Below are 72089 nucleotides of genomic sequence, written 5' to 3'. Positions count from 1 at the left end.
ATCACGCAGCTCATTTTTTAACTTAATATATTTTATTTTTTTACTAAAAAGGAAGCATTACAAACTGACCAAAACATTGCATTATTAAACCGTATAACACAATTTGGAAAATGCAAATTTTGATATTGCATCAATGTATTATTATTATTATTATTATTATTAGTATTAGTAGTAGTTGTAGTAGTAGTAGTAGTAGTAGTAGTAGCAGTATTAGTGGTACCAGATGTGCTTATACTCTCGGCCATTATCTTTCGCGCATGCCTGTTATAGAAAAGAGGTAATAAATGCGATGAAGTTTCCATAAAATGTCTATCACAGATTAGTCACATGGTCATGCGAGTTCCTTACCTTAAACCAACATTTCTATTTTCATTGGCTTAATTTCATTGTTTTCATTACCTTAGTGACTTATACAATTAAAAATTGTTAATAATAATAAATAATAATGATAATTTGATAATCAAAATACTGCTTTACACATGCACCAGGCACAATGTATCATAATCCATAATGCGGCGACTGTGTATTTGTTCTTACACTTAGTGCTACAAAATGTACATAACTATTTTATTTTCTCCACAATCAAATAGAGACGTGCCAGTGTTTGCTTGACACGTATACTGATATGATTGCATTTAACAAAATATTATCATAAAACATTTGGAAATATTCTAATTTTTTCACAAGAACAATTCGCGGGAACCCCGAGGTGAGAATGAAAGATGAACTTATTTAATTCTTATTAGTAACAGCTGCTGACCTGTATTTTGTTAGTTGCGTTCCTAGGTGTCGCAGACGGGATGGTGGGGTGATGGTAGGGCCAGATGTGTGAGATAGTTTGTGTTCAATGTTCGATAGAGAATTTGTCTGACGGAACTCTTGGCCTCAAAAAACAGACCAACAAAACGGATCCTATTTTGTGTGTACTATACAGTTGGTAACCGTTAATATGGAAATATAAAAGTTCATCGATCAGAATGTTTGTAACCTTGTCAATCTATGATAGGTTTTCCCAATTCATGAAGTATAAACTAACAGAAAGAAAAATCAATAAATGTGTTGCCATGTTAAGCGCAACACGTGCCTACCTGATCCTTTTTAGAATTATGAAAATATTACTGGAACTGCATAACGTTATGAACATGACTTACGTAAACTTCAATTCTTGGTCAATCTAATACAAAACAGCAATTATAGTATAAACGTAATTAAATATGTTCAGGTTACTCGTTTGTCACTTTACGTTACAATATCCAAGGAAATCATGAATAGTTTAAACACATACGGACGTTAACATAGCCCTTCAGTTTGAAGTAAAGTTTGATATCCATCCATGTTTGTAATTGCTTTCTGTCCATTTAAGCCTAGCTTAGTGCCTAAACCTATCAATATCTTCACTAGTAACTATCAGTACGGATACATAATTACAGTAGACTTTTGAATATCCAATTACTAGTGTACAGTAGCAAAGTAGACATAATTAAAGAAATACTTGCTTATTAACCGAACACTTGAAGAAAATTAGAAACCAAAAATTAAAATATATTATACTTAGTAGTAAATATTTTATATAAAATTTATTTATATCCAGAGACAAAATAATTATGCTCTTTTTGTTGCGCATGGAATTCTATCATTTTATTAATATTTGCACTACAGAGAATTTAAAGGGAAGAAAAATATTACAAATCTATAATAACGCATAGTAATCCTGAAGGTTGATCTTAAAATAAAGAGATGAAAGTAACAGCGTCCGTACATTGACACTAGTGCCATCACTTGTATTGGTCCAATCAGAAATCACTACATTTATCTACTTCATTATTCAAAGAGATGCTTTTCTTCCGAGTTATCTCATGCATTGTTTTACTTTGGTCATCGATGTTAAAAGCATAAATACAATTATTTTCAAGCTTTTCCAAGACAGATTTTCACAATATATTTATTACGGAACAATATAAAGTAAGTATTCAGATAACGAAACACGATGTGTTCAAGCAAACCAAAATAATTTCACATTCCTCCCAAGGAGCTTTAGCATGTAACTAAATGTAATGAGTACATGCTTCGTAATGCAAACATTGCACTCTGAATTTATGTAATATTTGTTCCAGGCATGTATCCTTGAACCTAGTCTAGCCCATCTTCCAGACATCTACTACAAAAGTAGATGTGGTGACAAGGCGGTAAGTTGAAGAATTAGTAGTAACATGTGACGATCGCAGCAGGCACATGTAAAATATACAATAGACACTTTTATTACAGTATTTTGGGAGATTGTCTGGGGGTAAAAGAGGAATTCAACATTGAAGCTGCATTGTTAAATTGTTAGAAATCTTTGACCTCAGAAGTAGATGTGGAGAAAAAACGGTATGTTGAAAAGTTAGTAGTAACATGTGACGATAGTAGCAGGCACGCACATATAAAATATACAATATACAGTTGGGTTACATTACATTGGGAGACTGTCTACGTTAAAAGACGAATTCAACATTTAGGCTACATTGTTAAATTGCTAGAATGGTTGACCTCAAATTGGATCACATTATTATATTGTTAGAAGTGGCCAACCGTCTAGCAATTTCATCTGTATTGATGATATTTACAGGTAATGTTAGGTCTTAATTTCAAAATGAACCTTTTAAATTAAAATTTATGTTAAGTAACGGGATGAGCGGGAGGTCTAGGTACTCTGTTGCAAGAGAGTATTGATGGGTATCGTTTCCAAAGAAGTCAATGAATGTACGGAATTGTCGCGTAAGTCGTTACGCATTTATCTTCTTGGTTCGTCATCAAACATTTGTCGTGTTGTTTCTGACTACGACGACAAATTTAACAACCATGACAGTGTTCTCTAGTCAGGTCGGTTATTCTTTCAGCTGAGTGACGTGCAAGTAGACGCCGAAATTCTCTTCTTATTCTAGCCTTCTTGTCATCACGTCGTTATTGTTTTCTTCCCTACTATTGATCTTTCATTGGCGTTTTCTGGATGGATTACATTCTTCTCACCTATATTTAAAAGTTCAATTTTATAATAATCTAGGGTCACTTCTCCGTAATGGTTGATTTTCAGATTATTATCAAATTCAAAATACATCATGGCGTTTACTGTGCTAGCCAGGGCTCCTGCAAATTGAAATTCCATGCTAAGATTGCATGGGTATAGAGCTGAATATCTAACGTCGCTACCTTTGTCTGGAGTGAAATGAAATCCACACAATGCATATTCACCTGCAAAATTGTCGTTCGGAATACAATACGTACTTTTGCTTCCTAATTGTCCATTTGGCTTCTGAATCAAGACAGATCGCAACTCTCGCTTTTAAAGAATAAAGTTATTTCTCAAGGTTCTGGTACTCAATATCTGTCCATCTCTGATGAATTCTGTCTTGGATACGTTGAGCTGTTGAAACTCGATATGATTTTGGTCAAAATCACCGTTGAGATTCGCATGTCTGACGATACCCACGAGGCAACGTAGAAGGTTTCGGTTTACACTCATCGTTGCGGATACTTTGCTGTAGTTCTGCTGTATGTTTGACTGATTCTTTTTCCGACTGTAGGTAAGAATCCTACACGTTGCACATAATATCTGACTCCTTTAATGCTCGTTCTGCTAGCAATGTTTATCAATGGATAAAGGTACTATTCTGATTCAATCATAGACGTACGTTCAAAAAATTATTGTACGTTCAAATAAACATAACCAAGTGTACATGATCCATAATTTCTAGCCTATGTCCATGTTGGAATTTTAATAGGCTGTCGTTAGTTCTAACATTGTGAGGCTCGTCATTCACATTCAACTACGTGTTTAGTGTGTCAGGTTTCCATAACATTGAGGGATTCACATCTGTGTTGTTGGCATTTTTGTACGCCAATATATGAACCAGGTAAGCTCGCTGCGGGTAAATGTCCATGCTGCCACTCATCAGGTTGGTATTCAAGAACAAATCAACTCGCTGATCAACGAATGAACGATATTGTTGATAGAGACAACACTGGCTTATGCAAGTGGATTGCTTTTGTCTCTGATATCTTTGACTTTCAGCTCCATGTAACTGTAACTCAGACGTAATATTTTTTGTGTTCTTCAACTTCAAATTCGATAGGTACTGAGGTTGTCAAAAGCGACAGAGGATGAAAGCTATCCATGCAGATGCTTGCATCGGCACTATCCCTGGTATCATGGCAAGCAAACTGAGTTCTGACTTGGAATATTCTCAGGAATCCCGGTGCAGTATGTATTTTTCTTTGTACATGATTATTAATAAACGTCCAGTTATCTGACAGATGTTCTTATTTTCTTATTCACTTTCTGGGAGGGTTCGTTGCTATGAAGTCTGAGGTGTTTCCAAAGTCTCTCTCGGAGTTGACTGTCATTTGGCATCGCGGAGCCATTAATGACATCGGCAGAAGTTTGAAGCCAATTCATTGGGGCGTTTCGGCCTCTTATGAAGTCGTTGTCTGTCTGAATCAACAAATGCTTCATGTTTTCATCAAAGATTCATTAGTAATAGGTCGATCGATGAGTTCGTTTTGTAGACATATTTTACTTTGCTTATAATCTGAATGATTCATGTAGTTACTGTCGTTTCATGATATAATCCTAGTTGGATTTTGTCATTGTTTCTTGATTGCTTTTTCACCTCTTTTTTCCCTTCCTTGACTTTCCTTCTGCTGAAAAGGGTGTCAATATTATTGTTATTATCCAGCCTTTCTTATCGTCCCATTTTCGGGGTAGGCGGAAGTATCAACACGGTTATCATACTGGGTAGAGGAAAATGAATGGAAAGAATTGTAAACACTTCTCTTGTTTCTTTAGCTTCATTCCTGCTTGTGTATGTTACCATCACTGTCGCTGTTGTGTTTTGCTTTTATATAATTTTCACAACATTCTTGAGATCTCTCAGAACAGGTTTCACTGTCTGATCAAATTCATTTTACTGAAACATTTAAAGATCGTGCAATACATGTCCATTTGTGAGATATCTCTTCGACCCATCAACGATTTAATCTCTTCTTGTACGTGTGACATCTGGAGGACATTAGGATTTGGAGAGAAAATATGGTGTCCGTTTTATCTTACCAAAGATGAATTTTCTTTCACATGCCAAAACGTCATTTACACATGGTATAAATATTACTCATGTGCTTTTTGAAAGATCAATTAGCGAATAAAGATCATTGGAGCTAGTCAGTACTTATTAAAAATCCCAATTATTAGCTAAACGAGGACGGAGTTCATTTTGGAAGAAGGTCTGTTTTGGACGATGGTGTAAACTTTGTGATATAGTTTGTCAAACGGTGAATACTGAAGTAAACCTCTTCCAACATTTCTTTGTTATTTAGGGATTTATCACTACTGACTTTGGAGACGTTGTACCAACTTAATGTAGGTACTGCTGGCGTTTTCAACGGACCATTTCCTGTTTGTTCCTGTTTGGACAAGTGGAGAAAACTGTATACCACACATCTTCTGTCTTTCGACTAATGTTGACAATACCTGAATTATGATGATATCCGTTTCGTATAAACCAAGTTTAGTATCCTCTTTGTCTTCATCTAACATCTTACAGACAATATCAAAGATTTGTCTGACTAAAGTGATATAAGATCCAATTGCATTCCGGAGAGAATCCTTTTACAAACGTAATGGATTCTACCTGACTTTCTTTCGGTTCTGGTTATTCAATGTAAATACGTGATCATTTCATGAAAGTAGATAATTAAGTGTAATTGGTTCATCTCTCACTCCTTATATAAAGAAAGACTCATCATACGAGGGTAAGATTTTTTTATTTTCAATCTCTGATCGAAGAGTTATAACAGATCACGCTTCTCGTCTGAGACTTACGGAGAGCCAATAAAACATATAATTCCAACAATACAGCTGAATACTCCACTGAAGACAAAAGTCTAGATACACGCTAAAGGAGAATGAACTTCAGAGTGTACACAATTTCAAAGATAAAGAGCGTCGAAGACAGGATTATAAAGATACAAAGGTTAATATACCTGATATCCGTGTCAACAGAAAGTACGGTAATCATCAGATAGTCCCAATAAAGTGAAATAGGTGGACCGTAGAGACTTCAGAAGAAACTGAAGCAGGACTCCAGCCAGGAAAGAAATTGAAAAGGCAAAAAGATTAAATAAGAAACAAAACAGCCGATGTCAGAAAAGAAAATATGATAGACAATTTAATAAATGCTGAAAATTCATTTTGATTCTAAATGATAAGAATATATAAAAGGAAAGACAGTCGAATAAAAACATGATATACTATTTAATATATGTTAAAAATTCATATTGATTCTAAATGACAAGAATACACCAGAAAACGTAAATGTATCTTTATCTTGATTTTTTTGTTTAGCATGGGTAAAATACTGCAACACACGTTTGCGAAGAAACAAATGACATGTTGGCTAGTCAGTATGGAGTGGTGGATAGTAAATGTGGGCTGTTCGATAATATATCACGGGTGTTTGGTAACTCTACCTTTCTTTGCTTAGGAAGTGTGAAGTGTTGGAGACTCAAAAGAGCTTGGAAATTTTATTTCTTTTACATATCTTTCACAATTTCCGTAAGTGAAAAATAGTAGTTCAAGTTTAATATATTCAACTTATAAAAGAAACATTACAAGTTTTAAAGTTGTCCAGACATTTTGCAGCCTTTGCTAATGAGATATAATTTCTTTTTTTGTTTGTAAAGCAACTTAAAAGTTTGCGTAGATTTTACTTTTAATTGTGTTTGCAAATTGTATTTTTTGTGTGCATTGTTTAAAGTTTGAGGGGATTTATTTCAGTCTCCGTTACATTATGTATTAGTCTATACCGTTCAGCCTTACGTTCAGTTTGGGCCATATTTTAGTTTTGTTCTAGAGTTTTTAATCTCGACTAAGGTATATACACTTATCGTAATTGTTTTACTACTTTACTCAACAACAACAATTGTACATTTTTGTGGATCTTTTCAGTCGCTGCTAATGTCTCTGATAGTTTTGGATTTTTATTGCGGCTTAAAGTCACGTCAACTTTGATGCGTTCTTGAGTTGTCAGCTTGATGAAAAGGGTCGATAAACCAGTACAATAAAGAATCATTTACTGACACGTCCGTCATGATCTGGGGTACAGGTTATGCTTTTTATATGAATCTCAGATATATGCATATAAACACTAGAAAGCAGGCCACTTCACAACGCGTGCTGATGGTAATAAGGTGTACTGGATAGTAGATGTCTGGGTATTGGTCATTTCACACGTTGTGTTGAATATTAGGTGTGGGATATTTGTCACTTCATACGGCAAACTCATATATATATATATAAAGATTATTGTTGGATCGTAGATGACAGTGTGTTGGTCAATAGGCACGTCGTGTTGAATAGTAAGTAAGAAATATTGGTTACTAGACGAAACGTTTTGGATAGAACGTCTAAGGTACTTATCACTATAAGCGCCGTTTTGGACAACATTGAAAACATGGGTGTTGGATCATATTCAAAAGGTACGTGCGTGAGATGACTATAAAAGTTGGTGTTGGATGGTTATCAAAAAGTGTTTGTTGGATCATGTATAATAATTGTAATATTACGTTTTGCTTTGTGACCCATACATGTTTCAACATGGAGTCGTAATGTTAAAATCCAGTTGTGACTATGCGCATCACAGTGTAAATCTTATGCGTCAACTCCGTAGTGCTCCACAATATTTCCCTAATCATGGTGAATCATGTCTAACAATGTAACAGTGTAATTCCACTTGATGTTCACAATTTTCAACACTGAAACAATATGTCTCAATGTTAATTTCCCCTTGTGTCCCCGACAGTCCTTTAAGTAAACCATCGGCGTGATTTTAATTCAGCCTTGAGTTTGGTCACACATTACTGTTGTAAATGTTTATCGCTGATTTATTGCTACAAAAGGACAAATAAATCATACCACCTAATTTTTCATGGTCTATCGCAACGTGTCTAAAAGAAATGTTTTCGATCCATTTTTATCTGCTTTATAATGTTCTAATTTCTAACTATTGTATTTTTAAGTTGCTGAAGTTGGTCTTTTGAGTTACCTGTAATATAGTGTTCCTTTTCTTCTTCTGATGATTTTATTTCAGATGTGTTTACAGGCACATCAAAAACACGAGAATACACAATTAACACACAACCTTACTGGAGTTATTGTAGGAAGACGATACAGTGCATTTGGTGATTGTCCGGCTTGTTGCTACACTGATTTGTGTAATGTTAACTGCAGTCGAAATAACTATGTTGCCATACTCGGAACTGTAACACCAGAAGGAACAACATTTGACAATACAAATGAACCAATAATTACACTAACCTCTACAAAGCCAAGATCAACAACAGCCCATTCTGTTTCAACGCATCCAGTCACACACTTGCATCAGGAGCAAACCAATACTCATATGCCCAGCACCAGGCATGTTGTACAAGGTAAGGATATTTTGATTTAAGAGTTGTTTTAATGAGCTGACCCCCTATTATCTGACAAAATGGAGAATGGTCAAAGATTATATACCATCAGTTACAGTATTTGTTGAAGACCTAATATCTACCTAATATCGAAGAGTAAGGCATATGATAAATGTCACAAAATGGAAGTAATACTAATGGATATGTGATATGGAAATTCAATGTATATATTTTATGAAATAAGGTAAATAACGCCATCCATATGAGTCTTGGTCCAGATATAATTTGTATTTGAATAAATACCCACCAAACATTCACGCTGGTGCATCAGTTTATGTACGCGACTATACTGACAGACAAACCACACTTGTTTGTTGTCATCATTAATATTGGTGACGTAGCTAGAATTGTTGAATTTACATATATAATACCATGTCTGCAACTGCCACTTATTTAGTGGTCAGATAAACGTGCATTATGATCATGTTAATTCCCACTGATGTTGCAGACTGTTCACAGCACGGAAGTGGTTATATTCAGACGATACATTTGTGCATTAAGTTTCATTTTGACCTCATGGATTTCAACCGATCCGCGACGACATGCGCTAAGGAGGGAGCCATGTTGGTGACTATAGATAGAGAGGTTAAGATGAGCGAAATCTGGACTGAACTGCACAAAATTTCAGGTCAGATTCGAGGCATGTAAAGTATCACAAATATACGTAATTACGAAATACGTCTGATGAGTTTATTATTTATTTCCATAAATAGAACATTATATATTGTAATATTAGTCATATATATATATATATTGAGTTATGAGTTAATATTTCGATAAGAATCGTGATATTTAAATCAGTTATAAGTCGAAATATGCATATTAAGATATGCCTTTAAGACGGCACAACTAGTTTAAAGAAACCTCAACGTATTATAGTCGATATCTATCAATGGAATCAACACGCGTTATTTTGAAAGTGGAAATAATTTTGATTACGGGAAAATATTAAATAAAGATCTTGAGATCTATTGATTTAGTCATATCCAGCGTAGTGCTCGTTTCATGAGTTTTTTTCTCTGCTTCATTATTGATTTATACAGTATAGTACCTTCGGTACAGGAAATAATTCCAGAGCAACAAAATCAAAGAAAGCAAACAAACATGCATTTTTCTGATAGAAATACGTGAACTTTACTGTTCCATTTTCATCGAAGAGGTTATTATTCCAAGCACTGCAGATGCACATGTGAAGTCAATGTACGAGATTCATGGCGAAACATTGCCATTACATTAAGCAAAAGTGTTATTGTACTCGCGCATTCCTCCGCTTCAGTTTTGAGAAGCAATAGGTTAGGATATGCTGATGTTGTTGGGTCTAACGCCATTTTTCAATGTAATATAGAATAAACATGGCGGCCAATATAAATTGTCCAGGAAGAACCCGGGAAACCGCGAAAAGAACTTCAGACAAATGAGAAGCTCCTGGAAACCTTTCTCACATACCCAAATTGGCAGTAACCGAGACTCAGATCCACGCAGACAGAGGTGAGATGGCAGTGATCAGTAACGGCGAGCGCTTTAGACCACTCGGCCACTCGGGGCCCTTATTAGCATGTGCAGTACTAACGTCTGAAGATGAGTTCGTATATCCTAGGCTTTGAAAAGTCTTATTACTTCGATATGTCGAAGCAGTTTTCAATTCATGAAATATTTATCATACTATCTCTTAATATATATATACATATATATATATATATATATATATATATATATATATATATATATATATATATATATATATATATATATATATATATATATATATATATATATATATATATCTCTGTGTGTGTGTGTGTGTGTGTAGAATATACCCTGTATAAACCAGTACAATACACGGGATGTATACATTTTTCATTTACAGGAAACGTGGTTTACCGAGTTTCTTTTATTGAAAAATTTATACAACGAGAGGTAAATCAATATGACATACGCTCATGATTTAAACATGAAATATGGTTTTAATGAAGAAAGTAGTGCACCAAAAATAAACGGTTAGCCTCTTGTACACTGAACATGAGCTGACAAGCATTCACGTACTGGCGTATGGAAATTAGCGTGGAATAGAAACTAAGCAAAATGACGAACCAACAAGAGGTCATTAAAATAGATTAATATATTAACAGACCATATAAGTCCTTATTCTGCTTTGACTAACATTTCTAAAGACAGTACAATTCTGTCTCCAATTTGGAAAGTTTGACTAGACGTTACCATCATTCTTAGGTCCAGAGACATCCTCCTGTGACACAAACGAAAATTCTCAATGCTCGTATTTTCATGATTTTCGCCCGTATCTAGCAACGATAATCCAGAGAGAGAGAGAGAGAGAAAAGGGGGGTGGGGTGAGATGGGATGGGCAACCATATGGACATTTTAATATTAAATAATGAATACTCGATATTTAGAACATTAGAATAGGTCTAAGAAACAACAACAACAACAAAGCATTAAACACGCTACATTACGTGTGCCTCGTACACGACAAATTTAACATATAGACCTAGTGTCGACTGCCTATTGCAACTATGTATAATTGATATGAACACTGTTGATAGATTTTAAGGAAAGCGTAAACATACCGTTACGACAAACCAGATTACTTTCGGCTACTTGGTACAAGTTCAGTTTCAATGTTTCCTTCCAGTGCAATATGTTTTTCTCTCTCTCTCACCTCAGATTTTCTCTTAAGTTTTCCCTTACGCACGACATGGGAGAAGGGAATGGAAAAACAGAAAGTCTTCGGATGAAATTGTGTACCATTTTAATTTAATTTAGAAAACAGGGATTATTAATACCTTTTGTCACTATTTTAATATGAAATTTATGATTAAAGACTCCATCATTGATCTATAGCCCTGCAATTGAAAGAATGTTTATATATTCGTATTACTGCGCCATGGGAGGATCACACTTTGATATACCGGTACATCAATTGTTTTATACCAACACTTTAAATGCCATGTTATATCTATCTATCTATCTATCTTGTGTTTATTTTTCGTCGCAAAGGCCACTTACCAGACCTTTGGATTGGCGGTCGTGACGTCAGTCAAACAGACACCTTCTACTGGCAAATTGGAAGTAAAGTTTATAATTACAGCAATTGGGGAAAAATACCCCAGCAGCCTAAGGATCCCCGATATCACGACCAAGACTGTATTATATTACAGAGATTAGATAACTACACGTGGTACGATGAACCGTGTTACCGACATTATGGATTCATTTGTGAGCAACCAATGCATGCAATCCTTTCAAGTAAGTAAAAGAAAACTAAGGATTATTCATGAATTTAACACACCTACTTAAGCCAGATTTCACACGAGTCAAAAATGTTACACTCACTCAGATCTTTTCGTGTGATTCATTTCTTATAGTCTGTTTAAATTCTTCAAAGTTCCTCACAAAATCTTCCTTGACATGCTGTTGGTATTTATATCCAAACGTACATGTTAATTCTGTTTAATAGATGATCAATGAATATCCTCAATAAAATCATGGATACTATCCAATTTGTAGTTTAAATTAGCTGAATATTAGTAATTTGTATAAAATCCAGTAAAACTTACAGTAATCGGACCAACTTTCATTAATTGCCAAATGCAGAATGTAAACTGCTATAGTTTCTCTATAAATGTGTGCAACAAAATGGACCGAAACGCCAGAGTACAAATCAATTTTTGATGAAAAATACCTATATGTTGCATATGGGTTGTTATAAAATTTACAATAATTTAAATGTATATAATTCCAGTTTACAATATAAACATGTTTTTATTTTTAGACATTAACATCATTATTATTTACAATAATAGTTTGAAACAGAAGCAATATCAGTTTCATTTTCTTAAACTGAAGGGACACAACAGACGACATCTTGTGGATCTCACGATGGATTCCTTCAGCTGGAGCACCGTCTTGGATGTGTCCGGTATATTCCTTCCCCAATGGACTGGAATACAGCCAGTAATTATTGCAGAGGGCTTGACTCGCACCTTGTCCATATTGAATCAAAAGAGAAACAACACGCCATATATAGATTTATGCAAGCACGTACGTGTATTTAAGTTATCGTGTGTGCATTTTGTTGGTATACAAATTGTAAAATGATGTTTAATCAATATGGATGATCGTAAGAAACATTGATATAGAAAATACAATATAAGTCTGAACGATAATTCTCTTTACATTTTTCTAGGCCTCTTTTCATATTAAACTCCTAGATCGATTACGTGTTCACTGACACTGTGCAATGTATACTAGTTCTTAATACTATTTTTCATATTTAGGTAATCTTTATATAAACTAAAATCGTAAAAGAAGACACGGTCATAAACAACAATTAATTATTGTAAGAAATATGGAACAAAACTTTGTGTGATTGAATATATATCAAACGATTTACATTGAATGAAGGTCACATATTGTCTTAAAATAATTTCCCTAAAAATATGTTCTGTTGTTTGACGAAGCATATATAAACGTTGATAGTATGGAATCAGTGGGCTTGCACATAAAACCGTTTTCATGTTCTTTCTGTAGACGCATCTAACAGATAAACTTTTCCCGTCTAGTTTAAAAGTCCGCTCCTATATGAGCATATGCTTTCGCTTTTTATCTTTGGACTCTGCGACCAACAGCGGTGCATCCACTTTGATCGCACGAAAGGTTCACTCTTATTTTATATTTAGTTATGCTTATTTTTGCATCTCTTAGCACGAATGTATTCTGGTCAGTGGTGCAAAACTTTAGCCTTTTGTTCTATAGGAATTAATTATTACCTTCCATGAATTTGTAATGACCTACTTATGACTGATCTCTTTTTTATTTTAATAAAAAATCTTACAGTAAATAAAATGTTACTGGCAGTTCACTCTGTCTCTATCGATCGATCGATCGATCGAGAGAGAGAGAGAGAGACATAGAGATAGAAATAGAGAGAGAACGATTTGAGATTATCATAGTTGAACGTGCTAACATTGTAGACGTGGCTTCCGCTTGGGTATTTTTCAAGAGGATCTGAGATGTCGCCGGAAGATTTGTCATTTTGTGAAAGTGGTTAGGTAGAGTTGGGAACAAAAAATATTGCAGTTAATATGATGGCAACACGTGATTAAATAGCTATCAAGATGGACATTATTGCATTTGTGTGATAAACATATAGATTACTATTGTATACGTATCAATCGAGCTATACAAAAAAGAGTCAAACATTTAACGTCATTTCAAACAAGTAATAAAGCTACGAGATCATTTCCTGATTTTGTTTTACAATACTCTTAAACAAGGAACATTATCCTCGAGGTTTTCTGATTATAACAACAACGTCCCTAACTACTGAATGCCAACACTATCAGTTAACAAAGCTCTAAAAACGCAGTTAGGTAAGAAACCTGTTATTTGTAAAACTTCCGAATCATGTAACCACAGAATAAAACAGTTATTCATATTTAGCAGTAGAAAAAAGTGAAATAAACGTCTGAAACAAGGTCACATTCGGTAACTGCGTGTCAAAACATTTATGTGCAGTACAACTGATGCCGAAAGTTTTGGGAGCCTTTCTGATGCTGTCAAACCAGCGTGATGTAGCAATATATATATATATATATATATATATATATATATATATATATATATATATATATATATATATATATATATATATATATATATATATATATATATATATATATATATATAAGTGTCTGTATATATAAATATGTATGAATGTATATATAATGAAAATATCAACTCGAAATAATACGTGGTGGATTTAACTTTGATAGTGTATCTGAAGATGAGTAAATGAAAATGTTCCAGACACTGCTTTATACTATTTCATGCATGTATATAATGACGCGTCCCATGTCAGAAATTGGTTAATGCTTTGACAGAATCTTTCTTTCACGAAATGCTAGTGTACTGCAAATCTAGCTAGCAAATATGTTTGCAAAGCTTTCCGTTGTACTTTGCAGATCTCAGGTACAACTTTAACGTTATCAGAGTAGTATTTACCATTCAAAAGGTCAATAAAGTATCACAAACGCTCAGGAGAAAGTTTTACACGGTCTATCAGATGCAATATTATATTCGCCATATATATCCGCCATATTTAGCCGTGACTTGCTCTCTGAGCACAATGATGGATTATACATTCTTATAATATTTTCTCGTTGTCTTCAATCGCGTGTTGCCAATTCTGATATTAGGTTTAATTAGGTTTCGGTCAGATCATATATCTTGTTATCAGGACATCCCTTTTACTTTAGAGAAAATTGACTGATTGTTAGACAAGATGAGATGACGACTCTACCAGGAGAGAAATATGTAACTAACGAGGTCGAGTTTGAATGCAATGTTCTGTCTAGAAAAAACTGTTATCAAGCTTTGAATGGCCACGAAATTTCGTAAAAGGAAAAACGAGAGATTGTGGCTCTAGAAATACCTGGACTATAGTACTTAATATGTGATTTTTATAATTTTATACCTTTTGGAAGTTGGTGTAAAGACTTTGAATCAGACGTTGCATATTTCTCTGTAAAAGAATTTAACCTTTCACGTGTGACGTACTAACCTATGAATTTAAATCAATGTAAATAGAGCTACAAATATTTAATACACATCGAATTGGCTCGACTATCTGTCAAATACATTTTCACTGATAAATATTCTTCAAACACGAGCGTAGTCTTTCCGGAAGTTTACCAAAATGGTAATTTACTAATATCCTGAACGTTTTGTACGATATTGTTTTCTATTTTTAGACAATGAAATCTCTGTTTTCTGGACAGGCCTTGTTTCCACAACACCAAAACCAAACCAAGCAAAACAAATGATTGGCAATGGGATTCAAGATTACCTTATTCCTACATGAACTGGGGAACCATCCAGCCTCACGGAGCAGGAAACTGTGTACTCATGATAGAGGATGGATTTTGGTATGACATGGACTGTTCTACACATCATACGTTCATATGCGAAAAATATTAAATATCAATATAACATAAATGTTTGGAAATGCTATGTTTCCTCTCTTTCATTTATGTTTTGAAACGGATATTTATTGACTAAAGTATATAGAACAAATAATGTGAATAGTTGCGACTGTGTGTTGGGCTTTCGTGACTTTGGAACATATTAGAACCATATTTGTTTACTGTCAGATCAAGGAGAGGCACAATTGGAAACAGGATTGTACCCATAATATTCCCAATAGGTCCCCAAATGCGAAATCATTGGCAGCCTGAATAATTATTATCATATATCATTCTCTATAATCGAAGAGAATTTACTGTAACAATTTCGATTACTTTGCATAATATTTTTGTTCACATTGAACATTTCATCAATACTGAATTTTTATAGTCAGACAGGATAAGTGTCAGAGACGTTAGTCTTCAATAAATCACAAAAAGTCGGTGAGATGTGACAGCTGTGGTTCATGTGATAATTATACAGGCGCCCATAGGTTCCACGTGCGGGGACTTCATCAGTTCATATTATATTATATAGGCGTCCTTTGGTTTAGCATGATAATGGCAATAGGGGATCACCTCCGTTTATGTGGTTAAAGTGTTAATAGGGTCTAGAGAAAGCGGTAATATTAGTTTTAGTTGTTCTCAACATAGACATTGACAAAACAATCGAAGAAACAAACACAGTCATAACACATAAAACACAAATGTCCAAATAGGATTAATATTTTTCTTTTCTGGAAATCTGAAAAGTTTTGTTTGGGCTCCTCTTCTCCACCTCACACTTGGTCTCACGGGCGATCCTTAAAAGAATACTTTCTTCAGACAGCCTTGTGTCTTTCATATTCATTGTTCTGTGATATATTTTATCATCCATGATGCCTTCACATAGAGCAGATAGTTTGGGTTAAATAGCATTCCAAAAACGATGTTTGACTCCTCGAAGATAGCCAACATGGCTATGGTATAAATATTGAGGTGTATTGTGCATTACAATATTCAGCAAAAGCTTCAATCAAAGGGGAACGAACGTGTGGTGTCACGTTCATTATATAGGATCAATATTGTTTGTATCTTTTTAAAATCATATCTGCATAGCTTGAGTATAGCTTAAACAATGAACAATATGCACTGGGCTGCGCCTACTGTGGAAGACCGACACAAGAACAAAACGAGACAAGTGAATTTTACTTTTTTTACTTACAATGTACAACGTTTACTCAGAACGAATGGTGCCAAACTCATGTAAGAACAGTGTTGTAAGTGCAGTGTAACGATTCCATGAGTTATTGGCCATACCTCTGAGTAGAATACCTACAATGTCTGGAATGACATAAGTTGCTAAATAATACTTTACCACTTTCACGAGACCAAAGAACATTATTTTTTACTCGTACGTTTGCCTGATATGTACTATTACCACCACGACGACATAGAAAACAAAACAACGAAACATACTAAACTTTCATTTAAAAACTGTTGACTCATTATAAATGTTGAAGTATTGCCGATCCAATGTGGATATTTTACACCGTTGTTGGGGAAATTCTGGGCAATTATTTCTGGATCACAAAGGTATTTATCGTTTGATGTAATTTTCTATAATCGCTAAAGCTTGTGTATCAGTGTACCGAAGGAAGTTCTTGCCCGAGACTAAAATAAGGACCTTATCCCTTCATACCTATATCTCACTGACATTTGGTCAGAACTTTGTGTTTGCTTTAACAGTCCTGGGATGAAAGGGGAGACAAGTAGATAAAAAAAATTATATGAACGGATTCAACAAAACAAGTGGAATTCTCTCTCTCTGGTGGACTGGTATTTAGACATTTCCCATACCGTCTGCGAATTCCATGCTGGCATCTTTCACAGATGCACCACGTAGGTCCTTCAACTAAATATCAAAAGTCCTTTTATTATATTTAAAGTTTCTCAGGATATGCAAAATCAAATCAGGAAGAAATTAAAGGGCATTGCACAACTAGTAATCTACATCACTGTCTTCAGGTTCTAAAACACCAGGAAACTAGACTGATATTATAGTTAACGGCTTCTTGCATACTATAGCTTGTATACTATGAGTGGTACGGCAAACGCCTTATGTAGTCATGAGCATAATTATAAAAGTGCATAAGTGTTTTTTCGGTCTACACTAAGTATTATTTGCAAAAAATATTCTACCAAATTGTTTTCACGACTATTATATACCTGAATCTTCACGTTTGGCCATTTTGAGATGGTGTAACATCAATGTTTCTTTAAAATTTCCACTTGACACAGATTTGAATGTAACATGATATGACTGTCAATAACAAAACGTGGAAACAAACTCATTAAATACTAAATCTTATGTTTTCTGTCTTTTTTTCAGGATTAAGAAAACAAATTCGGAATTATTCACAAAATCAATCTTATAATCATGAACAAAATCTCCAGGATCCAACACCTAACTTTAGATGGGGAAAATAGAAGACAGTTTTAGAGAAATTGCAAGACACTCGTACCTTTCTGCAAGTGGATTTAATACGGTTCTGTTTTACCTTCTGTGCTTGTACGTACGGTTGAGATCGCGACCATATTCTGCCGACTTCCCCTTTTTTGACGCTATATAACTCCACGAAAGTATTTCCAAGATGAATTTGGTAAAAAGCCACGACATGTGCCGATTGATCTGCACTTTTAGTTGAAGATTACATAGTCACAGATGAATATAAACTCAAAAGAACATATACGGTCAAAGAAAGGGATACGTGAATCGCTTGAGATTATTAGCATATAGGTGGGTAATTCCACACAATAAAATATGTTATACGGTGTCATTATGAATATTAGATTCTACAGTTTTCAATACGTCAATTAAATTTGAACTATATTACCAGGCACAACAAAAAATCTTTTGCGTCCAGATTCGAATTTCCGTCCATATATAAAAATATATTAGTATAGGACAACACTAAGTGAATAGATTTATGTTATGATATTAAATTAAGTAACCGAAAATAAACATATTTAACTGAAGCTCTTAAAGGGGTTAAAAATACAAAAGAACAGGAACTAATAATTACGAAGAACCATGATGTTTTCAGTTACTGCAGTTTCATATGATGTTCCGCAAGCATATGTTGCAAGATGGATTAAAGCTCTTGCCAGCTGTATACGTGTTGCTTACAAAATGGTTTAATACATAAAGTTGTGTTCTCCGTGGTTTAGAAGGCAATGATGTACAATTAGTTATGATGCTGTTATTTTTAACTCTAGTATCAGCCCTCACGCTCAGCTTAGTAGATGATGAGTATAAATTTATATTGGTTTGTACGTTAGTACAGACATATTCATGTACGCATGTATCTGCATACATTACATTCAAATATGTGCAATGTTGTTCACTTAACGCTTGATCAGACCGATTTCAGCTAGCTACCAGTACGACTTTATGACCGTACAACATATCTAAATTGAACTTTATGCTTGCGAAGAATTTTCATCATAAATGAAACGTCCATCAATCAGTCTTTTTACCGTGTATTTTGTGTATTATGTGACTGATCCTATTCCAATTATTATCATATATAGATAGATGAATGCACATTTTCCGGAGCACTTGGCAGAGACGTCAAAGTTTCAGGCTCAAACTGTTCTATTTTTCTCGAGACGCAACAAACGGTATGAATCATATACTATGTGTTATGAAAACCTCGTACGACAATGTCGCAAAATTAAAACTAGGTCCTCATTTACTCCGCTAAGGGTCATTTTAATACAGTAGAATTCCACACAGTACATGAATATAGTCCACCCTTCTAAGTTGACATATATTGAAACACAGGAAATACACCTAAAGCTAATTATTTTTATTTATGTTTGTTGCATATTTGCATCCTATTTGCAAAAATATATTTATATTGTACTAATTAAAACATAATTACTTACAATAGGTCGTTATCCCGTAGGGATAATACGTAACAGGAAAAATAAAATTGCCCATCGGGTATAAATGGCATGAGTATGAGCAGCAGAGGAGCAGCAAACGATGCGAACAGACCACTTGCTCGAAGGTCCATTTTTCAAAAGTAAGGCTTCGTACTAAAAATAAAAAAGGAGTGAAGATATCACTGCTGGAAGCTTTTTTGTTGTTGAAAACTAAGGCTTCCTACGAAAACGAAAAGTCAATAACGTCAAACTGTCGTTTTTTACCCGTAGGGACACTTAATTTGAAGTCGCGCCTCCTCTGCTGCTATTATTATCAACCAAATAATTTATCAAGATCAAGACCTAAACGATATCTTGTTTTTGGATCGTGTAAATTTATTGCTATAAATCCGTGTGGGGTAGCTTGTGCTTTTGAAAGAAATTATTTAATCTAATTATTTCCATATTTTCGCTGCAACAGGTCTGATTACTGTTTCTCAGAATATGTGTATCAACTCGTTAAATGCAACTAAAATATTAAAGTCTTATCTGATCAGTTTTGGTATATGTGTATATCGCTGAGTGACATAAATTATATCTGTATTTTTGGTATTTGGGTATATCGCTGAGTGACATAAATTGCCTATGGAAAATATCCTGGTTGCATTTGATTATTTATCCAGCATTATGTCGTCGTATACAACCAAAGTATTAATAAATCCATCTAATTCATCAAAACTCGGCGTTTCATCAATATCGGTTATAAAAGTAATAATGTCGTCATCATTTTCATTTAACAATTTAGCATTTTCATTACATCTTTAAGTACATCATAACATCTCTGATCATCAACTGATGGTGCAACTAAATACAACATGTCCCACTTTAACCATCGCATTATTAAATTAAGCAGTAATTGTGTCTTTCCACGTCCAGACGGGCCTATTATGATCATTCTGATGGAATATTGTAATGCTGAAATATTTTTACTGGCTCTTGCATTCGTGTGTCTGAGAAATCAATTACATCCATATTATAAATATACATGAATCTATATTGCTTGCGTTGCATAGCTAAAACTCCAACCACTGATTTAGTCAATGTTACAACAAAAAATAGAAAAATAGCATACGGTGGAAGATGTGCAGCATGCAACATATTTTGCTTTCGTTTTTACCTAAAATTCAACGTAAATATGGTGGTTATATAGGTACATTAATGTAAAAATTTCCAGGAACTCCTTGCGCTAGATACCCATGAGAAAAACATCAATCAGGATATAGTTAGGTTGTCTTGGTACCCGACTTGATATTCGACTTGATAACCAATATCAACCAAGACCTGGATATGGTATCTTAGATTAAGTTAAATAACTGGTTACATTTTTGTTAAAATATGTTCAGTTCATTAAGATCTATCCTCCAGAAATATGCAAAAAAAGACATTACATTTTCCATTACCTAGCTGTGAACTCAATATAGCAGCAGAGAGACTTCTATATAGCGTTTGACATACAGTTTGGTCATAATATATTAATGGGAGGAATTTCATAAAATTTCTCCAATATCACAAAGTTATGAGGTGGACAAGAAAAAGTATGGACGGATATACTGTTAAAATAATGGCCCTCAGTTTAATACGGTGCGAAAATGCACCAATAGTCGTATCACAATTAAATAGGGCACAAGATGTATTCTTACCTTGACCTTGACATAATTTCATGACAGTTTGGCATGCAACACACTCTTTGTATCAGTATACATGCATTCTCTCAACCATTTTGAACAGTTGCAGAGCTAGAGCCTGGATACGAAAATAGAACACTGTCCAATTATAATAGATAGGAGCATATTCACTGTCATCTCCCTCAATACATCCGTTTAGCTAACGACTTGAAAAGAAACGTGTGCATATTGTTATGTTACGGTAACTTTGTGGCTAAGACGTCTAAAGTCACAATAAGCCAAGATGAACAATTATTCAGTGTTTCACGATACTACTCTTAATGACTTAAAGTAAAAACCACGCCAGCACAAAAAGTAATAAGTGAGACGATCGTGTCATAAACTTTGCAGATACGATCTTGGTAATGGTACAAATCACCATCCAACAATTTAGCTTTCGTTACTTTATTTATTAATACAGCCCAACGACGAAAAATGAAACTGATCGTTAAAAGTGGATCATACAAGTGTGTTATGTGACATGACCTGAGGTTATGATGAAAGAATGAATACAGTTCATCTCACCATCCTCGTGACTTTGAGAGCTTGCGTCTAGAATAAAAAAAATCATACTGATATATGATAAAATATTTTGATGACAATAAACAAAACAAATACATAACACACTAAATGTATGAGTTAAATATAAATTTAATTAAACAGCATTGAATTACTTTTGAGTTACATTCCTAAATGAAAAGCGAATAAGCCTCACATGTGTGTGTTATGGTTGCTGATATGACCATGTTATTGATACACATGACAGTTACAATTGATACCCTCTCGAACTATCATTTTGCAGAAGGGAAATATAATGTTCCATGATTTCAAAAAACGGATCGTGAGTGAAATTATTTAGACAACAAAGCTATATTGACGCGAGGCGCGAGATCTGGCCTTACAGATATGTTCATAAAAGTTCAAGAGACAATATCCTGAGCTGATGTACTTCAATATCAAATGCTTCGTTTATTACTGATTCAAAAGTGTGGGAGGTAGAGTACCAAAAACCTATAGTTGTGTTCGGATCGTATCCTTGACACCTTATTATTACATATGTGCAAATGTTTACTAGTGTTCATTCCACTTCGTCTATCATATTCAGACTTACAAACTACACACTTAACGTAAAATAACTGTGACCGCGACCTTCCAGAAAGCATACAAACACACTCTCTAGTTCTGATACAATTTACAATACGTTATGCAGCAAAGAGAATGGTTTCAATAAACATTCTAAGAAGAATAATATTAGAAGGTTGTGTGCAAAATAGCTCAAGTATACATACACACTGATTCCATATTTTCGGCTTAAAACGAATACAGCAAATGTCATCTGTTCAGTTTTCCAACTGACAGACTGAATGAGTAACCATCATATTTAGTGTAATCCAACGTGAAATACATGAAATTGCATAGAATATGGTATATAACATGATAAAGTGTTAAGGCGCGTTTCTTATTTATGTATCAAAATGACAGTGTTCGGAATTCACTTGAATGAACGCACGCTAATGCCATAATCGTGCTTAAAATATATACTTAGTTGACTCAAGTATATCTGCTGAAGACTGAGCTTGGACCGAAGTACTACTTAGTTTGCTTGTTGCCAGTATAAACTATTATTGTCAAGTGTACTGAGTTCCAACCTGAAAGATAATAGCTTATTATTATCATTATTATTATTGGAACCCGTTAAATATTTAGCCAGAACCACTGACTCTTACTGAGCTTTCTCACATATCTTTGTTTGTCCAACAGATAACTGAACTCACGCGGACGGAGGTGAGATACGTGAGTGGATCTGTAAAGGCAAACGGCTTAGATCTCTTCACATCTATTCTGCAAGTTTCTCTTCATTTATATAAACTCACTTTAGTCGACACATAAAAGCCAGGATTGCACTGATATGCCCTTAATTCATATGTATACATACATATCTGACTTCTTATCATAGGTCCCTACGTACAGATTAATACGCTCTCGTTGGTGCCATGCGGATCGTTCGTTCTGTGCACAAGCAATAGAACAGGGCCACGTATTTAACTTTCTCTATAGATACTCGAAAGTAGGACACAAACAGATAATCACAGAGAGAGATTCCTACTTCGGTGACTAAGGATCAGTACCCAACCCATGCCTTGTTTTTCAATTAGCCAGTGTACAGGTATGGTGTGATTTATATCGTCTTTACTATTCATATGTCACTGTAAAATTTTTAAAGGTAAGAAAATATCACAATATAGTTCCGGTAACAAAACATTACGTTACGCTTGAGTTATTCCATATAAGTGAAGCCCGAAGCATTTATTTGAATATTTCACCTATCTTTAGAAGTATATATATATATATATATATATATATATATATATATATATATATATATATATTCTTATCCGGCTCCATATTGTAAAGTTAATGACGGTTCCTGAAAGAATCGTTAAATGTGATATCTTGAGATCAAGCCAAAATTAGCCTTTTACCTTAATTTTAGTGCTACCTTTGTGAAGCAATCATACGTCTATAGTGCCAAAAGAATAACTGCTCAAGATGGTTTCGTGTGTGTCTTGAAAATCAGTAACCACCACATAACGAGTTCACGGATGTTCACGATAAGCTAATGAAAATAAAATATGGTTTTATAACTGAGAATCAATATTTGTGTTACCCCGGTATGGCCGAATCTAGAGCGCTACGTTCAACAAGGTGTATAATCAAATATAGTTTTTTAAGGATAAACGATGCAATGTAGAGTTTATTGAGAGAAAGAAAAAGAAATACAAACGAAAGGCAATTTCTCTTAGAAGGACGATGTGTATAAACAAAATATATTGTTTTTGTCAGTTTTGGGAGAAAGTTATGCTGTCTTGTAAAGAGTAAGCGGTATAGAGTCATTCGAATTAGATTAGATCATATGCGATTTAAAACGTCGTAAATTGGAGGTAAGAATCAATTGCTTGTCATGAAAATTGCCCATGGTGCAGTAAATATCAAACAATCGGGATTGAGAACCACATAGGCCTCCCGAGATTCGAAGTTATAATTAAGTTTGTGTTGTTCTCAAAAGACACATTCAGATAAAACTTCAGGCGAGATATCTTCACGGACTTGTATAGCACGACTTATTTTGTTCTGTCTATAAATAAATATGATAAACACCACTGTTATAAAATCTTACTACCTTCTTCCCATTCTGACTGTTAAAATATATTAATAGATTCGGCTAACACAAGAGATACGAATCTGAGAGAAAACGCCAAATGTGAAATAAAGTCTTTGTCATATTTTCTAATCAGTTCCGATATCGTTAAAGTCTGAATAAATGCTGGCATTACCTTTAATGACTAACAATTATAGTGATTTGTTTACCAAATTCCAAATTCAGATAGTCAAAATTTGAAGCATGTATAACTTAGAATAATTATTAATCAGTTCTGTTTAATGTTGGATACAAAACTTACAGCATCGTAGATCTAGACGGATTCAAAGACTGGCCATCTTCTGCATTTGATGTTGAAAGAAAATAAAAAAAGAGTCGAAATACACCTTTCATAACTAGCAATATTTATATAGCAGCCCATTTAAAAAGACAATACTGTGCAACTGTATCAGTCTCTACGAGATAGAATTAAACCATATTTTTCGTAAGAAGTCTACTCATTCATTATGGCTTTCTAATTAGCATGCAATAAAAATGTTTACTTGCTACATATACAAGTATTTAGTTTGAATCATTTCTAAATTCTGTTTTGACGAACCTGGCAAACAAATGTTGCTACATGTTTATATTGAAATCCGAACTCACAAATACATAGCAATTTGTTCGCTAACAATTACATTCGTAACATGTAGGGCCAGATATATGCAGGATTTGAGTGTGAGGCGATGAACAACTATTGCGACATTTGAACGTAAAGTAATACTGAAAAAGGAAGTGGCGATTTACAGTATATTATTTTCAAGCTAGCGCAGCACGTGAGTACTAAACGGTATTTTCAGTTGGCGGTCTACAGGCCTGTGAAAAAGTCTCTGGACTCACAACATAAAGAAGACATAACTGCTTAATTTTTCATAGTCGTTCGTTTATTACAGAAATAACCTTGAGAAAAGGGAGGAACGGACTTACACATGGATAAAACGAAGCTTTATATGCTTAGCGAAAGTGACGAAATCCAGATATGAAAACCAGAAGCATGTTTACTAAAGAATATTCATGCACGAGATACTGTGATATACTAATATTTTAATAAATATTGAGAAATCAACATGCGAATTTTGAATGGGTGGCATTCTTAGAACAGAAGCTTAAACGTTAATATTGTAGTCATGTAGGTGTGAAATTATGATGGTGACATAACAAGTGGAATGTTGAAGTTGTGAACGCATCATGGGGACACAACAAGTGTGTAGTTTTCGTACACACATACCAAGTGTTGTTGTTGTTGTTGTTGTTGTAGGGTTTAACTCCATGTTTCAGCACACGATAGGCTATACATGGCGGCCAGTATTAATGGTGGAGGAAGAACCCGGGAAAGCCCCGGAAAGAACCACCGACCCACGAGAAGATACTGGCAAGCTTTCTCACATACCCACCTTGGCTGAATCCGAGACTCGAACCCACGCAGACAGAGGTGAGATGGCAGTGATCCGTAACGGAGGGCGCTTTAGACCACTCGGCCAATCGGGACCCCCATACCAAGTATGAAATACTCCTAACAGATGTGATGCTATCATTGCCTAAATAAAAACTTGGTAGAATATGTGTTGTGTCCATTAACTGCTTGCACGCATCACAAGTAAGTCATTCAGATAAGATAGTAAAGTTATGCGTGTTATAGTTAACTTAATTAGCTTAATGAAGAACAACATTTGGAATGGGTAAGAGCAACGCAGGCCAATATATATCATACTGTATTTACATGAAAATACATGGTGATAGAAGGTTCTATAATGTGGTACGTTTGCTTAGCATGAATATTGTTTGATGATGTAAATCTCAAAGTTTTCATTTCAGTCCACATGCGTGGCGAATGTGAATTACTCAATGCATACTCATAAAGCTTCGATGTAAAGTAAATCTAATTCTTCGACGATATAAATACCCGAACGATTGCATTATAAGATTAGACTTATGTCAGGTTTAACAGATTTAAAACAAAAAATGTGCATACATTCGGACGATATTGGTATCGACATTACATGCAAAGAAACCTAAAACAAAACAAAAAAAATGACACAACGTAATGTAATTTATTTATTTGCTGTCCATCCAAACATATGACGTAATGAATATCATTGTCACACTATGGTTAATTGCGGTCTTTGCTTATGTAAAAGATTTTCATAACTTATATTGTATTTATACCTACCATAATTTGCCCACACCACAAATTGTTTATACCATCTCGTTGTAACATCTTCCTTTTTCTAGCGTTATGTACCACTTGAAACTTCCTGAACGTGAGCAGACACAGCCAAAGCTATATATGAATGTAGATAGTTTGATCAACCATGTAACTCATATAGTCCATGCATAATTATGATTCAGTGAATGGGTGGCTGTAAATATAGATATATAGAGATATAGATATTTATACAGAATATGGAACCCGTATAATTAGAATATTATTATCTTCTGTAGGTTAAAGCAAGAGATGCACTTTCCAATTGCCTTTGTAGTCCTTGTGCTAGTGACTGACAGGAATGCAGGTACATTAGTATTGTTGTCATTATTATTATTATTATTATTATTATTATTATTTTCTTGCACGTGATTGCTGTTTTCTTGTTGTGTTTTTGCTATATGTTGTTATCTCTACTACTGATATTCTATGTACCCACGTTTTCCCGAAATTTAGAATAATTGTTTCTGAAAGAGCTTTGTATGCAGTTGACATTGCATTTTGAAATTATAAAAGATACTAGTTGAATGCATGGTTATATTTGATAATTTAGATCTTTTAGAACCGAATCTTTGGTATTCCATTATCATTGTATTTTATTTTTTACAGATTCTACAATAATGTCATATATTCAAGGCTCATTACCATCATGTTAACATAATTACTCTAAAATTGAAATGTTCACGAGGATGCGTTGTTCCAACAAGTTATCTTAACGAAATATGATTATAAATAATATACATTTTACTGTTCTCTACGTAACGAATAATAATATTAACGATTCTTGTTCTTACAATGACCTTTTATTTCAGAGGCCCGTCAACATTGTCTCTCATGTAATGAAGTACCTACTCCTCATTCATGTACACGTGTCACGCAGTGCGGTGATCACGAAGTGCGTCATGCCTTTCATACATTTTTAAAGATGCTTTAAAACCTTGATAACTGATATGTCAAAGGTGACCTATTTCAAGAAACCGGTATCTAAAGAAAAGTATGATAGATAATTCTTATAGTATTTGGCTGATCGAGCATAATGTTTGATTCAGTATTTTTATTGTCGTCAATAAGGTAAACATAAATAGACTGAAACTCAAAATCATGCATTCATATTTTATTTGTGTAAAAAAACAAATGTATGCTTCACGTTGTTGCACGAGCTCAATTCGTGCTGTAATTTATACATCCGATCCAGCAAAGTGTTTGATTAATAAAATATTCATTTTTTACGTACTGTTGCAGGGATATATAATGAGTAAATGATGCAACATTCGTGTTAAGCTTTCATTAAATGTTACCAATTTTCGAATATATACTCTTGATTCATTTTTATTGTGCCTTTTAAAAGTAGTAGTGTCCGAACGAGTATTAAGCACTATTGTGCTTTTGATTTTCTCCTCGTATAATATGTCCCCTGATTCATACCATCTCAGAATGTATAATATTATACAATGTAATACAATACAAAACAATACACCACAATTGCAAATGGAATATAAAAACATATTATACAATATAATACAATTCGATATCTCATACGATATAATACTACACTTTACGTAGAACCTGTACCTCACATAATTTTACGACAACCTGCTCTTTTTGTGCTTTTTACAGTTTTACATTTCCAATATCGCCTTCTTGAGTCAAACAATTTTACACCTCAAGTTGTTGGTTTGGTCAGTTTAGGACCTCCAATATCGTCTTGTCGACTCAGATCCTACTCAACAACATGTATATCAAACACACATGCAAGAAATAGCGTTCTTTTGATTCGCAATGTAATATATTCATTCATCCATATTTATATCAAAATATAACCCTTCCTTCTTTTTCTTTATTTTCAGTCATGTTTCACTGAGAGCATTGTCAGCACTAGTGGTATAGTCCTTTACAACGTCGGCTGTATGTCCAAACTGGTTGGTAAATTCATTCTTTATAGCTAATAGTTTGCTATTCTACATTTGGCACTCATATTTTTACAGACCGATTTGCTTATCTCGAAAGGAACAAGGCCTGCCTTATCACTCAGCACATTTTGAATAAGACCACTTAAACATTTCACAACGGGTCCTTGCGTTGCGGACATGATTAACTTCGAAATCTATAGTTTTACTAGAATATCTGGCTGTTTGATATTTTGTAAAAAATATCAGTAGATGAAATAAAGTGCACGCATTTAACACAATTATGTTAGCATACTTTCACTGAAGAATTGGGACATAATGTATTCACATAAAATGACAGTGGTATAATATATTTATCAGCGACTATTAAAAACATTATAAATGAAATCTAATAAAGAATGTCTTTATGGAAAAGAGAACGAAATGAGCTAAATATTTCACTTTATTTATCTACAATACATAATATCATATAGCTCTAAAGTAGTAGACACAAAAACATAATCGAATTCAAAGCTGCAGATTTAGTCAGGCGTCGTCGACGCTTTTCAGTTTATCAGTTGCGTACAGGGCAATATTATTAGAGACACGGCTATTATCGTAGAAGCTAATGTAAACATGAGTGTGATGTACATGACGAGAATATATGCAACATAAATGGAAAGTTTTAAAACGGGCCGAACTTATGGAGTAGATATCTGCAGGTAAGTATATTTCTACATACTCTATTTTGAGACTTTGTGTCTAATTGTGTTTCTGCGAACTACATAACACGAACCTGATTTCTAATGTCATTAAAATTGTTAGCATACCATGCATGCATTTATTCAAATCAGCTTATTATTAAAAAAGGCCTTTACAATATTTTGAATATAAGAGACTTAATTTGTGATGCATGCCCACTGCTCTCGAAATCAGGGTCATACAATCAGTCATTATTCTATTTCTTTATCCATGATGTCACCTTTTAACCTCAGCAGATATGTTGATGAACCTTTAGCCAGGTCCGCAGTGGTAAACAATAACATTGTATGTGAATCTTAATTATGAAATAACCCAAGAGTATGCTAGACCTTTATATATATTCAGCATCATATAATTAGACATAAGACAGGTAACATATTATACATGTTTAATTTATCAACTGTCCCGTTTGAATATTGGGTACAAAAAGATTACTGTGAGCCGCTGTAATGGCAATAAGAGTAGCAATATGTGTTTTGATGTAGCAATCAGATTAGAATCCTACTTTGTACGTTTAAAGGAGCAAACATCTTTTGTCTAAGGCTGCATATGAGTTTTCCTGCATGTTGTGCCTAAGGTTAGGTTTTATGTTATTTTTATCAAACTTTCGGTTGTCATAGCAAGGCGGTAGTAAACAAATATTCATATATCTATATGATACTTTTGATCCACATTAATTACACTGCACGGATATATTTATGATGGCATACATTAAAAAACGTTTTCCCTTTTTCAGGATGGTAGAGAGGTAGCAAATATTAGTTTGTTTACTTTACTTTAAAACATTTATTTTATTGTAATCACACTTTCAAGCAATGATATTTTTGAAATGTTCTATTCAATGTTTCATAGCGTCGACAATGACCCTCATTTCCCACATCTCAAATTGCATCCCTGCATCCCTTCTCGCCTCTATCCCCATGACATAGTTAACCCATATACCACCGTTGAAGGTTTATCGCTTTTAATGTTGCACACACGTGACGCAGTCACTGCGGTAGAGTAGTTTACGAATGGTAATGTCTCCAAAGGGTTTTTAAAAAAGACAAACGTTGATGCTACTGTCCATGCTGTGAGATAACTGTAGTTTTAGAGTGTAGCAATCGATACACTATGCTGCTCAGTGGACTTACTGAATTTACTGGTAGTAGAAGTTAATGTATTTTCGATCAATATTACATATGGCAGGCCTGTATTACTGATTGTGAATATAATGTATCGACAGAGGTTGTGTCGTGATTTTATCCACATCAATGTCACAATATAATTGAATATGCGCTTCCTGCTCATTTTGTAGTAGCAGAAAGAAATATATAGATGACTCGAGTTTTTAATATTTTCGCATTGAAGAAATGCTTCGGTGGTTTATAGAGAAATTTCAAAAAGCTGTCACGCCATCAATTCTCAAATTATACTGAAAGAATGTATAAAGGTTACTAACTGTGTCGTTCCTCTGTGAAGAGATTTGTGTATCAAAAATGAAACGGATAAACGTAGATCGCTGTGTCACTTAAGTGTGTCGTACAGGTGTATTAAGGAGACCCAACAATTGCGTTTGCATTTCCCGAGAAATGGCTAGAGCACAATGATGCATCAGTTGACTGGGTAGTGATCCTACAAATGGAAAGAAATATACCGGGCACATTTTTATGCGATTACAAAAACTGCTTTTCAGTTGATATTCGAAAGGTATTATGATGCCGCAGAAGAAAGTTTAAGACCGGATTGCATCTTGTGGGCGCTTTTAGCAAAAGCAGCAAATCAAAAGCGATTGAGGAAGTTAATGAGCGCTCAAAAATGTGATGATATTAAATTCCAGCGTCACGAGTTGGTTTAGTACTCTGTTATGACAGGTCAATCGTACTCATGTGAACTGGTGAGACTCGAGAATTATTTTTTATTCTCATTTGAATATGATTATTAAAATGTCAATAATAAAGAGCTATTTTATCTATGAAAACCTAATCTAAAACGCCATGAGGTCGAGTCATGTTCTTTGTGCGGCTTAATATACGCCTAGCTTTTGAAATCACTTGATTAAGAGCAGGAATTGTATTAAACAGCGACGAGTCAACTAAAAAGTAGCAGTGTTTCCACCAATTAGATCAAACGCTCGCGTGTATGTAAAGGAAGCTTCATGGCTAAGATGTCTGCCTTAGAAAATATTAATTGTGGCGATCGTGTTTTGAATGAGGTATTGAGTTAAGTCAGATAATAGGCTATGCCGACGCTGTGAATATGTCCGTGAAAAATATAAGGGGCACGGAATGAAACCGAAATCACAAACCACCTGCCGCTGCACAAACATATATCAAAATAAATGAAACATGAATAAATTAAATAATAACCGGATTGAAGCGGTTACAGTTTCTGACCCTGATATAATACACAATTACAACTTACTTCCTAATCAGGTTGACACTTCATCCTCCCCTAGTAGATCTGTGCCAATATAGCCAAAGCTGAAATATATTGCACGGGAATACGGAATACAGGTACCGAGTCGTAAGAAAAAGGCTGATATACTTGGATTATTGAGACTAATTGATCTGAATCCACCACCACCGATTATCACTACCATTGTAGCGGCAGTCACCAAAAAACAACAGTGCAGCAACTAAATTAATCTGCAAGTGTATATAGTATCCGAATAACAAGAGGTCCAAGAGAATCTGACATCATTGCAGCGGTATATATGTATAAATAAAACCGTCGTAGTCGTCTTGCCTCTGCAAGCACTATTTAAGCGTCTGAGCATATTCGCACACAATTTAGCAAACGTAGTGGTGATTTGGGAAATGATATGATAATTTTCCTTCCCACCCACAAACCATGTAAAGATGCTCGACAACTATTGACCAATATGATTCCTGGAATTGTAGCGAGGTTACAAAACTTTGGTCATACTGATGGTAAAGCAGACAATATCTTCCGCGCTTATCTTGTTAAGCTGGTCAACTTAAAACTATTACATCATGGATTCCCAGTGGTGCCCGCATACTACTTAATCGCAACGACACCAGCGCTATCGGTGATGACATTTGCAGAGACATTGAAAAGGTTCTTAAAACGCCGAAGAAATACATAAATGTAGAATCGGGATGAACGAAAGATCATCCGCGGTAAAATAAAGCAAGCGAAAATGTGGTTGGCAAGCTTAAAGACGAATTCTTGCGTAAGCTAATCGAAGAGTGTATGGACTGCGACCATAAATGTACTCGTTATTGGTCAGTAGTTTCGCATGAAAGAATAATAAAAAGACTAAAGGTGTCCCGCAGGTGATTGTGAGGAAATATCGATAGTTCCGTATCTGCTGAAACGACTGTAATTCCTCTCGCACATATGCCTTGCTTGGAAGTAATGTCCCACCAGGTGACTGTAACAAACATTTATGGATCGGTTGTATTTTTACGATGGTAAGCACATCTTCTAACCACACTGTGTCTCTTGCAGAACGTTTCTGTCCACTATCTAACTCATTGGATGCATGCAGATACATAAATAACTGGTCTCTGAGTCACTGTAACGGTGATAACCCTGAAATTATGTCTGAGTAGCCGTGAAATTGTTTTGGCGAATATCATTACCTTGTCTTGATCCAGTAGTTCATTGCTCAGTGCTGCTATGGCAAATGAAAGACGGGTTACCCATTGTTGAAATCGCTCACTGGGTGACCGAATAACCGTTTTGCAAGAGTACGATTAAAACGTTTTACATAAGTTTGGTGACGATGAACACTGGCCTGTCCAACAAGTACTCGCATGGTTTTTGTCAGAAACAGAAGCACATATCTGAACATTTCTTTGCCTGGGTCCACTTGCAATAGTCGTGACCATGAGAGTGGTACGCGTGCATAAAGAAGCTCGCGTGCATCTGCGACACTTGCAACATTTTATATGCAAGCCGCTCAGCCTCTTTGTATCTGCTTGTCACGTCGACAATTGTTCAAGAGTTCTTGCAGGTTCATAATATGCATTGTTTATGACGAACATTGTCGTTTGGGAGAAACAAACAATCAGTCTGAAGAAAATCAATAGCTGTTTAGACATCAAACCACCCATATGACATTTGTCTTGGTACGGCAAGTAAATTTGCCACAACGCTGATTTTGCTAACCATGATCAAGCAATCCCTTGAGTGACCTTGGCCACAGCTTCACCGTTCCAATACGCACGCAGACTGTAGTATAAATTTGCTATTGTCTGACGTTTTATGTCCAATTTTTGCTGATGTCAAAATACTGTGCTTCTAAAGAGAGCCACCAAGTGCAGTCTTTCAGGACCCATGGTGCGATTCGTTTTTTCAGTGTTGGATTAGTCGCATTTAAATCATAAATTAGATCATATCCACATATTTAGGTGAACAGTAATAATTAGATGCTATATAAGCATGTTCATGTCGGTAAACGGCAGCATCAACACAATTTATCGAAATTTTGGTTCTTTGTTAGAATCCAGTCGCATATTGGCGCAGGTCCACAATAATGATATCCAGGAAGATGCTTTTGGTCGAGATATTTACTACATGGTGTATGCGGTATCATGTTTCAGCAGCGACAAAGTCGCCAACGTAAACCAAAATATGCGCTTCCACGATTGTACTGATAAAGGTAAACGTATTTGCTCTACGTCGTACCCAAGGACCAGTAATCGCCACATATCCACTTCAAGTCTGAACCCGACGACATAATTGCGTTCTACAACAATTGTTTTATTCAATGGCACCACTCAAAACAAATCCGAAGATGTATTGAAGATTAAAGCAAGATTTAGAAATTGTTCATCGATTTCTCCACACAAGCAGAACCAAAACCGTTCATGCATGGTATTTCCAAACTCAGTTAGCACACTAACAATTTGCCATACTGGATCCGGAAAAAGCACAATTGTTGTTACATATTGGTTTCAATATGATTAACATGGGATCAGTTGAACGTGATCACGCCATTGGATTATGATCTACCGTGTTATGATGTATTTAAAAGCTTTCACCACCAACATATATTGATTCCATATTAAAGTGTTTAATAGTATTCAACATGTTGACTAATATTCATGGACATTACTGATGTAGATCTGAGCCGATTGGCCACGAAAGCTGATTTGCTGAATTTACTACTCGTGTTCTTGTTGATGTCGATCCAGGTGAGCTCTAAGATTTTTGAAGACTAAAATTGGAAACTGAAAACATCTAATGTTGATATTCAAGGTTTTATTGTGATGCACAAAGTCACATTCTCAAAGAACCTGGCTTAGAACACTAATATTGTTAGAATCAGAGAGAGCAGTGTGTCATTTATGTTTAACAAACATTATGTTGATGGTATTAATGCAACAATACAACGTGTGCATCAACAAGTCACTCACTTACCATCACCAACACCTCCAACGCGTGTACTAACGTCACGGAGCCAAAATCCTGGAATATTAGTCAAAGAAAGAGAATAATAAACGGACGTCTTTACCGTAAAAAATAGTCGATGCATCTTTATTCATAATTTAAGTAGTTTGAGAGACCTGAAGGGCCACGAGTCCGCATCATACATATTTATTATCACTGTCCACAGGGTGGAACATAAATGCTGGTAACTGATAAGTGGCATCTTGATTTTGATTTTGTACTAGAAGTGTTATTTGCAGACCAGTCGGACAGTACAATTCGAAATATTTGCACATTGTCACTATTAACATCATTAGTTGGAGAAATATTAAATCCAGTTTGAAGTACTCAACATTTGTCCTAGCGGGTAATTAACCATCCTTGATGTTTGTGTTTAATATTAGATTGTACCATTATTTTTTGCACTGAAATATAGTGTTGTTGAGGATAAAATATAACTCGACCATTGTAACCGTCTCGATGTACCACAAACTACTCGAGATCAGTTTGGAATCATTGCAGCGCACGTGAAAACTAGAGCAACATATGCAATACCTATACGGGATTGTTTATACAATGGCGAAAGTGACATTCACGATTTATCCACTCCTGTTATTTTCTCCAACGACTATGGTATGTCAATGTTGACATAATTAAATAAAGAAAGATCGCCACTGTTCTTCAAAAGGATGTATTTGCTCGGGTATTAGTTATTTCGCAAAGGCGATCGTTAGATGTTTTAATATTAGATTTAATAATTAGTATATACGTGATGGAATGTGTCCAATGTGAGTGGGTTGCCGAATTTACTCACTGGCTGTTGGATGACCTAACCAAAGTTGTATACATCGATGGTAATATCGTTCCACTTGTCAATGAATATCTGCGTTATAACGGTTTCATCACACCATCGTATTCACTGAAATATAATCTTGTTAATGGCCAACCACTCTAACCACCTTGAGGTACCACAACAAACTCGAGACCAGCTTGGAAACATCACGCGTTCACGTAAAAACTTCAGCAACAGGTGTAACACTTTTTCGGGAAATAGTTATTGGGCTAAAACAATAATAAGCTGCCAAAGGTGCGTCAAAGGTGCCTAAACAGTGTGAGACAGAATGAGCGGAGCGCTAGACTATCAGAACGCGCAATCATCAGAGATTTAAGTATTGCATGGGCAGAGATGTTCTATATCTGCATGATAATTGTACTAGTAAAAATGTGTCCCGGTAATTGGCCAGAAGTGCGTGTGAGTATTACGCGTATTGAGTATTGCGATAATGAATCCGCACATGGGCTGCACGTCGTACAATTAAAATATGCGATGGTATTATTAATAGAAGAACTGTCATGAACCCTCAGTCTTAGCGCTGTGATACAATAATCAAAGCCGAGATAAAACTATTAAGAACTCCTCACTGATCGTGAAATACAAACGCGTGTGTTTAATCGTACTTGGTATTTACGGTCTTTCTGCTAACATGTATTCATTCATTGCCTGCTCTGCGCGCAGCGTGTATTGATTGATACCTCATTTATGACAAAGAGTGACTAGTAGTATCAACTGTTGGATTTCGCCCTTTTTGTAAACCCTTTGGGGGCATTGACACCCAGTACGAAACTCTACCCCCATGACCGGGTCAAGTGTGTGCAAAACTAAAAATGAGAAACGTGAAAGTATTTTGTGGGATAACTCTGTCATTGAGGTAGAATCAACAACAGAATGCAAAGACACAACGTGGACAAATAAGGCAAATATCCCACTTACATACGTTTGCTACTAAACAGACTCATTGTATTACAACCCAAATTTAAATCGGATTGTACTGTATCGCCTCAAATTCGTCTCAAGGTCTAACAGGACTCTTCCTCCATCCAAATTAGTAACTGTCATGTAAGAACTTTACTTAATATAAACGTGAACACGTCTAAATAAATAATCTTATTGAATATCAAGCTGACCAGTCATATAATTATTGTACATGTAAGGAACATAAAATCAGCGAAAACTATGGATCAAAATGTATAGTTGCTTTAATAGCCACCATCTTTGAGTTGTATTGCTACATCTGAACATAGTGATGTACTCTAAGAAATAGAATGAAAATAAGTCAACACATACACTGAATAATTTTATATCTGATACCCTGTTCATATCAACTAATGCTTATCAATAATAGCACAACTTCCAATTGGTTTTCTTAACTTCAAAATCAGAGAATTTACTTCCGGTTATGTGTATGTGTTATAATTGTGATTTTTGAAGCCAAATACTATATCAATTACCAACGACATCAATAATAATAATAATAATAATAATAATAATAATAATAATGATAATAACAATAATAATGTTAAAAGTAATGTGATCATATCGTATCTAATTTGGGATTCGGTTGAACATTGAACATCGGAAGTGTATTCACTACGTCAAGCGCACCGATATGGGTTTGAAACTATTTGTCCAAATTAAAAATTTTGTCTTGTGTTTATCTCTACAAAAATGATTCTTTGTCTTACAGAAATGCTCCGCATCAAATGTTGGCAAACGAGATGTGATTGTCACATGCATAGAATGTTGCAGCACAGATTTTTGCAATGTTGAGGGATGTGGAATTAAGGGTGAGTAAAGACCAGCGGAAGTAACATAAGGGAAAAAACAGGTTTGATGTAGAATAGAGAATCCAGTAGATTGAAATGTGGGCTGATGACATCAGTGGAGACTAACATTGGGACGCCATCATGGTTCTGGGACGATATGGCATAAAATGGGACCATGTCTTCTAATTATTCTTGCGGGACTTTACGGCCTCAAGGAAAACGTATGGCCTCTAACGAGAAATGTAATGTTAAATCTACAAATACTCAAAATGTAACAGTTGGGGTAATACCTAGCTATCTACTAAGTAACATCCGTACTCTCAATATCCATACTAACTAACCAAGAAGCTGTTTGAATGACCAACACCCACACGTACTAATCAACGAAAGGGTAGGAATATTCGCACTCATTATAGACACGAACATACGTTTATGGTACAACACGAATGGCAACACGCTAATGGAACTGAAATAATTTTAAGTGAAACCCCTTAATAAACGAAGCTACTATTCACTACAACCTCACAATCCCAGTAACCTTAGTGTAAGGAGACTATACGGTAGGCATATACACATGCACGCACGCACACACGTGACATGCACACATATACGTATTTACTGTCAGAAAAAGAGAGTACTCATAAATTAAAAACATCAAGATGGATGTGTGGAGCAGAAGTTAAATCCATTATAAACTAACCTTACCGATACAATATCTACCTTTCTATAACATCAGTGCAATTCGTGCATAAACAATAATACCGCTATTATTATCCCTTCTACCACTGCAGTTCAGCGATATGAGAGACAATACTAGGAATATAAACAAGCTATACATACAAAAACGACACAAATAGTATAATATATTGTAAGGAGAGAAGAGAGAAGGAGAGCGTGCACCTAAATAAAGCTACTTAACATACACGAAGTGAATTTGATGAAACAGTTGAAGTGTCTACATACATTTAACAGCATGCACTGATAGAATATATCACATACAATATACGAAATACATTTCCGTTATGACACTCGTGAAAACCCATACATACAGTGTGCAATTTTGAATGCTGTTTATCGAATTTGAAATTCAAAATAGTAGTGACTCACTAAACGGCTACCCATTGTCACTTGAGAAACACCGGCAGAAAAGGTATTGAAATATTAGTGATGTATTGGGTAATTCTGACTCTTCACTTTGGTACAAATGTACAATTTTGTTTAGCAAACATAGCTTGAATGCTCATTGATGATATTAGCTATCTAAATGTCATGTTGATGAAGAGAGGAAAACATTTTGTGCCGTTATCATACTAGATAAGAAGTTTACAATAGGATACGTTTGTTTTGTAATTTTAGGCTGTGAATGGTAAAGTTATGGTCCTTTGCAGATGTGTATCTTACACTGAGTGAATGTACATATTATAAAAGAGATGTTAGGTGTAAAAATGTGGACTGATTTTAGTCCCATGAAATAAAACTGACATGAGATATAAGCGATTTTGTTACAAGAGAGGTGACTTTCGCTTTACACACACAATACTTAAAACTTGATAAAATTAAAGAGAGTGTTCCATCCTCAATGTTCATAAATTCTTTTGTATGTGACTGGTCATGTCTCGCTCTTAATCATACTGGTTGTAAAGGTATTAACTAGATTGGTTTTAAGAAACAATGAACGCAGGGTCTAGACCATCTAATCAGCAAATCATTCCAAATTCAGGGATTACTTGTACTTTGAATTTTTTATGCATTCGCCATCAAAATCACAAATGGGGATACACTTGAATAAAAGCGTCTTCTTTGAAACATTGAGAGAGAAAGAGAGAGAGAGAGAGATAGGAGGGATGGACGGAAGCATTGGGGAAGAAGTAGAGTGTGTGTGAGAGAGACAGACAGTGAGACAGAAAGTGAGAGTGTTGTAAGGAAAAGATTATACTTCTTTTTACAAACCTTCTTATGTAACATGCTGCGAATTTTTTCGCAATTTCTTTTCCTTAAAAAGCACAGACATTTTATGTAGCATGCATAGCTTGAAGATTATTGTGTTATACTGTTTTATGTCACAAGTTTGCAATACAAGAAAATCGTACCTTAAAGTCGATCTTTGACCTTGCTTGACAATGAGCCCAACTATCGTCTCTCTTCATCAGCAGCGCATTGCTGTCCTGTAGGTAACGTTTGACTCAGCGTGTTAAATCTAGAATGACACAAATTCGTACATCTCAAGTCAACTGTCGTTCACTCTACTATGATATCGGTTGACATATTTTAGGTATAATGGTTGTTTAATTGAATGTATAAAGTTACTTTAGGACGTAACCAATGCAAGAGATATTTAATGCAAGAACTATTCAATTATGATATTGTTTCCACACAGATAAAATCATATATACCAAACTATCTGAAAAATCAATTTTAAATGTTATCACGTACATGGTGTGCCTGCAGGTGAACATTTAAATTGCCTTGTAAATGGCACGTGCAATCTTTGTCAAGAATATATATGTATCTATGCATGCAAGTATGTATGCATGTATACATGCATGTATGTATGTATGTATGTATGCACGTATGATTATGTATGTATATATGTATCTATGTAGGAATGTGTATATGCATATATGTGATTCATCTTAATATCACGCATTAAAATATTTTTATCTGTATTAATAAGCAAATTCATTGTATCACAAACCACATTGTTTAATTTAGAAACAAACTTTAAAAACACAGTAATTTTGCATTGACTCTTAACAGCTGTACCGCGAGAAAATAGAGGACCCTATTGTTATCATTGTGAGGTTCAGCAAAGACAAAATTCCTGTCAGGACGTTGATATTTGCGATCAGGATCAAGTAAGTTACATTCTGTTGTATATCATTATCATTGTGATGCAATATTTATGCATTATTGTATGATTCTTCGCTAAACGTAAGGTCCTAAGATTAATTTGCTAGAAGCTTTTTTTACTCTAGATAATTAAACAAAATTGCATAACATTTGTATCAAGTGTCTGAATCACTAGATATAAATGAACCAAATATGTTTAGCAATTATATTCAGAGTTTTAATCACTAGATATAAATGAATCAAATATGTATAACATTTATATCCAGTGTTTTCATGATTGCGTAATAACAGCATAGGTTTAAACGGTCAATAGTGCATTTGGTCTCAATGGCTGGATATAAAGGAATCACATTTGTATAACATTTATACCCAGTGTCTCACTGACTAGATATAAATGAATCAAATGTGTGTAACATTTATATGTAATTTCTTCATGACTGCATGATAACAGCAGAGATGTACACTTTAAATTGTGCATTTAGTTTCCTCCCTTACACAACAAGTTCACTAACATACACGTATTTCAAATACAATATTCGTCAGGGCATACGATAATTAGTTTGATTGTAATGTATTCAATATAATTATTATTTTGATAAACGTTTTCATTGCAGCAACTTTCGAAATGTGTATGTATTTATGTGATGTGTTCATGCACATGTAGAAGAGGGGTGCAAGTTATTGTCAGAACGAATGTGAATGAGAACGATGATTTGTATTATTAACTTGTTTGACGAGATTGTAAAATGAAATGTACCTGCACCAGCCTACTCTTTCCGACATCGATAGAGTCAAGAGGAAGATAGAGAGTGAAATGACAGAATACCCTAGGTCAGTCGTGCAAATATTACAAAGTCAAAGTATATGGGTACATAATTAAAACAAAGACAAACGTTGTGTTTGATGCTGGCCACTTTCGTGACTTTGTATTGAACATAAATGATCTTAGTGAACCAAATATTTGCTATGTATTTACAGTATAACATAACTATGTCAACAAAGTCTATAGCGTAAACGTGCTAAGAAATTGAACAATGGGACATAGCATATAATACAAACATTTTTTGAGGCTGTAACCGCCACAAAGAGAAATACAGCAAATAGAGCTTGCTGTATTTCTGGCAGCCACAAAAAGGAAGGTGGGGCAAAGAGCAAAAATGTCCAGCATGAAATAAAAGATAAATGTTGATCAAAATTAAACCGATGAATTCTGTATTGCCGGGGCAGTAGAGCACCCTCATACTCCCCGCTAGTTAGGATATACCCAGCATGTATGGAGGATTGGGACGAAACTTTAAAACGGAGGCGCGTACTTCCTGAATGCGCTGTGGGTCTTCTGGAGCTGTTAGAGTACCCTCGTACGCTCCTGGCGGTCGAAAAGGCAGGTAGACACAGATTAGTCCGGGTCGAGTGAATGATATCCCAGCAAAGCACGGTCGATGCCTATGGTTCTAAGTCTGTGAAACCCACAAGACCTGAAAGAGGAATAAGCACACTGCGGAATGGCGATCTTATAAAAAGTGATTAAAGGGTTACAAAGCTGAGACCTTTTTACCTAACCTTATGCCTTTCTTAAATGCTTCTGAAAGGGCCATATTTATTATTTAAACTGATAGAGAGAACACGGTCAAATTGTCCGATGTGAACTCTTTATATAGCGTCCAAGCCCGCTTACCCAGTGTATGTCATGCCCTGACCAAGATATTTAATTTAATGCAAGAGTACCAATTTGCGAATGAAATGCATGATTTTTGTGTTATTAGAGGATGGTTTGTTTATGGTTTCAACTAAAGCTTGATTATCAGTGTGGAAATATAAACATTTATTGGATAAGTGTTCTACCTAGACCACAACTGCCAGAACGATGGGGTAGAATTCTAGAAGCGTTATATTTTGATATGCCCATGTCTAATCCCAGATGTCATAGAAATAGTGTGTGACCCGGATGGCACTGTATCCGACTGAGGCAGAAGCATCTGTGTACAAGTCCAACGTGTCGGAGGTCAGCCAAATGTCAGGTAATAATAAGGATCTACCGTTAAAACTGGTTAAAAAGTTTTGCCAGGCCCTTAAATCTTCCTTTACCTCTTTTGTTAATTTAATGTGGTTTTGCGATGCCAATTGTCAAGTTGATGAGTCGCCTAAGAAAAGCTTGCCCCGGCAAAACAACTGCGCAAGAAAAGTTAAGAGTACATATGATGGATTGCAACCCCTTGAGGGTAATTTTATTTCAAGCAAGATATAAACGTACGAATTTATTACATTTTTCTAGTCTGTCCATGGGAAGGCGAACCTCTATTCTCACGAAATCCAATTCGTAACAGAGTTACGTAATCATTGTTGACGGAGGAAATGTTTTATCCGCAGCCATAGTAACGCCGATGTCGGCACATACAGTCAGGAAGAGATCGAGCTTCTGCTGGCATTGGACACGAGTTGCATCTAATATCAAAACTCGTCCAAAATATGCGTCATGTATGTTATAGGTAACTTTGTGTTCGCATTGAAGATAATTGCAACAGGTCTCAAATATCTTGCAACTGGAACTACAACCCATTGGTAATCATTTGTCAGAACAATACATGTTCCACCATAAAAAGCCAAAACAATGATATTGCATGGGACAAATATGAATGCATTTGATATGTCTGTTTATGCCATAAAATCCCCCTCCCCAGGTGTTTTATACATGTAGCGAGCCTACTGTGATTTGAACGTTCCTAATTTTTGGAACAATGCTAAGTTCAGGGCCAGTACTGTGCGTATCTAACTGAAATTTGAAACTAGCATCCTGCGAGTTATTCATGAGGGTAGAGAACCGATGTATGAGTCCGCCCATTTGTTTACCTTAACTTTATCATGGATTAGAATTGACAGTGTAAACGACACGCGTACAAATTTTTATTGTAAATGCATCCCGGAGGCAGAAACGATTTGGACGACGTTACCTGTATCCACCGCTCTACCTGTAAGTGAAGCCTTGGTTTTCACTATGGCGCGGGAGACCATGGATGCTGCTGGTTTGTTGTCTGTTGCTACGGAGGGTCCAGCTGATCATATTTGTCATGGATCTCCTGTGTCACATGGGTGGTGAGCCTGTCGGAGACCTCTTGGGTTATAACATTAAGAAGATTGGGTCCATCCAAACCAATTCTCTAGATGATCCAGGTTGAGGGTTGGCGGCCGTTGGCATTGACAATGGTGCCTTCTTTATGGGCCTAGTCACCGCCTCTTGGATTTTGGACCTTGATTGTCTGGCTCTCTTCACTGTCATTTGCAACACAGCCCTCTATGTAAGGAGCATGCTGTAATGAATGCCAGAAAAAGTTATTTACATAAATTTCAGTGTATTACTACGTAGCAATCGTTGCAAATGAATAACCCTTATTGTAATGTTATGAACACCACTGTTCACTCTAGTGAGATGAGGCACAAACTTGGTAATATGAAGAAAGAAAAAATGAACAAAATTTGAACGCTATGAACATAATGGGTTATTGTTTTAAGGTGCGGAACGCAACATCGCCAATATCAACAGAACAATTACAGGTCAGTGGGTCTAAACGAGCATGTAAAAACAATTGACATTATCATGGAGCGAAGTGGTGGAAGAAGAAAGCATGAATGACTAATCAAGTGTCAAGTAGTGAGGTGAGGGACCCAAGTACGCCAAGCATGAAACGCGTAGCAACCGTAACACGTAAGGAACCAACCGGTAAACACACATGCCACTGATACGGAATCAAATGTTAAACATACAATCCAGTGGTACGGAACCAACTGGTAAACACACAGGCCAGTGATAGGGAATCAACTGGTAATCACAAAATCCAGTGGTACGGAACCAACTGGTAAACACACAGGCCAGTGATACGGAATCAATCGGTAATCATAAAATCCAGTGGTACATAACCAACTGGTAATCACAAAATCCAGTGATACGGAACCAACTGGTAAACACACATGCCAGTGATACGGAATCAACTGGTAATCATAAAATCCAGTGGTACGGAACCAACTGGTAAACACACAGGCCAGTGATACGGAATCAACTGGTGATCATAAAATCGAGTGGTACATAACCAACTGGTGATAAAAAAATCCAGTGGTACGGAACCAACTGGTAAACACACAGGCCAGTGATACGGAATCAATGGTAATCATAAAATCCAGTGGTACATAACCAACTGGTAATCAAAAAATCCAGTGGTACGGAACCAGCTGGTAAACACACAGGCCAGTGATACGGAATCAATCGGTAATCATAAAATCCAGTGGTACATAACCAACTGGTAATCACAAAATCCTGTGATACGGAACCAACTGGTAAACACACAGGCCAGTGGTACGGAACCAACTGATAAACAAACAAGCCAGTGATACGGAATCAACTGTGAAACAGAAGGCTAACATAAAATCCAGTGGTACGGAACCAATTAAAAGAAAAGGGTCCAGCTAAAAGACCTCACAAAACCATGTAAAGTCAAATCAAGAAAGCGCACGTACATTGTCAATCCGATTGATGAACTAACCAACCAAACCGAAAGACCACTTGTCAACACAATTATGCAGAACGAAATGACCGAAAATTGGGCGACAAAGTTCGAATTTCGAACAATCCTAAAGTATTAACAAAGTATGACACCATCATGTTGGAAATGTTTGTTATTATTCCACAAACGGCTCCTCCGACCGATCATCGACAGAAAATGCAATCTTCCAATATGTTACAACGTTTCGTCCATAATCGACACAACATAACAAAGGTACACAAAGACAGAAAAAGCGTATCACAGGGTTCATACAGAATTTAAGAATGACGAATTCAAAGACGATCCCAAACTTTCAAAGACAACAAACATAGATTTCCAAGACCTACGTTCGCTAACAATTTTTGTGTGTGAGAAAGCAAAGAATGCAAAATAATATAATATTGTTTAATGATGAAATGAAACTGAACGGGTCTTCCAAAGAAAGAAACCAGAAAACCTCTGCTACATATAAATCTAACAACATTGGACAATTTTATTTGTGATTATGTAAAGAAATTAAAATGTTTGGGTTTATTCCAATTTTCAAATATTTTTAAAAACCCCAGAGTAATCAGCTTGATTTTCCCAAACTGTCAAGGCGTTGAAAATGGTACCTTATTTTTCCCAAACTGTCAAAGACCTTCAAAGACAGTATGAACTCTGGTATTAGGACGGTGCACCTATGCTGAAATATCGGACCGATGAATAAATCAACCAAAGCGAAATACTAGGGTTATACATATACCCCCATTAATACACCGCGAATTTGGAGATAAATTAATTTGGATATTTGAACTGAAGTGCAACGATTTGGCACACTAATGCTATACCATTTGAGCTATTGAAGCTTGCAACAAACGTGGAGTCGTTTGCAATTACTCTTAGTCTATTATATATGTGAAAGGAATTTATGCATGAGACGATGGGATGTATATCTACGTTTAACTTTATGGTTCTCTGGTTTAATGTTGCGTACGACAGAATGATCGAGCCAGATAATTGTGTCGACTATTCTGCCCCCAACCCCATGCATATAAATTTTAGAATAGCGCCGAATATTAAAATCGGGACGCAATAGATCGTCTATTTCTGATTTCAAATGATACTTGCAATATTTTACAGATGGAATGACCCATCATGAGTGTGACTTAATGTATAATAAAAGAAACGTTAGCAGAATTTGTGGAATGGAAATAAGTTAATGTAAGTAAATACTTAACTTCCAGGACTATTCGAATCGGTCCAAATTCCAGGAGATGAGGAAGGTAACTAACAAAGTGAGCCAATAACACCGGAGAGAAAATTTCTACAGAAAAGAGGAAACACGTCCGCACCCCATAAGGAAATTGGCTCAACTGACGCTGCAGTCCCTATCAGAAAGAATCCCTCCGCGCGTTGCCGGAGCGAGAGTATTGCGATTGGCTGGACAGAACACGTGATTAAAAGCGTTAAATATTTTGGCCCTTGACAGCGCGTTACACGACAAATCTGGCGGGAAATTGTAGACCCAATCACACATCCCATAAATGTCCTTACGCGAGCGTAAATCATTATATATTTTTTATTTTAGATGACGTCTTTAAATGTATTTTATTTTGTATACTAAAATGTATTTTATTTTGGATAATATTTCGTGTCATCAATGAGACTTCAGGTAGCATTGCAAAATGACCAAAACATTGCATTAGTAAACCGTATAACACAAAATTTGCAAAATGCAAATTTTCATATTGCATCAATGTATTATTTTCATTATTATTATTAGTATTAGTAGTAGTAGTATTAATAGCAGGAGTAGTAGCATTAGTATTAGCAGTAGTAGTAGTAGTACCGGAAGTGGCTTATAATCTCGGTCATTATCTTTTGCGCATGCCTGTTATAGAAAAGAGGAAATAAAAACGATGAAGTTTCTGAAAGATGTTTATCACAGATTAAACACATAGTCAAGCGACGTCTTTACCGTAAATCAACATATCTGTTTTCATTGGCTTAATTTCATTGTTTTTATTACCTTAGTGACTTACAAAATTAATAATTGTTAAAAATAATAAATAAAAATGATAATTTGATAATTAAAATACTGCTTTACACACGCACCAGACACCATGTCTTCGACCGCACGACGCCACGCGTCATCAGTCCGTGCATATTGCTATACACACGTTTCGGAAGTTTTTCCAGCTTCTAGTATTAAATGGTTTAATACTACTAGTACTACTACTACTACTACTACTAATAATAATAATAATAATAATCATGACAATAATGATGTCGGTTTAAGTCCCATTGCGATCGAACTTAAATGAACTGAAAAGGCTTTCCGCACTGGTTTTCTTATTTCCACGTGGTGAATTACTGCAGATACTCTAGTCAATGCCATATCAGTCGTTTGACTGTTATCGTAGCTATACATGCTGTAATAGGATCGTTTTGAAATGAGAGAGAGAAAGAGAGAGAGAGAGAGACTTTCACGCTGTATGCAATAACGGCATACTTTTCTCGTATCACGTAGACAAAGAGCGCTCGTTAACGTTTCAGACAATATCATGACATGCAACAAACTATGATTTATAGTATGACGACTGTGTCTTCTGTTCTTATACTTAGTACGACAAAATGTACTTAACTATAATTTTTTTTCTCCACAATCAATCAGAGAGGTGCCTGTGTTTGTTTGACACGTATACTGCTATGACTGCATATAACAAAATGTTATCATAAAACATTTGTAAATATTCTAATTTTTTCACAAGAACAATTCGCGGGAACCCCGAGGTGAGAACGAAAGATGAACTTATTTACTTCTTATCAGTAACCGCTGCTGACATGCATTTTGTTAGTTGCGTTCCTAGGTGTTGCAGAGTGGGTTGATGATAGGGTCAGATGTGTGGGATAGTTTTCGAACAATGTTCGATATTGAATTTTTCTGACGGATCTCTTGGCCTCAAACTTCAGACTACAAAAAAAAAAAACGGATGATATTTTGTGTGTACTATACAGTTGGTAACCTTTATTATGGGAATATAAACGTCCATCAATCAGAGGAGTCGTAACCTTGTCAATTTGTGATAGGTTGCTCCAATTCATGATGTATAAATTACCAGAAAGAAAAGTCAATAATTGTGTTACAATATTAAGCGCTACACGCGCCTACGTGGCCCTTTTTAGAATTATGAAAATATTACTGGAACTACATAACGTTATGAACATGACTTAAGTAAACTTCAAGTCTTGGTCAATCTAATACAACAGCAATTATAGTATAAACTTAATTAAATATGTTCAGGTTACTCGTTTGTCACATTACGTTACAATATCCAAGGAAATCATGAATAGTTTAAACACATATGGACGTTAATATAGCACTTCAGTTTGAAGTAAAGTTTGATATCCATCCATGTTTGTAATTGTTTTCTGTCCCTTTAAGCCTAGCTTAGTGCCTAAACCTATCAATATCTTCACTAGTAACTATCAGTACGGATACATAATTACAGTAGACTTTTGAATATCCAATTACTAGTGTACAGTAGTAAAGTGGACATAATTAAAGTAATACTTGCCTATAAACCGAACGCTTGACGAAAATCAGAAACCAATAATTAAAACATATCATACTTAGTAGTAGATATTTTATATAAAATTTGTTTATATGCAGAGAAATAATAATTATGCTCTTTTTGGTGCGCGTAAGAATGCTATCATTTTATTAATATTTGCACTAATGAGAATTTAAAGGGAAGAACAATATTACAAATCTGTAATAATGCATAATAATCCTAACGGTTGATCTTAAAAGAAAGAGATGTCAGTAATATCGTCCGTACATGAACACTAGTGCCATAACTTGTATTGGTCCAATCAGAAATCGCTACATTTATCTACTACATTATTCAAAGAGATGCTTTTCTTCCGAGTTATCTCATATATTGTTTTACTTTGATCATCGATGTTAAAAGCAAAAATACATTTATTTGCAAGCTTTTCCAAGACAAATTTTCACAATATATTTATGACAGATCAAAATAAAGTAAGCATTGAGATAACGAAACACGATGTGTTCAAGCAAGCCAAAATAATGTCACATTCCTCCCAAAGAGCTCTAGCATGTAACTAAGTATAATGAGTACATGTTTCGTAATTTCAAACATTGACTCTGAATTTATTTCATATTTGTTTCAGGTATGTATCCTTGAACCTAGTCTTCCCCATCTTCCAGATATCTACTACAAAAGTAGATGTGGAGAAAAATCGGTATGTTGAAGAGTTAGTAGTAACTTGTGACGATCGCAGCAGGCACATATAAAATATACAATAGACACATTTATCACAGTATTTTGGGAGATTGTCTGGGGTAAAAGAGGAATTCAACATTGAAGCTACATTGTTATTTTGTTAGAAATGGTTAACCTCAGAAGTAGATGTAGAGAACAATCGGTATGTTGAAGAGTTTGTAGTAACATGTGACGATCGCAGGCGGCACATATAGGATATACAATATACAGTTGGGTGGCATTACATTGGGAGCCTGTCTGGGTAAAAGAGGAATTCAACATTCAGGCCACATTGTTAAATTATTAGAATGGTTGACCTCAAATTGGATCACATTATTACATTGTTAGAGGTGGCCAACCGTCTAGAAATTTCATCTGTATTGATGCTATTCACATGTAATAATAGGTCTTTATTTCAAATTCAGCTGTTTAAATTAAAATTTATGTTAACTACCGAGATGAGCGGGTGGTCTATGTACTCTTGCAAGAGAGTATTGATGGGTATCGTTTCCAAAGAAGTCAATGAATGTACGGAATTGTCTCGCAATTCTTTACGCATTTATCTCCTTGGTCCATCAACAAATATTTTTCGTGTTGTTTCTGACTAAGACGAGAAATTTGACAACCATGTCAGTTCTTCTTTCAGCTGAGTGACGTGTAAATAGACGCCGAAATGCTTTTCTTATTAAAGCCTTCTTGCTATTACGTCGTTATTGTTTTCTTCTCTGCTAATTATCTTTTATTGGCGTTGGTCTGGATGGATTACATTCTTCTCGCCTATATTTAAAAGTTCCATTTTATAATAATCTAGGGTCACTTCTCCATAATGGTTGATGTTTAGGTTATTATCAAATTTAAAATACAACATGACGTTTACTGTGCTAGCCAGGGCTTATGCAAATTGAAGATCCACGCTAAGATTGCATGGATATATGGTTGAATATCTAACGTTGCTGCCTTTGTCTGGAGTAAATTGAAATCCACACAAAGCATTTCCACCTGCAAACCTGTCGTTCTGATTACAATACATAATTTTGCTACCTAATTGTCCATTTGGCTTCTGAATCAAGACAGATCGCAACTCACGCTTTTAAAGAGCAAAGCTATTTTTCAAGGGTCTGGTACTCAATATCTGTTCATCTTGGATGAATTTTGTCTAGGACACGTTGAGCTGTTGAAACTCGATATGATTTGGGTCAAAAGCACCGTTGAGATTCGCATTTCTGATGATACCCAAGAGACAACGTAGAAGGTTTACACTCATCGTTTTGGATACTTTGCTGTAGTTCTGCTGTATGTTTGATTCTGTTTCCGACTTTAGGTAAGAATCCAGCACGTTACACATGATGTCTGACTTCTTTAATGCTCGTTCTGCTAGCAATGGTTATCAATGGAAATATGTAATATTCTGATTCAATCATAGACGTACGTTCAACAACTTGTACGTTCAAACAATCATAAGCAAGTGTACATGGTCCATAATTTATAGCATATGTCCTTGTTATATTTTTTATAACATTAGTTCGTCATCCTCATTCAAGTGCGTGTTTAATGTGTCAGGTTTCACTGAGGGATTCACATCTGTGTTGTTGGCATTTTGTGTACGTCAAGAGATCTACCGGGTAAGCTCACTGTGGGTAAATGTATATGATGCTGCTCATCAGACTGATATTCAAGAACAAATCAACCCGCTGATCAACGAATGCACGATATTGTTGATGGGGACAACACTGGCATATGCACGTGGATTGCTTTCGTCCTCTCTGATATCTTTGAATTTCAGCTCCAGGTAACTGTAACTCAGATGTAATGTTTGGTGTGTCCTTCAATTTGAAATTCGATAGGTACTGAGGTGGTCAAAGGCGACATAGGATGAAAGCTACCAATGCAGATCCTTGCATCGGCACTATCTCTGTTATCATGGCAAGCAAATTGATTTCTGACTTGGAATATTCTCAGGAATCTCGGTGCATTATGTATGTTTGTTTGTATATGATTAATAATGTACGTCCAGTTATCTGACAGATGTTCTCAGTTTCTTATTCACTTTCTGCGAGGCTTCGTTTCTATGATGTAAGAGGTGATTCCAAACTCTCTCTCGGGGTTGACTATCATTTGGCATCGCGGAGCAATTAATGACTTCAGCAGAAGTATGAAGCCAATTCATTGGGGCGTTTCGACCTATTATGATGTCGTTGTGTGTCTGAATCTACACATTTGTCATTTTTTCATCAAAGATTCATTAGTAATGAGTCAATCGATGAATTCGTTTTGAAGACATTATTTTCTTTGCTTATAATCTGAATGATTCATGTAGTTACTGTCGTTTCAAGCTATAGTCGTAGTTGGAGTAGTCATAAGTTCTTTTGTCACTCTTTCTTGATTGCTTTTTTCACTTCTGTTTTCCCTTCCTTGGCTTTCCTTCTGCTGAAAACGGTGTCATTATTATTGTTATTATCTAACCTTTCTTATCGTCCCATCTTCGGGGTAGGCGGAAGTGTCAACAAGATAATCCTACTGGGTAGAGGAAAATGAATGTAAAGAATTTTAAACACTTCTCTTGTGTATTTAACTTCATTCCTTTTTGTGGCTGTTGCCATCACTGTCCCTGTTGTGTTTGTTCTATTTAATTTTCACAACATTCTTGAGATCTCTCAGAACAGGTTTCACTGTCTGATCAAAATTATTTTACTGAAACATTTAAAGATCGTGCAAAACATGTCTGTTTGTGACATATCTCTTCGACCCATCAACGATTTAATGTCTTCTTGTACGTGTCACATCTGGATGCCATTAGGATTTGGAGATAAAATATGGTGTCCGTTTTATCTTACCAACGATGGATTTTCTTTTAAATGCCAAAACGTCATTTACACATTTTTTACATATTTGTCATGTGCGTTTTGAAAGATCAAATAACGAATAAAGATAGTTGTACCTAGTCAGTACTTACTAAAAATCCCAATCTGGAAGAATCTCTGTTTTGGACGATGGTGTAAGCTTTGTGATATATTTTGTCAGACGGTGAATACTGAAGTAAATATTTTCCAACATATCTTTGTTATTCTGGAATTTATCACTACTGACTTCCTAGACATTTTACCAACTTAATGTAGGTACTCCTGGTGTTTTTAACGGACCAAATCATGTTTGTTCTTGTTTGGACAAGTGGAGAAAACTGTATGCCACACATCATCTCTCTTTCGAATAATGTTGACAATGCCTGAATTATGATGATGTCCATTTCGTATAAACCAAGTTTAGTATCCTCGTTGTCTTCACCTACCATCTTATAGACAATATCAACGATTTGTCTGACTAAAGTCATACAAGATCCAAATGTCTTCTGGAGAGAATCCTTCTACAAACATAATGGATTCAACCTGATTTTATTTCGGTTCTGGTTATTTAATTTAAATATGTGATCATTTCATGCAAGTAGATAATTCAGTGGAATTGGTTCATCTCTCTCTCTCTCGTTATATAATGAAAGACTCATCATACGAGGGTAAGCGTTTTTGTTTTCAATCTCTGATCGAAGAGTCATAACAGATCACGCTTCCCGTCCGAGACTTACGCAAAGCCATTAAAACATATAATTTCAACAATAAAGCTGAATACTCCACTGAAGACAAAAGCCTAGATACATGCTAAAGGAGAATGAACTTCAAACTTTACAAAATGTCAAAGATAAAGAACGTCGAAGACAGGATTATAAAGAGACAATGGTTAGCATACTTGATATCCGTCTCAAGAGAAAGTACGGTAGTCTTCTGATAGACCCAATGAAGTGAAACAGGTGGAAGTAGAGATTTCAGAAAAACTGAAACAGAACTCTAGCCAGGAAAGAATGTGAAAAGCTAAAAATATTAAATACGAAACAAAACAGCCGATGTCAGTGATGACATTCAAAAAGTAAAAACAGTCGAAAAGAAAATGTGATAGACGATTTAATGAATGTTGAAAATTCATATTGATTCTAAATGATAAGAATATATAAAAGGAAAGACAGTCGAATACAAACATGATAAACGAATTAATGAATGTTGAAAATTTATATTGATTCCAAATTGCAAGAATATACCAGAAAACGTAAGTGTATCTTTATCTTTATTTATTTGTTTAACATGAGTAAGATACAGCAACACACTTTTGCGAGGATACAAATGACATGTTGGCTAGTCAGTATGGAGTGTTGGATAGTAAATGTGGGCTGTTCGATAATATATCACAAGTGTTGGTAACTCTACCTTTCTTTGGTTAGGAAGTGTAAAGCGTTGGTGACTCCAAACAGCGTGGACATTTTTTTTTTCCATATCTTTCACAATGTCCGGAAGTGAAAAATAGTAGTTCAAGTTTTATATATTCAACTTTTAAAACAACCATTACAAGATTTAAAGTCGTCCAGACCATATTTTAGTTTTGTTCTAGAGTGTTTAATCTCGACTAAGGTATATAAACTTTATCATAACTGTTTTACTACTTTACTCAACAACAGCAAGTTTGCATTTTTGTGGATCTTTTCAGTCGCTGCTAATGTCACGTCTTGATGAAATGGGTCTATAAACCAGTACAATAAAAAATCATTTACTGACTGTGTTGAATATTAGGTATGGGATTTTTGTCACTTTATACAGCATGCTCATATATATAAAGATTGTTATTGGATCGTAGATAACAGCATGTTGGTCAATACACACGTCGTGTTGAATAGTAAGTAAGGAATATTGGTCAGTATAAGTTGGCGTTGGATTGTAATCAAAACGTATTGTTTGGTTTGGATCATCTATAATTATTGTGATATTACATTTCCCTTTGTGACCAATACATTGAGTCGTAATGTTAAAGTCCAGCTGTGACAATTCGCAATATAATGTAAATATTGTGCGTCAAGTCCACTCCGTAGTGCTCTATAATATTGCCCTAATAAAAGTGAATAATTTCTAACAATGTAACAGTGTAACGCTCTCTAATTGTACAGGGTCTATCGAAATTTTTCTAAAAGAAAGTTTTTCGATGCATTTTTATCTGCTTTATAATGTTCTAATTTCTAACTTTTGTATTTTTAAGTTGTTAAAGTTGTTGTTCTGAGTTACCTGTAATATAGTGTCCTTTATCTTCTGGTCGTGATTTTATTCCAGATGTGTTTAGAGGCACAGCAAAAACACGAGAATACACAATTAACACACAACCTTACTGGAGTTATTGTAGGTAGACGATACGGTGCATTTGGTGATTGTCCGGCTTGTTGCGACACTGATTTCTGCAATGACAACTGCAGTGAAAACAACTCTGTTGCTATAATCGGAACTGCAGCACCAGAAAGAACAACATCATTTGACATTACAAATGAATCAATAATGACACTAACCTCTGCAAAGCCAAGATCAACAACAACCCATTATGTTTCAACGCATCCAGTCACACACGTGCATCAGGAGCAAACCAGTACTCATATGCCAACCACCAGGCGTGTTGTAGAAAGTAAGTATATTTTGATTTAAGAGTTGTTTTAAAGAGCTGACCCCCTATTATCTGACAAAAGAGAGAATGGTAAAATATATGCCATCAGTTACAGTATCTGTTGAAGACATAATATCGACCTAATATCGAAGAGTAAGGCATATGATAAATGTTACCGAAAAGGAAGTAATACTAATGGATATGCCATATGGAAATTCGATGTATACATTGTATGAAACAATGTAAATAATGCCATCCACATGAGTCTTATTGCAGATATATTTTGTGTTTCAAAAATATATCCACCACACACTTGTTTGTTGTCATCATTAATATTGGTGACGTAGCTAGAATTGTTGAATTTACTTATATAATACCATGTCTGCAACTGCCATTTATTTAGTGGTCAGATAAACGTTCATTATGATCATGTTAATTCCCAATGATGTTGCAGATTGTTCACAGCACGGAAGTGGTTATATTCAGACGATACATTTGTGCATTAAGTTTCATTTTGACCTCATGGATTTCAACCGATCCTCGATGACATGCGCGAAGGAGGGAGCCATGTTGGTGACTATAGATACAGAGGATAAGATGAGCGAAATCTGGACTGTACTGCACAATATTTCAGGTCAGATTCGATGCATATAAAATATCACAAATACACATAATTACGAACTACGTCTGATGAGTTCATTATTTATTTCCATAAATAGTACATTACATATTGTAATATTAGTCATATATTTATTGTGTTATCAGTTAATATTTCGTTAAGAATCGTGATATTTACGTCTGCGATAAGTCGAAATATGCATATTATTATATGCCTTTAAGACAGCACAACTAGTTAAAACTAACCTCAGCGTATTATAGTCGATATGTATGAATAGATTAAACATGCTTTAGTTTCTGATAATTGTTATTTTGAAAGTGGAAATAATTTTAATTACGAGAAAATATGAAATAATGATCTTGAGATATATCGATTTAATCATACCCAGCGTAGTGCTGGTTTCATGAGTCTTTTCCTCGGCTTCATTATTGATTTATACTGTATAGTACCTTCGGTACAGAGCAACAAAATCAAAGAAAGCAAACAAACATGCACTTTTCTGATAGCAATACGTAAACTTAAATGTTCCATCTTCATGGAAGAGGTTATTATTCCAAGCACTGCATATGCACATGTGTAGTCAATGTACGAGATTCATGGCTAACCAATCCTATAACATTTAGAAAAGGTTTTATTTACTCGCGCATTCCTCCGCTTCTGTTTTGGGAAGCAATGGGTTAGCATATGCTGTTGTTGTTGGGTTTAACGCCATTGTTCAGCACAATATAGAATAAACATAATAGCCAGTAAAAATAGTAGAGAAAAAACCCGGGAAACCACGGAAAAAACCTCAGACAAACGAGAAGCTCCTGGAAAGCTTTTTCACATACCCACATTGGCAGTAACTGAGACTCGAACCCACGCAGACAGTGGTGTGATGTGGAGATGGCAGTGATCAGTAACGGTGAGCGCTTTAGACCAATCGGCCACTAGGGGCCTTTGTTAGCATGTGCAGTACTAACGTCTGAAGATGAGCTCGTATATCCACGGCTTTGAAAAGTCTTATTACATCGATATGGTGAAACAGTTTCAAATTCATTAAATACTTATCATACTATTTCTCACTTTATATATATGTGAGAGTGGAAGTGTGTGTGTGTGTGTGTGTGTGTGTGTGTGTGTGTGTGTGTGTGTGTGTAGAATATACCCCGTATAAACCAGTACAATACACGGGATGTATTAATTTTTCAATTACAGGAAACGTGGTTTACCGAGTTTATTTTATTGAAATATTTATACAACGAAAGGTATATCATTGATACAGCGTACATACAATACATATATTGTATTTATAACACATACAAATACATATATTTGCACTTTGAATGGAGTTACGATATGCTACGGGCAGCTGTGTATTGACCGAATGAATGAACTCACATACCTGCGAGTGTATCAGCTACAAAATGTAGTCCAATGATGTTTCTTTTTGTTCACAATCACATATGCAAATTGATAAGCTACTTACTTTCATTTTGAGTTTATTTTTTTATTCACATTTTTTAAATCAATATAACATACACTCATGATTTAAACATGAAATATGATTTTGATGATGAGAGTAGTGCACCACAAAAACAGTTAACCTCTTTTATACTGAACATGAACTGACAGGCATTCATGTACTGGCATATGGAAATTAGCGTAGAAAAGAAACTAAGCAAAATGACGAACTAACAAGAGGTGATGTAAATCGATTAATATATTAACAGTCCATCTAAGTCCTTATTCTGCTTTAATTGACCTTTCTAAAGACTATACAATTCTCTGTCCAGTTTGAAAGGTTTGACTAAACTTTACCATCATTCATAGGTCCAAAGACATGTCCTATGACACAAGCGACAATTCATTCTCAACGCTCGTATTTTCATGGATTTTCGCCCGTATCTAGCTACTATAATTCACAGAGAGAGAGAGAGAGAGAGAGAGAGAGAGAGAGAGAGCGGGGGGGGGGGATGTGTGGGGGCGACCATATGGACATTTTAATATTAAATAATGAATGCTCGTTTTTTATAACGTTAGAATAGGTTAAAGAAAACAGTAACAACACAGTATTAGACACGCTTCAGAATGTGTGCCTAGTAAACGACAAATTTAACTTATTGACCTATTGTCGACTGCCTATTGGCTATTGCAACTGTGTATTTTTGACATGAACTCTGCATATAGATTCCAAAGAAAGCGTAAACATGCCGTTACGACGAACCATATTACTTTTGGCTTCTTGGTACAAGTTCAGTTTAAAGATCTCCGTCCAGTGCAATATGTTTTTCTCTTACTCACTTCAGAATTTCGCTTAATTTGTCCCTTACGCACAACAAAGGAGAGGGGAATGGACAAACAGAAATGCATCCGATGAAATTGTGTACATTTTAATTTAATTTAGAAAACAGGGATTATTAATACTTTTGACCACCATTTTAATATGTCATTTATGATTAAAGAATGCGTAGAAATGCAACATTGATATATAGCCCTGCAACTGAAGGAATGTTTATATATTCGTATTACTGCGCCATGGGTGGATCACAATATGATATACCAATAGCATTTGTGTATAGATTGTCTTTATACCAACACCTTAAATGTCATGTTCTATCTATCTATTTATCTATATATCCATCTAGCTTTATATCTATCTATCTATTTATCTATCTATATTGATTTTTTCTCTCGCAAAGGCCACCTACAAGACTTTTGGATTGGCGGTCGTGACGTCAATAAAACAGACACGTTCTACTGGCAAATTGGAAGTAAAGTTTATAATTACAGCAATTGGGGAAAAATACCCCAGCAGCCTGAGGATCCCCGATATCACGACCAAGACTGTATTATATTACATAGACTAGATAACTACACGTGGTACGATGAACCGTGTTACCGACATTATGGATTCATTTGTGAGCAACCAATGCATGCAATCCATTCAAGTAAGTAAATGCAAACAAAGGATTATTCATGAATTTAACATACGTACTGAAGCCAGATTTCACAGGAGTCGAAAATATTACTCAGTTCTTTTCGTGTGATTCATTTCTTAAAGTCTGTTTAAATTCTTCTAAGTTCCTCACAAAATCTTCCTTGACATGCTATTGGTATTTATATCCAAACGTACATGTTAATTCTGTTTAATAGATGATCAATGAATATCCTCAATAAAATCATGGATACTATCCAATTCGTAGTTTAAATTAGCTGAATATTAGTAATTTGTTACAAAATCCATTAAAACGTAGAATAAGCGGACCAACTGTCATTAATTGCCAAATGAAGAATGTAAACTGCAGTTGTTTGTCGATAAATGTGTGCAACAAGATGGACCGAAACGTCAGAGTACAAATTAATTCTTTATGAAAAATACATATATATTGGATATGGGCGGTTGTAAAATTTAAAATGATTAAATGCATATAATTCCAGTTTATAATATAAACATGTTTTTATTTTTAGACGTTAACAGCATTATTATTTACAATAATATATTGAAACAGAAGCAATGCCAGTTTCATTTTCTTAAAATGAAGGGACACAACAGACGACACCTTGTGGATCGCATGATGAATTCCTTCAGCTGGATCAAAATCTTGGATGTGTCCGGTATATTCCTACCCCAATGGACTGGAATACAGCCAGTAATTATTGTAGACGGCTTGACTCGCACCTTGTCCATATTGAATCAGAAGAGAAACAACGCGCCATATATAGATTTATGCAAGCACGTACGTATATTTAAGTTATCGTGTGTGCATTTTGTTGGTATACAAATTGTAAAATGATGTTTAATCAATATGGATGACCGTAAGAAACATTGATATCGAAAATACAATAAAAGTCTGGACGATAATTCTCTTTACATTTTTCTAGGCCTCTTTTCATATTAAACTTCTAGATCGATTACGTGTTCACTGACACTGTGCAATGTATGCTAGTTCTTAATACTATTTTTCATATTTAGATAGTCTTTATATAAACTAAAACCGTAAAAGGAGACACGGACATAAACAACTAATTATTGTGACAGAAATGGAACAAAACTTTCTGTGATTGAATATATATCAAACGTTTTACATTGAATGAAGGTCACAGATTGTCTTAAAATAATTTCCCTAAAAGTATATTGTGTTGTTTGACGAAGCATATATAAGGGTTTATAGTACGGAATAAGTGTGCTTAAACATAAAACCGTTTTCATGTTCCTTCTGTAAACGCATCTAACAGAGAAACTTCTTCCCGTTTAGTTTAAAAGTCCGCTCCTATATGAGCATATGCATTCGCTTTTTATTTTTGGACTCTGCGACCAACAGCGGTGCATCTACTTTGATCGCATTGCAAGTTCACTCTTAGATTGCATATATTTATTGATGCTTATTTTCGCATCTCTTAGCACGAATGTATTCCGGTCAGTAGTGCAACAGGTTAGCCTTTTGTTCTATAGGAATTAATTATTATTGTCCCAGAGTTTGACATGATCTGCTTATGACTGATCTATTTGTCATTTTTGTAAAACATTTACGGTAAGAAAATGTTACTGGCAGTTCTCTCTCTCTCTCTCTCTCTCTCTCTCTGCCGAGAGAGAGAGAGAGAGAGAGAGAGAGAGAGAGAAAGAGAGAGAGAGAGAGAGACAGAGACAGAGACATAGAGAAAGAAAGAAAGAGAGAGAACGATTAAAGATAATCACCTTTGAACGTGCTAACTTAGTAGACGTGGCTTCCGCTTGGGTATTTGTCAAGAGGGCCTGAGATGCCGCCGGAATATTTGTCATTTTGTGAAAGTGGTTAGGTAGAGTTTGGAAGAAGAGATATAGCAGTTAATATGATGGCAACAAGCGCGTTGATAGGTATCAGGATGGACATCATTGCATTTTTGTGATAAACGTATAAGTTACTATTGTATACGTATCGATCGAGCTATGCAAGAAAGAGTCAAACTTTTAAAGTCATTTTAAGCAAGTAATAAAGCTACGAGACCGTTTCCTGATTTGTATTAACATACTCTTAAACAAGGAACCGTATCCTCGAGGTTTTCTGATTATAACAACAACGCCACTAACTATTGAATACCAACATTATCAGTTAACAAATCTCTAAAAACGCAGTTAGGTAAGAAGCCTTCTGTTATTTGTAAAATATCCGAATCATATCTTGTCAATGCAGCCGTATAATAAAACAGTTATTCATATTACGCAGTAGAAAAAAAGTGAAATGATCGTCTGAAACAAGGTCACATTCGGGAACTGCGTGTCAAAACATTTATGTGCAGTACAACTGATGCAGTAAGTTTTAGAAGCCTTTCTGATGTTGATAAACCAGCGCGATGTAGCAATATATAGATATATAGATGTATATAGAAGTGTGTGTGTATAAATCTCTCTCTCTCTCTCTCTCTCTCTCTATATATATATATATATATAATGAAAATATAAACTCCAATTATACGTGGTGGATTTAACTTTGATAGTGTATCTGAAGATGAGTAAATGAAAATGTTCTAGACTCTGCTTTATATTATTTCATCCATGTATATGACGACGTGTCCCATATCAGAAATTTGTTAATACTTTGACAGACCCTTTCCTTCACGCAATGTTAGTCTACTCCAATTCTAGCTAGCAAATATGTTGTCAAAGCTTTCCTTTGTACTTTGCAGAGCTCAGGTACAACTTTAAAGTTATCAGAGTAGCATTTACCATTTTAAATGTCCATACAAGTATCACGAACGCTCAGGAGAAAGTTTTACACTGTCTACCAGATGCAATATCGCGGCCCTTTATGTCCGCTATATTTAGCAGTGATTTGCTCTCTGAGCACAATGATGGATTATACATTTAAATAATATTTTCTCGTTGTCTTCAATCGCATGTTGTCAATTCTGATTTTATGTTTGATCAGTATTTGGTCAGATCCTATATCTTGTTATCAGGACATCCCTCTTACTTTAGAAAAAATGGACTGGCTCGTAAACAAGTTGCGATGACGACAATGCGAGAGGAATATGTAACTAACGAGGTCGAGTTTGAATGCAATGTTCTGTCTAGAAAAACAGATAAAAAGCACTAAATGGCACAAAATTTCGTAAAATGAAAAACAAGAGATTGCAGTTCTAGCAATGTCTGGATGATAACACCTGATATGTGATTTTGATAATTTTATACCTTTTGGAAAGTGGTGTAAAGACTTTGAACCCGATGTTGTATATTTCTATGCAAAAGAATTTATCCTTTCACGTATCATGTGCTAACCTATGATTTCAAACCAATGTAAATATGGCTACAAATATAATATACACATCGAATTGGCTCGACTGTCTGTCAAAGACTTTTCTCACTGACAAATATTCATCAGAAACGACCGTATTCTTTCCTGTAGTTTTCAAACTGCTCCAAAATGGTAATTTACTAATACCCTGAAAGTTTTGTACGATATACCGTTCTATTTTTAGACAATGAAATCTCTGATTTCTGGAATGGCCTTGTTTCCGCAACACCAAAACCACGCAACACAAATGACTGGCGATGGGATTCAAGAGTACCTTATTCGTACATGAACTGGGGAACCATCCAACCTCACGGAGCAGGAAACTGTGTAATCATGATAAAGGATGGATCTTGGTATGACAGGGACTGTTCTACACATCATAAGTTCATATGCGAAAAATATTAAATATCAATATAAAATAAATGTTTGGAAATGTTATGTGTCTTCGCTGTCATTTATGTTTTGAAATGGATATTTAATGACTAAAATATATAGAACAAATAATATGAATAGTTGAGACTGTGTGTGGGTATTTTGCGACTTTGTAACATTTTAGGTGCATATTTGTTTACTGTCAGATCAAGGAGAATCACAATTGGAAGCAAAGATTGCACCAAGAATATTCCCAATAAGTCACCAAATTCAAAATCATTGGCAGCCAAGAATAATTATCATCTTATATCATTCAATATAATTGAAGATATTTTACTGTAAAAATGTAGATTACTTTAGGTTCACATTGAACATTTAACCAGTACTGAATTTCATAGTCAGACATGATCAGTGTCAGAGACATTATGTTGCAATAAATGACACAAACGCGGTGAGATGTGACAACTGTGGTTCATGTCATAATTATACAGGCGCCCATAGATTCCACGTGCGGGGACTTCATGGATGTATATTATATTATACAGGCGTCCGTTGGTTTAGCATGGGAATGGCATTATAGGATCACATCCGTTTATGAGGTTAAAGTGTTTATAGAGTCTAGCGAGAGCGGTAATATTATTTTTAGTTGTTGTCAACATAGACATTGACAAACAAAAACAAAGAAACAAACACATACACAAAACATACACAAAAATGGGAAATAGGGTTAGTATGTTTCTTTTCTGGAAATCTGAGTGGCCTTGAAAAGTTCCGTTTGGGCTCGTTTTCTTCTCCTCCTCACACTTCATCTCACGGCCGATCCTTAAAATAATACCTTCTTCAGACAGCTTTGTGTCTTTAATATTCATTTTTCTGTGATATATGTTATCATCCATGATGCCTTCACATAGAGCAGATTGTTTGGTTAAATAGCATGCACAAAACGATGCATGACTCCTCGACGTTAGCCAACATGGTATAGTGTAAATGCTGAGCTGTATTGTGCGCTACAATATTGAGCAAACCCTTGCGTCCTTCTACCAAAGGGGAACGAACGCGTGGTGTCACGTTCATTATATAGGTGCAATATTGTTCGTATTTTATATCAGCTGTGAATAGTTTCAGTATATCTGGAACAATGAAGACTATGCACTGGGTTGCAACTACTATGGAAGACCGACACAAGAACAAAACGAGACAAGTGAATATTACTTTATTTCCTTACATTGTATGGAGTTTTTTCCGAGTTATTGTCCATACCTCTGAGTTTAATGCCTCAAATGTCTGAAATGACATAAGTTGCTAAATTACACTTTAGCACGTTTGCCAGACCGATGCACATCGTTTTTTACTCGCACGTTTGCCTAATGTGTACTATTACCACCACGACGACATATAAAACGAAACAACGAGAAGTACTAAACTTTCATTTCAAAACTGTTGACTCATGATGAAATGTTGGAGCCGATCCAATGTGGACATTTTACGCCGTTGTTGGGGAAAATCTGGGCAATTATTTCTGAATCACAAAGGTATATATCGTTTGATGTAAGTTTCTCTAAGTGCTACAATTTGTGGATCAGTGTACCGAAAAAAGTTCAGGCCCGATAATAAAATCGGAACCCTAACCCTTCATACTTTAATCTCACTGAGATTTGGTCAGAACGTTGTGCTTGCTTTTACAGTCATATGATTAAACAAGACAAGTGGAATTCTCTCTCCGGTGGACTGGTATTTAGAAAATCCCCATATCGTCTCCGAATTCCATGGATGCATCTTTCACGGATGTCCCACGTAGTTCCTTCAACAAAATATCAAAAGTCCTTTTATTATATTTAATATTTGTCTCAGATGGTGTATGAACGAGTATATGCAAAATCAAATCAGGAATAACTTAAACGACATTGCACAACTATTAATGTACATCACTTTCTTCTGGTCCTAAAACAACAGGAAACTAGATTGCTAGTATAGTTAACGGCTTCTTGCGTACCATAGCTTGTTTACTATGAGTGGTACGGCAAACGCTGTATGTAGTCGTGAGCACAATTATAAACGTGAATAAGTCTCTTTTCGGTCTCGACTAAGTACTATTTGCTAAAAATAAGCTACCAAACATTTTGCATTTCCTTTATATACCTGACTCTTAACGTTTTGCCATCTTGAGATGTTGTAACATCAATGGTTCTTTAAAATGTCACACCTGACACATATTTCAATGTGACATGATAACAGTGTAAGTAACAACAGGTGGACATATACTCATTCAATACTAAATATTATGTTCTCTGTCTTTTTTTCAAGAAAAAGAGAAATACAAATTCAGAAGTATTCACGTGATCAATCTTATAATTATGACCAAAACACCCCAGGATCCAAAGACTAACTTTAGATGGGGAATATAGTGAACAGTGTTAGAGAAATTGCAAGACATTCGTGCCTTTCTGCAAGTGGATTCAACACGGTTCTGTTTTGCCTAGTGCACTTGTACGTACGGTTGCGACTTCCCCTTTTTAACGCGATTTTAAATAAATCATAACAGAAAATAAACATATTTAACTGACACTATTAACTGGGGCAAAAATACAAAAGAACAGGGGCTAATAATTATGCGCGAATAACGATGATTTTTTTAGCTACTACAGATTCATTATGATTTTCGCAAGCATATGTTGCATGATGGATTAAAGCTCTTGCCAGCTGTGTAAGTGTTTATAACACAATGTTTTAATACAGAGTTTTGATATCCTTAGTTTAGAAGTCTAGGATATACAATTAGACATAGGGCTATTATTTTTAACTCTAGTATCAGCAAATACGCTCAACTTAGTACCCGGTGATTATACATTTGTATTGGTTCGTGTGTTTGTACATACATATTCACGTACGTATGTATCTGCATACATTACATTCAAATGTGTTTATCTTCACGCTTGTTCAGACCGATTTCAGCTGGCTATCAGTACGACTTTATGACCGTACAACATATCTTAATTTAACGTTATGCTAGAGAATAGTTTTCATCATAACTAAAACGTCAATCAAGCACGTTGTTTACGTGCAATTTGTGTATTATGTGACTTATCCTATTCCAATTATTATCATGTACAGATAGATGAATGCATATTTTCCGGAGCACTCGGCAAAGACTTCAAAGTTTCAGGCTCAAGCTGTTCCATGCTTCTCGAGAAAATGCTCGTACGCAACAAACTGCATAAATCCTATACTATGTGTTATTGAAAAACTCGCACGATAACGTCGCAAAATTAAAACTAGGTCCTCATTTGCTCCGCTAAGGGTCATTATAATACAGTAGCATGCCACACAGAACATGAAAATATTCAACCCTTCTATGTTGACATATATTGAAACACTGGAAATAGACCCGAAGGTAATTATTTTTATTTATTTTTATTTGGTTGCATGTTTGCATCCTATTATCAAATATATATTTATGTTTTACTAATTAAACCGTAATTACTTACTCACAATATATCGTTATCCAGTAGGAATAGTACGTGATAAACAGTACATCGCGTATAAATGGCATGAGTATGACGTCACAAGCGACGATTCAATTGTAATGGATAAAACCAAAGCGAATCAAGCCAAAAACAAGAGGAAATCAGAATATACAAGAGGAGCTGATTTCCTCAGTTTGGGGAAAACTAAAATCAAAACAGCACAAACTTATTACAAGACAATGCATTACTCATTTCCTGATCATTTATGAATTTCACCATCCCTTCCCAAACACACCAAGTCATATAAAGAAAACTTTCATGCTAAGAAATGTATTCTTAACTAAACGACACTTTTTAGTCTTTCGCAAACAAATTTTATTTTAGTATCAATATACGCATTGACTCAGTATTTCGTCATTTGGCAGGTTCTTTAATCCAACTGGCTGTCTTGGATGCAAATCCGAGATTTGTCTCCCGGAAAAGACAAAGATGTTTAGGCTTCAATATGCACAACTAATGCAGTTACAAAAAAGGAGGATTCTCTTCAATCCGAGGTTCTTGTCTGCATAATTCAGATAAAGTGCAGACATATTTGCATGTCTCTCCTGCCATGTTTTATTTTATATCTTTTATTTCTTCAAGATCTATTTCTCGTTTTTCCTTTTGTTATTATTTCTCTCATACAGTAGCACTTAAATTAAATATTCATGAGCATACTCACTTGTCATAGATACAGAATATAGCAATTACAGAAAGGGAAACCCAAAACTTGCAATTACTGAAATTTCACAGGCAATCTATTCATAGTCCTGACAAACCTTGCACGGAGTAATAAAACTGAATTTAATTTTAGTCTTTCCATTAACTTTGTAATTGGTCCATTAAAATCACTTTGTAAATGGGAATTATGTAGATACGCATTTGAAAAAAGGAGAATTCATGTTGCTCTTTTGTAATATATATGCGAAACCGGAAAACGAAGACGAGACCAACGGAGACCGAAGCAACCGAACAAGGGCACAGGAGAATGCAAATTATGTACGTTACCAATAGTTCTTCAAATATCGTTTGTCAGGCTGCATGACAGAATGGAACTACTGCCTTCATACAACAAAAAGAAACGTTTTCACCTAACGTTGCTTTATTCTATCATGATCTCAACCTCATAAAGTGGTAACTAAATCTATTTCATACACTAATGATACATTACAGACAGTCTTTAACAAAACACATTTATAGGCAATTTGTAATAATCATTGAACTGACACAATTTATCCCAAATGATTGTAATTAATTACATTTTTATAAAACGAAATTCCAGATAAAAGCGCACGTGAGATATCGCTATATTCATATATCACTTTCTCGTGTACTTTGCATAATTGGAAGACAAGATAATTTTACTATATCCTATCAAAAGATATGTTAGAGGTGTTTTTCTTTTGGGCCATTCTTGCACAGGAGAAAACAACCATAAATAAATATAAAATTAATACACTGAATATTAGGCCAATAGGTTGGATTTAACACTCAGAACGTCAGCTGCTAACTGAAAATACAAATATATATATATATATATATATATATATATATATATATATATATATATATATATATATATATAGGAAAGATCTTGAAGTGTTTTCACTGAATATAAAGTGTTAAGAGCGATTATATGGAAAAAGCATGACCTTCGGAGATAACAGCAGAAAATTAAAAAAATATAATACACAGCAACGAAAATCTAAGGGTATGTGTTTGATTTGGATCTTCAAAGTAGCTTTAAAAATTTTGCAGTCATATCGCTACGATGTCTGCAGTATGGCAGTTTATAGTTATGTTTAATACTGAGTCATCATGCCGCAGGCATGTAGCATGATGTCCCACCGAACAGTACTAACACTAACCCCTTAATGCTGCTCACCAAGTGAGGCAGCTATTGGTATGATTTTTATAAGTCTTTGGTATGACTGCCGCGTCCGAGGTGGACGCTCTAACCACTAGACCACAGGCGCGGTCAAAATCTAAGGGTAACTTTTGTTTATAAATGTTTGGAAGAGAACATGCCATTATCAAACTGAAACTATTTCGGTCGGTAAAAGTGCACCATACTACACAATGGGGTTTCCTCTCTTGTTAATAAGCATAAGCCTTTAAAAGCAATGTATAATGTTGTAGGGAACCGATTTTCTTGTTTAAGTTTACAAAGTAATAAATGGAGAGCTTAATTTGTGTAATTTTTGTTTAATTGTACAAAGCAATGCATAGTTTAGCAAAAGTAAAAACAGACTATACCAGTAATGACAACTATAAAAAATTACTTATATTTTTAAAAAGCAGAAAATACAAATCTGCTGTTTCTAAACTGTTATGGAAAATTGTTATTCTAGGTGCCAGCCTAAGGTTGGGCGTCCGCGTTCAACTTTGTTGCCTTAGCAAGGAAGGTGGAAAGACATATGAGTTACTAATGAAGAAAAACACAATCCAACCCGAACCTAACAAGTAAAGCAAACTTATGATTACAAAATAAAAGTGGCAAGCCAATCACTGCAAATGAATGTGATAATACTGTAGAGTAGCATGTCAATGGCGGTATGCAGAATGTCTTCGCAGCAAAGGAAATAATGGATGCAGAGCCTGGATGGACAAATATGGGGTGGAACGAGGGAAAGAGTTGTTTGGGTAGATCGGTACTGTGTTGTTAAATTCAAAGTCTGCTTCAAAAACTTTGGAGGAAGAAATGGTATGTATGCTGACTTTTTTGTACAGTTTTAAGTGAGAGTTTGTGAGAACGTGTCAAGCCTCTTCTTGGTATCGATGAATCATTGAAACATAAGCTTTAGAAAGTGTAGAGGAATACTTGACCAGTCTAGCTACATTTCTATATAATATCCTCGCAACGGTTAATGAGATCAACTATAATCCAGTAAACGCTGTTTGTTCATATTACCCACTGCTTGTTCTCTCTCTCTCTCTCTCTCTCTCTGTTCCCATATTATATGCGTCGTTGGTAGTTGGCCTGAAATACTAAACAGGTTTGACGTAATTATGTTTATGTTGGGGCTGATTAGATCGCAAGACAAACATTGAGACCTCTGGAAAGAAGAAGACGAAGATGAGAAGGAGCGGGGTCCAACAGTACTTTTTCGCAAAGTACAACAACAAATGACAAAGGACGGGGATATGCGTTTATTTCTTTATTATATCAGGTTAGGGAAGAAACTATAATACGCAGAAGAAAAATGATTAAGTTATGCCACGTTGACAGATATGTTCATATCATTCAACCTTTTGTTTCATGGTCATAGAAGAGCAAAGCCATTGGCTTGTCGGTCAATGGCATTTATTAGCCAAACATTTTATAACGTCATATAACATCAGCTTTGTGATTAAGTTTTATTTTTTTAAAGATATATGCAAAACTAACGTCATGTTGTTGCTTTATTAAAATGAAAGACAGGTCATATAAAACAGATAATATTTTTAAAAGAAAGATAGTTAAAATTTCATTATATATGTACGATAAATGTTATTTGTCTTTAAATTTTTGAGACCATCAACATTTTCGAGTCCTTTCAGAAGTTCATGAGAAACATTAACATTAAAAACAAGTATTACGTTCAACATCTGTCATAAACTTTTTTTATTGTCCTGAACGACAGTACAAGTGTGTAATAAGCAATAAAGATTCATGTTTTATCTTCATCCACACATTTAATGTTTCAAAAGAATATCTCAGCAATTGTGAATAACAAAGAATTCAAGACTCGTGTCTTTTCTAGCAAGCCTTGCTATTCACCACGGTTTTTATTTTTAATTTTCCGCAAGGAACTAAACTTATTCTTCAGTTAATTCTCATATATTTGATAGGTGAAAGTTTGATGGAAAGACGTTTATTTCTGTGTAGGTAGTAACAAATCATAAACATCAATATTATCATATAGTTGTAAATTTGTATTCCTGTCTGGTCCCAAATTACGAAATATCATTCACATCGGAATTTGTGCGATCTCTTAATTTAAATACTCTTTTTGAGTTATGAACCACGATAATAATACTCTTATTTTAAATATAATAAGTGTATTTTTTTAATTTATTAGCAATGTTATTACTGTGTTCCAGCTGTGATATGTGAGGACGTAGAGTGCAAAGGTGATGAATCAAACAACAAATCCTACTGCAAAGTCGGACGCACGATCGTCCGAGTAAATGTTCTTATGAGGTTCGACACAAAAAGATGCTTGATGGACAAAACACTTGGCTTGGAAGGGACAAATATATGGGTCTCTAAATGATGCTGGGCTATATTTATAGTATACGTTTAAAACTGACATTATATTATGTACACAGTAATCAGATCACGTTATGTCAAATGTAATGCCAAATAATTTGTACATGATTCGGTTTAAGTTTGTTACCAGTATTCTACCAGTATCAGGGGTTGTAACTGATTTTGTACAAAGTCTTCGAAACAGTTGGTGGTATCAACAGTTATATAACCTATACTATTTGGAATTCTAAACAAACTTTGTTTAAAAAGTAAATATTCAATTCTTTACTTGTGTTGCTTAATGAAATTTTTAATTATTCTTTATTGACTATAGCTGATGACACGGCAATGAGAACTATTCGTGATTTAAGATATTTTGTATACATATATGTCAGGCATCGTCATGCCCTTTGGCTGTGAATCCTCAACACAACGGTCATCACGTGTTTGTAATATCCTTGACACATGCAAAAGTACGTAAGTGCTTTGATCCATATCGGTAGATAGAACGATTTAGACTTGATGTTGGAATACGTTCTGGCCTTTAGTACAAAGAATGAGCTGGATCTGACGTAGGAAGACGTCCAGACAGTTAGTACAAAGAATAACTTAGATATGATGTAGGCATACAGTCAGACGCTAAGTATAAAATATGGGTTGGATGATTATATAGGCAGTTAGTAGGAGTTGAATATGATATAGGCATACGTTCAGCCCGTTAGTAGAAAGAACGCGTTGGAGATGATGTGTGCATGCGTTCAGCAATAAAGTAGAAAGAACGAGATGGATATGATGTAGGCATACTGTCAGACCATTAGTAGAAAGAACCAGTCGTAGATGATGTATGCATACGTCCAGTCTAATAGTAGGAAGAACGAATATGATGTAGACATACATTCAGCCCTTTAGTAAAAGGAACGAATTGGAGATGCTGCAAGCACACGTTCAGACCGTGTGTCAAGAACGAGCTTGATATAGGCATACATTTATTCCATTAGTGGAATGAAAGAGGTAGAATTGATATAGGCAAACGTTCAGACCGTTAGTAGAATTAATGATTGAGACATAATGTAATATCTGGCCATCAGTAGACTAGCTATAACATATACTAATGTCATTATATCAAGTCGAATTTATAAGCAAAATCAAGCACGTTCTTTTTCGAAATCAGAAGCAAACATTAATGTGTTTTAATATGCTGAATATTTCTCCATTACTCATTCTAAAATATAGTTCGCTATACAGTACAAACCAGACTGGAATTTGTCGAAATTCGATGCCTTAAATTAAGATTATGAATGAGGAAACAAACAGTTACTGATAGGCACTATACAAAAAATATGGACTGAACGTCCGCATTTCAGTCTAGATCAATCACGCAAGATAAAATCGTTAAAAAGTAAGCATCTCTTACAATATTTTATGGAAGTCAAATTTCACAAAACGTTTACATTATGTAAGAATTTGTGAGTCTCTTTTGACCTACCATTAACTTGTGGTGTATGTTGTTTTATATAAGAAGCATTGAACACCTTATTAAAATTCATACAAGAAAGAGTTTAGTTACTACCTTTTCAACGAAAACGTTAAGAATCAAGTCTAATATAAAAATGATTTTTTAGATTACAGATAATAAGAAAACTGAATTTAAAATGTAACTAGCATCAACAATCACTACCCCCGGGTCCGTTCGGGGGTTGCAGAACGCGTGGCATGTACGTTGAATAATTCCATCATGACTCCATTTACCGAAGTTTAAAGATGTTTAATGCACGATGTAACGTCAAGAAAACTTGTAATTTTAGTAACTGTTATAGGCATAGATGGATGAGAATACATAACATATGTGCAGCATACGATATTATATACAAATACTAAAATGCAATATTAAAATAATAATATTAATATAATCATTGTTGTGTCATCAATGTCTCGTTGTAATTAAAAAAATCAAGTGTGTGTGTACGTGTTCAGCTTAAAACTGTCCAGCTTTGATGAAATTTGAATACGAAGGTGAACAGTTGTCCTTCCTTTTGCCTGATTAGTACTATTCGTTCCTTAAAGTAATCTATAAAGCTAAAAAAGAAGCAATATTATTGGATGTCAAAGTACCAATGACTATGCTATTGATGGACGCATTCGAACTAAATATCTATAATTTAGAGGGATTTTAGTTAAAATAGTTGTTACTGTAATTTTCCTCGAAAGATAAAGGACGTAAATTTTACAGTGACTTTATAATAAACAGTAAAATGGTATGTTTTATTGATGATATCCTTGAACACAACTCGAGTCTGTCCACATAAAAGACATATCAGAAATATAATAGTTGTTGTGTTATTCAAATTCCATCTTTGACGAAGCAATTAACGTTTAAGGATTTTTTTTTTCATTTTTTAAGATTTTTTGTATCTCGCTCCTTTCAATGTGTTCATTAGTCGCCAAGTTTTCATTTTTGCCAGCGTTTTATGTGAATACTTTTTTCCAATTCCCTTGGAATTTTAATAGTCAAACAAATAATTCAATCACTTCAAATCAACTACAATCCGAAATGAGACAAAAAGAAACAAGATTAGGTAGATAAAAGCGCATGAATGTACTACTAGATCCGTTTCTATTTCAACTTTTCTCGAGCCGCTTTAGCTTTTTTCACAGACGTATACATACAACCTTTCATCAAATAATGACCATCGCTCACTATCTGAATCGTTGCTTCGTTTGCTTTTTGCTTTTCGAGATTGCTATCGTAAGTTTTTCCAGGAGTATTAACATATAAATTGCCATCATCAGCAAGATTATAATGGGCCATGTCGGTAACTCGTAACACTGGATTGATTTCTACTGAA

General features: G+C 35.1%; 2 protein-coding genes across 3 annotated transcripts in view; both read left to right on the top strand.

The window, feature by feature from the left end:
- LOC149793910 (uncharacterized) overlaps positions 1-9150 on the top strand; it is a 12036-nt gene extending 2886 nt beyond the window's left edge. The window contains exons 3-5 of the mRNA XM_089969062.1: positions 2115-2186; positions 8124-8463; positions 8951-9150. Of these exons, the coding sequence (XP_089825188.1) occupies positions 8124-8463; positions 8951-9150 (540 nt within the window). The 5' untranslated portion in view covers positions 2115-2186. The remainder of the gene's footprint in view (positions 1-2114; positions 2187-8123; positions 8464-8950) is intronic.
- A 13978-nt stretch (positions 9151-23128) lies between these two features.
- Positions 23129-61575, top strand: LOC149793909 (uncharacterized). Of its 2 annotated transcripts, none has more exons than XM_089966481.1 (12): positions 23129-23282; positions 26757-26824; positions 27330-27412; positions 28365-28436; positions 37070-37169; positions 39906-40003; positions 48710-48781; positions 53943-54285; positions 54719-54898; positions 57565-57813; positions 58408-58602; positions 61322-61575. In XM_089966481.1, exons 2-12 carry the CDS (start codon positions 26770-26772, stop codon positions 61540-61542), a joined length of 1668 nt encoding a protein of 555 aa, XP_089822607.1. In that variant the 5' UTR covers positions 23129-23282; positions 26757-26769; the 3' UTR covers positions 61543-61575. The 2 variants fall into 2 exon arrangements, with proteins under 2 accessions (XP_089822607.1, XP_089822608.1); XM_089966482.1 differs by lacking the exon at positions 23129-23282 and adding an exon at positions 23319-23339.
- The last annotated feature ends 10514 nt before the right edge of the window (positions 61576-72089 follow it).

The sequence above is a fragment of the Sinohyriopsis cumingii genome, chromosome 8, assembly GCF_028554795.1.
Source record: "Sinohyriopsis cumingii isolate HCF-2022 chromosome 8, ASM2855479v2, whole genome shotgun sequence".
Lineage (NCBI taxonomy): Eukaryota > Metazoa > Mollusca > Bivalvia > Unionida > Unionidae > Sinohyriopsis > Sinohyriopsis cumingii.
The sequence above is the reverse complement of the archived record's forward strand: the minus strand, read 5'-3'. Positions and strand labels throughout refer to the sequence as shown.

What these genes read in the sequence shown, in the direction of transcription:
- LOC149793909 (XM_089966481.1), top strand. Translation starts at nt 26,770, where the DNA reads ATGCACTTTCCAATTGCCTTTGTAGTCCTTGTGCTAGTGACTGACAGG. An exon ending in CGCAGTGCGGTGATCACGAA is followed by an intron (nt 27,413 to 28,364) that starts GTGCGTCATGCC and finishes CTTTATTTTCAG; the next exon opens with TCATGTTTCACTGAGAGCAT. An exon ending in TCGGCTGTATGTCCAAACTG is followed by an intron (nt 28,437 to 37,069) that starts GTTGGTAAATTC and finishes TTTGTCTTACAG; the next exon opens with AAATGCTCCGCATCAAATGT.